Source organism: Tenrec ecaudatus, chromosome Y, assembly GCF_050624435.1.
Source record: "Tenrec ecaudatus isolate mTenEca1 chromosome Y, mTenEca1.hap1, whole genome shotgun sequence".
In the NCBI taxonomy this organism is placed as follows: domain Eukaryota; kingdom Metazoa; phylum Chordata; class Mammalia; order Afrosoricida; family Tenrecidae; genus Tenrec; species Tenrec ecaudatus.
The window spans coordinates 18,951,877-19,012,824 of NC_134549.1; the positions used below are offsets into that span (position 1 = coordinate 18,951,877).

The 60,948-nt window shown below is 45.0% G+C and overlaps 2 protein-coding genes and 1 non-coding gene across 6 annotated transcripts; all 3 read right to left on the minus strand.

Annotated features, from left to right (window-relative positions):
* Positions 1-10,705: 10,705 nt before the first annotated feature.
* LOC142435561 (uncharacterized) lies at positions 10,706-24,261 on the minus strand. 4 transcript variants are annotated; one of them, XM_075539791.1, is made up of 5 exons: positions 24,101-24,261; positions 22,016-22,202; positions 15,605-15,731; positions 14,566-14,716; positions 10,706-13,799 (listed from the first exon to the last, which is right to left on the minus strand). In XM_075539791.1, exons 2-5 carry the CDS (start codon positions 22,031-22,033, stop codon positions 11,636-11,638), a joined length of 2,460 nt encoding a protein of 819 aa, XP_075395906.1. In that variant the 5' UTR covers positions 22,034-22,202; positions 24,101-24,261; the 3' UTR covers positions 10,706-11,635. The 4 variants fall into 4 exon arrangements, with proteins under 4 accessions (XP_075395906.1, XP_075395903.1, XP_075395905.1 ...); XM_075539788.1 differs by having other exon boundaries at positions 22,016-22,550; XM_075539790.1 differs by lacking the exon at positions 24,101-24,261 and adding an exon at positions 22,351-24,032.
* Positions 20,586-20,749, minus strand: LOC142435727 (U1 spliceosomal RNA). Its single transcript, XR_012781607.1, has one exon. It is a non-coding gene; the product is annotated as a U1 spliceosomal RNA (small nuclear RNA).
* Positions 24,262-37,539: 13,278 nt separating the features above from the next.
* LOC142435580 (uncharacterized) lies at positions 37,540-57,118 on the minus strand. The gene is made up of 4 exons (XM_075539812.1): positions 55,549-57,118; positions 41,728-41,854; positions 40,593-40,743; positions 37,540-39,915 (listed from the first exon to the last, which is right to left on the minus strand). Exons 1-4 carry the CDS (start codon positions 55,549-55,551, stop codon positions 38,007-38,009), a joined length of 2,190 nt encoding a protein of 729 aa, XP_075395927.1. The 5' UTR covers positions 55,552-57,118; the 3' UTR covers positions 37,540-38,006.
* Positions 57,119-60,948: the final 3,830 nt, after the last annotated feature.

Below are 60,948 nucleotides of genomic sequence, written 5' to 3' on the forward strand. Positions count from 1 at the left end.
CGGATCACACAAACTAATTACCTTCCTCCCTTATATTGCAATTGATAAAACAGTCACCACATGAGCAGCCCCCGGAATCAGATTTTCCCATAGTTCATGAGAGTGTTTTGGAAAGCTGTATGCATAGGTAGGCATGTCCCTATGTGGTATGAATAATTCAGGGGAAAAGGTTTTTGGGCTTTTAGGTTCAGGAGGTGGTGTCACTGTTAAGAGCCATGGTTGCTCACTACCCCTGAATTCAACCTGGGTCCAACCTTCCTACAACGTAGGAAAGACTATGAGAAAGTAGGAAAATCCTATTGTACACAAGACTTTAAGGCAGTCCAGCTGAGCTAAGCCTTTTGTCACAATGATGCCCATAGATCTGTGGGAAGAGATCTGTTAAAACAGTGGGGGACCCACCTATATATGCTTTCCCAAACTCTACTATGATGAGGAAATTGTATTTTAAGGGGGGGGGGGGGGACTGGATAAAATTAACGAGCAGATTCTTTTCCAATCGAAGCTATTCCTAAGTATTACCATTACAGTTTATGGTATTTACATTTTTGGCACAGTGGCCACTGTTGTGAAGCCTGTTCACATTAAACTATCTTGGAAGTCAAGTGATCCAGGATGGGTAGATCAGTGGTCCCTTCATGAAGAAAAATGGTGGCAGGTGTTATGGGAATTAGTGTTATGGGAATTTTATTGTGAATTAGGTGGAACAGGGACCCAAAGCCCACCTGTAGGCAAATGGACATCCCCTTACAGAAAGGTCACAGGGAGGAAATGAGCCAGTCAGGGTGCAGTGTAGCAACGATGAAACATACAACTTCCCTCTGGTTCTTAAATGCTTCCTCCCCCTGCCACCCCCCACTATTATGATCCCAATTCTACCTTACAAATCTCGCTAGACCAGACACAGGGAAACACAGGGAATCCAGGACAGATGATCCCTTCAGGATCAGTGGTGAGTGGCAATACCAGGAGAGTAGAGGGAGGGTGGGGTAGAGAGAGGTAACCAATGATAAGGATCTACATATATCCCTCTCCCTGGGGGATGGACAACAGAAAAGTGGGTGAAGGGAGACGTCAGAGACTGTTAGACATGACAAAGTAATTTATACATTATGAAGGGTTCATGAGGGAGTGGGGCGGTGAGGGAGGGAAAAATGCTGATACCAAGGGCTCAAGTGGGAAGTAAATGTTTTGAGAATGATGGCAACAGATGTACACATGTGCTTGACAAAATGGATAGATATATGGATTGTGGCAAGAGTTCTACGAGCCCCCAATAGATTAATTTTTTTTTAATATCTGTGGCTTAAGCTCAACATAATGTTGGGGTTTTTTGTTTTTTTTTTTTTTTTTTTTTTTTTGCACGCTAAGGATGCATTTGCTTTCATCTCCCTGCCGGAGAAAGTACCAGCCTTTTGTATCAGCCCATTTAAGCCATCCATTCCTTACGATCCCTAGGCCAAGCTCTTACTTAACAAGTTCCCAGTATTCTATAATCCCCATTATTCAATTAGAAGGGCACTTCTATAGGAAACTGCATGTAGCCTTGTGAACTCAGTTTGTTTTATTTTCTATCTACCCAACATCTGATGTATCTAGACCAGAATGCCACTTTTCCAGCCCGAGAGACAAAGCTGATCCTGAGATGATCTGGTGCCACAGCACCAGACAAAGCTGATCCTGAGATGATCTGGTGCCACAGCACCAGTGGTGATTGGGAAGCAAGTTTGCTAAGCTTGCACCAGGTCTCGGATATGCTTGTACTTCCATGATGACCGTGAACCTTTGCGGATTCCTCTATAAAGAGTACAACCCCATGTAGAAATGTATGGTGGGGGTGAGGAAAAGCAGAAAGCACCCAATCCTTTAAACCCTGATCCCATCCCTAAGTTGCAGGACTAGGCTTTGTGTTTTCACGGAGATTGGACCACAGCCAAGACACAGAGCTCTTGTTGCAAACAGTATCAGAAATGCTCAAAGAGATCTTGCCTGTCTGTCAGGATGATAATTGCCACCAACCTGGCTTCATAGCCATTGCCAGCACCACTGCTGTCACCAGAGGGCATTACAGGTGTCCATCAGAACTGAACATTTTGTGCAGAAATGGCAAGACGACTGCCATCAGCTCTGGGCCACTCAGCCTAAGGTGGATGACCAATTGGAAGGGAAAGGGTGCGAGCTACCTTAGACTGTTCAGTGTTTGGGAGACCAGATGTGCACTGGCATTACCGATGGATGCTGAAATGTGACTGGAACATTCCAGATTTTTGCATCATCTCTGTACGAATGACACCTTCCATGACGGGTCCTTAAATGGACACCATGCTGCCAGGATATAAGGGGGAACATATCATTAGATAGTAAATGGCTAAGGAAAGAGATTTTCAATGCAGTGAGGGATGGGTTTGAAAGATCATCTACAACTCACGGTTAATCAGTTGGTGGGACAGATGGGTTTAACCCGAAGGCCTGGTTTCAGAGTTTCATGCATGGTGTGCTTTCCGGTTTGGTGTTATGACTTACTGTTATGGGTGTTATCTTTTCAGTATCATGATGTTTTCACAGAAGGATATGTGGTATACAGAGAGCAGTCGCATCATGTCTGTAAACTTCTTGAAGTTAAAATATAGGAGGGGAATGTAGGAAATGGGGGATTGGAAGGATGAATACGTCACCCTGCTACCTGACTCTTGACCACAGGCCTTGGTACGACCAGCACTAGTGCTGTGGCACACCTCCACGTTGCCAACACAACGAAGAGCGCACCAAAACGCATCCTCCGGTGTGCTAGTCAAACGATTTCGTGTCAGAGTGAAGATAGGAAAGTGTCGGGATGGAGTCTGGCCTGTGAATCATGCCACACAGCCTGATGGCTCCTTATGGGAGTGACTTCATGAGGAGCATCCTGGGAACCTGCCTCCCTCTCTGCCTTCACCTTCCAGTTGGTGAGCCAAGCTGAGACCTGGGAGGGTCCTGTGATGGTTTTCCCACCATTTGACACAAGAGTTTCATCCACCGGCCTGTTGTCTTCCTAAATTTTGCACCGTTGCATATGGCTGTGTATGGAAGAGGCTCTCCTATCAGACTTATGGATTTGAGTTGGACAGGGCTGGGGTGCTGCTTGATAGACTTCTAGCTGACACATATATCAGTCACTAGCCCAGTGGTTAATATGGAAAGCTCTGGAGACTTTGACATGAGCAGCTGTACTATGCAAACCAGTGGTTCTCAACCTTCCTCATGCCGCAACCTTTTCCATACAGTTCCTCATGTGGTCACCACTCCAACCATAACATTATTTTCCTTGCTACTTCACTGTCATTTTGCTATTTGATGTTATATGAAGCAGAATACACCATTACATTCTACACAGTGTGTATGAGATAACATACCGTATATGCTCGTGTATAAGTCAAGTTTTACAGCAAAAAAATGTGCTGAAAAACTGGGGCTCGCCTTATACACGGGTCAGTGGTACCCCAGCAAGGTGTAACATCTCTGGGGTGATTGCCATTCCTCCGCTGTTCATTCAAAATCCCATTGACACTGCAGGGCTTTGAATGCTTGTTTTTTTTTTTTTTTTTTTGAATGCTTGTTTACTCACATCTAAGCAGAGTCGTCCTATGATGTGGACGGCTCCAATTCACACAAGCACCCATAGTGATTCACATACGCTGGCAGCTGAACTGGTAAGGATGTGTCTGTGGCTGCGCTCCGTCTCTCCCCTCTGGTCTCTGTGTTAATTCACATCCTGCATTTCCCACCCTAGGCTTATACTCCAGTCAATCAGTTTTTCTGGTTTCCCAGGTAATAATTAGGTACCTCGGCTTGTACTCAGGTCGGCTTATATTCGAGGATATACGGTACATATTCTCTCATCCGTTATGCCTCCCATTGATCTTGAAACTGTGATTTTCCAACTCTTGCTGTCTAAAAGGCAGTGATGGGACTGCTTCAGCTCCTATACTTCCAGGTTCCCCTATGAACAGACACCAGATATACAAAAGCTGACTAACTTACATAGAAGTCAAACTAGACAACACGTTCCTAAAGATGGGGAGCTAAAATGATAATAATGAAAAAGATGTGGAACTTGGGGGAGTGCAGCGGAACAGCAGGGGAATGGAGTGGCAAGGTCCCCAGGGAATGCTGAAAGTGGACTTTGGGGCCAGGGCGTGGTGCCCCAACAGACTGGACTGGAAAACGCTCCTAAGGGCCAGCAAACGATCCCTGAACTAACTACAAGCTTTTCTCTTGTGAACTGTTTTGTTCTGTTCTTTTTCAGTGGTTTGTTTTGGTTGTTTTGTTGTCTGGTTGTATACTGTTGCTTTGTGTTCCTGTCTAGTTTTCGTGCATGTTAGTGACTCCACAGGTCTGTCTGAATAGGACAGGCTGGATGAACTATCTGGAGGAAAAACAACAGGACTGACAGTTCCGGTGGGGAATTTCGGGGGCGGGGAGGTGGTGGGGTAAGGAAGTGGTGTTAACAAACACAGGGAAAAGGGAAAAACATGGGACCTAAAATGGTAGAGAGGGGGGAGTGGCAGGCCTGGTGGGGAATGATCAAGGGTAACGTTGCTTACAGAAGAGGTATAGCTGTAGCCCAGGTAGGTCGGAGCATGGTAGTAGGGCAGGAGGAAAGTCAAGGGAGATGGATGAAAGAGCTAGGAGTCAAGGGGCATTTATGGAGGTCTAGACAGACATGTACATGTACATGCAAATATATATATGAGGATGGGGAAATAGATCTATGTGTCTATATTTATAGGTCAAGTATTAAGGTGGCAGAAGGACCTTGGGCCTCTACTCAAGCACTCCCTCAATGCATGAATACTTTCTTTTATTAAATTGGAACTCTACGATGCTCACCCTCCCGACACAACTGCTGAAGCCAAAGTGGGTGAACAAGTAAATGTGGTGAAGAAAGCTGATGGTGCCCGGCTATCAAAAGAGATAGTGACTGGGGTCTTGAAGGCTTGAAGATAAACAAGCGGCCATCTAGCTCAGAAGCAACAAAGCCCACATGGAAGAACACACCAGCCTGTGTGATCACGTGGTCCCAAAGGGATCAGTTACCAGGCATCAAAGAACAAAAAATCATATCATTGACTGCACACCTCCATGATACGATCGCTGAAGACAAATGGGTGCACAAGCAAATGTGGCGAAGACAGCTGATGGTGCCTGGCTATCAAGAGATAGCATCTGTGGTCTTGAATGCTTCAAAGTGAACAAGCGGCCATCTAGCTCAGAAGCAAAAAGCCCACATGGAAGAAGCACACCAGCCTGTGCGATCACGAGGTCCCGAAGGGACCAGGTATAAGGCATAATGCAACAACAACAAATATACACACACACACACACACACACACATATACCATATTGAATGAAGGGGGAAGTGCAGAGTGGAGACCCAAGGCCCAAGTGTTGGCCAATGGAGATCCCCTCATAGAGGGGTTTAGGAGAGGAGATGGGTCAGTCAGGGTGCGATGTAGTACCGATGAAGAACACAGCTTTCCCCCAGATCCTGGATGCTTCCTCCCCCCAACTACCATGATCCGAATTCTACCTTGCAGGGCTGGATAGGACAGAGGCTGTACACTGGTACATATGAGGGCTGGAGGCACAGGGAATCCAGGGTGGATGATACCTTCAGGACCAAGGGTGTGAGGGGCGATGCTGGGAGAGTGGAGGGTGAGTGGGTTGGAAAGGGGGAACTGATTACAAGGATCCACATGTGACCTCCTCCCTGGGAGATGGATGGCAGAGAAGTGGGGGGGGGGAGAAGGGAGACTCCGGATAGGGCAAGATATGACAAAATAACAATCTATAAATTATCAAGGGATCATGAGGGAGGGGGGAGCGAGGAGGGAGGGGGAAAAAAGACCTGATGCAAAGGACTTAAGTGGAGAGCAAATGCTTTGAAAATGATTAGGACAATGAATGTACAGATGAGCTTTATACAATTGATGTATGTATATGTATGGATTGTGATAAGAGTTGTATAAGCCCCTAATAAAATGTAAAAAAGAAAAAAGCAAAGATGCGGAACTGTCTCTTAGGAGTAAAGAAATTCAATTTCTGAAATATAAACTTTAAAGTTTACAAATTGACAAACCATTAATAGCAACTTTCTCTGCTCCCAAAATTATTTGATGATGGAAATAATCACTTCCATATGTCCCTGCATTGATAAGCCCTAGGCCTAATGCCTGCATAGGGAATACGGCAGGTCATGGTCCTGATGGCATGATACCTAAAGGCTGGGCAGCTGACCCTGGAACACAGAGCAAAGGCACACTTTAGGAAGGTCTTGGCGGGCTGAGGCTTCCTAGGCCTATGCACCCACAGTCAGGGCGCCTGGGTTTTCTAGGAAGGGTTTCCAGAGATAGCTTCAGAGTGTGGTTTGGGGGAAGTTTCAAGTGTGTTTTGGGGGAAGTTTGGTTTTTTCTTGTTTTGTTGGGATATTCTTTACAGTGGGGAAGTGAAGTTGTTTATTCTAGGCAGTGGAGGGGCAAGTTGGTTTGTTCTAGATTCAGGAGCAAATCGGACTTTTCTCCTCCAATGGTAAGGTCAGCGATGCAAAACCAGGAGATGCTTGTCGGGAGAAAGGCAAAGCTTTCCATTTTACAAGGGATCTAGCCGTGGAAACCCCGGGGGCAGTTACCTGTTCTATATCACCCCTGATTCGTCATTGACCCCCACACCAGGGCATTTCTTTTAGGAATGTCCTAGGACCCAGCAGTATGAGTGTTCCTTTTGGTTTTGTCACAAGGTGTAGGTGCAATCAATGCTCAGGTGCATGTCTCACCGAGTGTCTGCAGCAGAGCAGTCCTTTCCGGTGTTCTGCAGGACCCCATCCAAAGTTATTTCCCTTGCCTCGCAAAACACTGTCTCCTGCACACCTTCCCAGGTTGAGAACTCCTGTGTTAAGCCAATCCCATGAACTATGCCAAAATTTTGAATTTTCTGTTTGATGCCCAGCCTTTATTCAGTGTAGTAATCACAAATGCATGAAATGACAAAAGCAGAAACACGAACAATTTGTTGCCTCGCTACACAAACTTGGTGGATACTTAGCACAGGAAGGATTCCTCTAAGCTCCCGAAACCACACTTTCAAAGTTAGCCTGTGGTCATGGACTTGGCAGGAGACCTGGGACACAACAGATTTCAGGGGAAAGGCTTCATGAAGACCTTGGCAGTGTGAGGCCCAATGGGCCTGGCACAGGCAGAATGCCATGGACTTTATTAGGGGAGTTTTGCACAAACTATTGCAAAAGGGCTACTGGTTTCCTTACCTATGAAATGTTTGCTTCTCTGACAAAATAACGATGTATAAATTACCAAGGGCATATGAGGGAGGGGGGAGGGGGGAGGGAGGGAGGGAAAAAAGAGGACCTGATGCAAGGGGCTTAAGTGGAGAGCAAATGCCTTGAGAATGATTGGGGCAGGGAATGTATGGATGTGCTTTATACAATTGATGTATGTATATGTATGGATGGTGGTAAGAGTTGTATGAGTCCCTAATAAAATGTAAAAAAAGAAAGAGGAGAAAAAAATGATTAGGGCAAAGACTGTACAGATGTGCTTTATACAATTGATGTATGTATATGTATGGATGGTGATAAGAATTGTATGAATCCCAATAAATTGTTAAAAAAAAAAAAAGAAATGTTTGCTTCTCTTGGGCTGTTCTGGCTGGTGGATTGGCAAGTTTGGTTTCTGCTGGATTGACAAGCAAATCAGTTATGTGTCTCTTGTTCTTGCCCTTTGATGGTCCAATAGAATTCAGTGCTGGACCACACTGGTAGTAAACACCAGTGGATTTTGATGCAAAATGTCAAGAAAATATTGCATCGGAGGTCAAAGGAAATATCGGAATCTGACCCCACACACATCATTTATGTAAACAAAAGCAGTTCATGTTTCAGTGTAAACCTTTTGCACCTGTGTTCCAAGCATTATGTTTTAACTGTTTTTGTGGCTTTATGTACTGTTTTTAAGACTTAAAAACATGGGTCTTTAGAGTTTAACTGGTAACCGTGTTATTGATATTGTTGATAATGTAGTAACCGTGTTATTGATATTGATGATAATTTAGAAACGAAAACAGCGGACCACATTGTTGGGGGAAAGGCCAGCCCCCCACAATTAAGCATGGCTTTGACAGGCACAATTCTACGGTTATGTATACACACAAATATACATACGCGCACATTATAATATATTCATAGAGAGCATGAGAGATACAAGAGATTGAAATAACGGAGTCAGACACATTTCATAATAGCATGTTCACCTCAGCCCTGCTTGGTGGTCTCCATGGAGATAGCAGACAGGAGGGCTGGAGAAAAGGGGAGGGGAAGAGGACAAAGGGAAAGGGAGCAAGAATGGGGAGTGGCCAAGGAGAATCTTTATTGCTAACCGGAGGATTATATATCTTTGAGGGGTGTGCAAGCCCACTCATTACAGGTAAACACATACATCACTGAAGGGGTTGCACTGTAGGTTATACAGTAATGGAAGGGGGGATATACATGCAATAGGTAGAAGAGGGATTGGGGGTATACAGGTAACAAGAAGGGTGGCTCCTACATTCAGGATGGCAGCCTAACTGGATGTCACTGAGTGGCTTGACCTGTTCTCTGGATCTCCATAGAAACCATTAACAGTTGGGAGTAAACCACCCACACAGGGACCAAACCAACGCACAAAAGCCTTTAGGGAGAAGTATCCCATTGTCCTTAACACAGACTGGGCCCTACCAGTTGTCCAGCAACTGACTGCCTTAAGGGAGGATGTCTCTAAGCATCTGACTTGCCACCATATGCTGGCAAATAGCCTCTGTTTGGTATATCTTTAGGGGAGACATAGCTTGGTAAACAATTCTCGATAATGCTACACCACATTAGACAGATTTTTTTTTAAGAGAAAGCCAGCCAGATAAAACTGAAAAAAGGCAAAGAAGGGGAAAAAAAACCCTGAAAAGCAGCTACTAGTTGATTTTATGGAAGGGGATTCCCCTTCCAAACATTGACTGTTTCTCCATAGATCTCGCCACATCTGTGTTCACAGATCCTGATGGTCATTAGTCTGAAGGTATGAGCCATTCCGTAGATGTTGCAAACTTTTTAAATGGTGTGTTTCTTACTGTTATATTCTTTAACTGTGAACTCATTCATATTGAAAATACTGTGTAATGTTTTGTATAAAAATCAAGGTTGAGAGCCTCGGCTAGGTCCCTGGAGAAACTACTGTCTCTTGGTGCCAAGCCGTGGAGGGACCATCCATCCAAATCCTGACCTGCTATTGGCACCATTGGGTCTGCCCACTGACGACTGAAGGTGCTGGACTTAACAACCCTGGGGATGCTTGCTGAGCCTCTCAGATGATACTCTCAGAACTCCTAGACTACTACACGGCATTGCTGCTGCTGGTGCTTCCTGGAAACCACTTTACATGGACCGACCACCAGCTCTTCTTCTGGACTTAATGTTCTCCTATTTGTTATCTTTGCCTGCTCTTCCTTATGAGCTAGTATGCAGCCCTGAACTCTACTACCAGCCCATTTAATTTTTTTTCTGTTCCTGTCTCCTGATTGTAAAACACTACACTAGGAAAACGGATGTCACACTAAAGACAGTATCCTTTTGATATTTGCATCATCAAAAAAAAAATCAAGGTTGAGGTGTAAACGTGGTATTCAAGGAAGGACTAATCCAGCCAGTTATTACTTGTGGGAAAAAATGATTCAGGACTCAACCGCATCGCATCTCAATGCTCCTTCTAGAACGGATTAATGTTGAGGTTTGGGGTGCTACTGTATAATGAAAAAAGAGGTAACATTAGTCTCTCGTTGCCTCAGGGTGAGTTGGGGTGTGCACAGCATAGGGGGCGGTAAAAGAAGAAAGTGGCAATTTCCACACTCAAAGACACACATGCTTCCCACTGGAAAAACCAGATATAGAACCAGTCTTGACCAGCCACAAGCACTTTAGGGGAAAAAATATCTTATCAGAGACCTGTTTTCAAAACCTACCTTCTCCCTAGAATACTTAACAGTCCAGCACCAAACAGTTTCATGGAAACATACATAAAAGAGGTCACTTAAGTTGATTCTGACCCATGGTGACTGCATGTTTGTCAAAGTTATAACTATGATCCGCATGGTCTTCCAGGTGGACAGACTGCCACCCTGTCTCAAACAGCATCCACGGGAGGGGATAGGAATTTAAATCTCAGTCTGTATACTAGCAAGTGAATGTCAAGGTTGCTCAAACTGATTTTAAAACAGATGGAAAACTTCCCTGATTCTAAAGGGCACAATTGGCTGAATCCAATTGTCCGTGACATCTGTTCTGGTTGGCCAAGTTCCTCATAGCTTCTTATACCAGGAGTCCCATGAACCAGAGATGAAAGTTCACGCACAAGAGAAGGTCCCTGAGAGAAAAGGCTGATGACGCACTTCTGTCAAGTTCAGCCGCTGCAAACCCCGTGACACTCAATTACATGCCACACGTGGCAGGAGCTCATTGACCCAGACCAAGCATCTTTCTAAGATCCACTTTCATGGCAAATCATAATTTCATTCACTGCCAAATGAATCCTTTAGGAAAACGCATGTAATAAGATCCCAAAATGTCAGGGTCGTCTTGGTTTTGGGGAAAAAAATCCAAGGCACTCATTTATTGAAACATAGTCTTTATTGTGGTAGTATGGAATGGATCTTACAAGACCCTGGAGGTAAGTTTATATACATGGAACTAGAGTCAACATTCAGCATACCTGAATTACAGAGCCTGAAATGTTGTTTTAGAAACAGGGAATAAAAAAAAAATTCAAGACAAAAGGTAATTTTCATTGGAGTCTTTTCATATCATATTCAATTTAACTTTCCAATGTATTACAAATTAAGACAAATCCCACGTCATATAATTCATGTAACATTATGACCTATTATATCATATGGAATATTTGAACTAGAAGGTAAAGGATCATTTGGAAAAAGTGATTGAAGTTCCCAGTACAAGGATTAATGATAAATGGCTCTATGTTGTGAGGCAAGTGATTACAATATATAAGCATTACTAATAGATTTGTAAACAAATAGGCCAATGTAAGATGAAAGATATACTCCCATAATGTCAAAGTGTGGTGCTATGTGCACTTAAAGGGTAAACAAGTCGTTCCTTCCTTTTCAAAGTGGAAATGAAAAACCGCATTGAATATGAAAACAAACATAGAAAATTTAACTCAATAAAGAACAAAATCAACGAAACATTTTAGAAACAAAATGGCATTTGCTAAGCACAATTATACGAAATTTGATTTGTAATACCTAGAGACATCAATCAAGGTAGAATGTGTCTTCGAATGAAAAATACTGAACCCTGAGAAACAGATATAGAGTGAATGGCAAAGAATAATTTCTCCTAGTCACACAAATACCTGAAATTATCCCTTATTCAAATTGCTATGTTTTATCTAACAGTCAAAGTGTCCTTTAAATTCAATTTTAGAAAGAGCAGTAAGGATGAAAAGCCCCACTTTTGGCCTTACTACGCGAGTGCAAATGATTGAAGAGGAATATGAGGAATGGCTGAGGGCTTCTCACAATGCTTCCCTCATGAGCCCTACCCAATGTGACATCTCTTGTGTTTGGCCAAGCTACTGGCTTGAGTGTAAACTTTCCCACACTCCTCACATTTATACGGCTTCTCTCCACTGTGAGTTCTCCTGTGAACAAACAGCAGTGAGGAACTCCTGAAAGCTTTCCCACATTGTTTGCATTCATAAGGCTTCTCTCCAGTGTGGATCCTTATATGATTATGCAGGTAAGAGGAATTTGTAAAGCCTTTCCCACAATGCTGACATTCATAAGGTTTTTCTCCACTGTGAGTTCTTTTATGTGTGATAAGATGTGAAGAGCGAAGGAAAGCTTTCCCACAGTCCTTACATTCATACGGCTTCTCTCCAGTGTGGATTTTGGTATGTTTGGAAAGGGATGCACAAGTCGCAAAGGCTTTGCCACACTGCTGACACTTATAGGGTTTCTCTCCAGTATGAGTTCTCACATGGTTAGCAAGGACGGTGCTATAATTAAATGCTTTCCCACATTGCTCACATTTATAGGGCTTCTCCCCTTTGTGGATTCTCATATGCTTGGTGAGATAGGTGAGGACCTTAAAGGCTGCCCCACATTCCTTACATATGTGAGGTTTCTCCCCGGTGTGAGTCCCTTTATGCACATTGAGGGCTGAGACTACCTTGAAAGCTTTCCCACACTGTTCACATTTATAAGGTTTCTCTCCACTGTGGGTCCTTAGGTGTTTAGTAAGGTCTGAGTTAGAATGAAAAGCTTTCCCACATTCTTTGCATGCATGAGGCTTCTCTCCAGTGTGAGTTCGCATGTGCTCAGACAGACAATAGGAACGACTAAAAGTTTTCCCGCACTCCTTACATTCATAAGGCCGCTCTCCACTGTGAGTTCGGAGATGTGCAGTAAGGTGTGAAGAACGTCTGAATGCTTTCTCACATAACTCACATTGGAAAGGTCTGTCCTCAGAGTGAGTCAGCATGTGGTTACAGAGGTACTGGTAACGAGTAAAGGCTTTGCCACAAGCTTTACATTGGTAAGACCTCTGGCCACTGTGACTTTTACCATGTTCCCTGAGGCCTGAGGATTCGCGGAAGGCTTTTCCACATTCCTTGCATTTGAAAGGCTTTTCTCCACTGTGGATTCGTTCATGTATCCTGAGACTTTTAACAAGACGAAAGGCTTTCCCACATTCCTCACATTTATAAGGCTTCACTGAGCTGTGAGTGGTTTTGTGTTGGTTTAGGGTTGAGCTCTGGCTAAAGGCTTTGCCACATTCCTTGCATTCGTAAGGTCTCTCTCCACTGTGAGTCCTTAGGTGTAGAGTGAGTAGTGCAGAAACTCGAAAGGTTCTCCCACATTCCTGACATTCATAAGCCTTCGCCGCACTGTGAGTTCTTCTATGGGCAATGAGTCTGCAGGATAGAGAGAAGGCTTTTCCACACTCCTCACATTTGTACTTTCTCTCCCCTTTGTGAATTCGAGTATGTTGAGAAAGAGATGGAGGTGTACTAAAAGCTTTCTTCCCGCTAGAACTTCTAAGTACTGTAAGTTTTAAGGATGAAGAATGGGCTTTCCTACGTCGCTTAACTTTACCATCCTTCTTGCCCTTGTGAGTTTGCCTATGTTGAATCAGCAATGAAGAGGATATGAATTCTTTCCCACATTCTTCACATGCATGTTTATCTAAGTCAGGAGATGTTTTAGACAAACCTAGTGATGAGGGAACATGATCAGACAGAGAATGATCTTTGTCAGCACACTTACCATCTCTCACATGTGCCCAAAGTGATGAGAAACTACAGAAATTCTGCTCACACTTTTTGCACTTATACTGTTTCTCAACATAGCCTGTCCTGGGAGGAGTCTTAAGGGTTGACGAGGAACTCAAGGCCTGCCCACATATGTTCTCATTAGGGGTGTTTGTTTCTTTAAGCGTGATCTCTGGAGTGTGTAGGTTAGCATGACAGGTACACGTTTCCCCATGCCTCTTACACTCACAGGTATTGTCACCTGTGTGAGTTCCCAGAGGATGATCACATGATGAGAGATCTGAGAAGGCCTTTCCACGCTGGCTGCACTGAAATGGATGTTCTTCTGACGGTTTGCTGTGGGCCACAGTAACATTGAGAATCTGGCTGAAAATCCTTGCACAATGACTGTCTTCATCCTTTTTACAGAGCTTTTCTGCTTCTTGATTTCTGTAAAAAAAATGATCACTAATCTTAGAACTAAATGTCTCTTTATTTCACAATCATGGATGAACATGTAAAATTGTCATGAATCTGCGAGCAGCTACAGGTCCACCTGGATGACCATGAGATAAACAAGTGAGACCCCTGGTGATGGAATGAGGGACTCAGTAGGCAGCACTTTAATAGGTCAGCCGTATGGACCCCACGGCAGCTCTGCGGCAGAAACATGAGTTTGTCACTCCCATACAGATGGGGCACTCATCGGAGCAGTAATGCCCTCACCTATAGGGTCTGTAAGAGTTGGAAAGAACTCTGTGGGTGTTCTCTGTCCATGACATAAACATGCACGTGTAGGTACACACAAGCACAACATTGGTGATATCAGGACTTTGTTTCATTCACAAGAAATCAGAAATTTCCAACGTATGTGAGGACAGTGTGTGAAGACGGCTCCTAAAATCTTCAGCTATTTCAGAAGCTGGGTCACTGACAGCACTGGGCAGATGACAAGCACTGAAAGAGGCTGCAGGTGAATGTCAACTGGGAGTGCGACGACATTCTCACCTGGGACCAAACTCATGGGGGAAAATATTTGGTGCTGTGTCACGTGTTTCCTGCATTTCTTTGTGTATCAATATATGTAATAATACCTCCCCAATTACGGAAAGGTCCTAAGGTCTGGAAGTACATGCATCAACACATAAGTGTGCTCTAATGTGAGGGAATGTGTTTCTCTCCTGAGCAATGAATTCCTTCTTTGAATGGCACTCACCCCAAATGTCTCTCCTGGTCTTTACACTGATCTACACGGGCACGCCATTCAGAGACATCTGCGACCAGGGAGCTCCAGGTGTCACTCATTATGAACCGCAGTGTAATCCGTTTACGGGGCACCTTTTCTTCACCATGCAGGCTTTGAGAGACTAGCACGTTCATTCACGTTGAGGTTCAATGAGACAAAAAGGAAAGAATTACTATGGGAAACAGCAGATGTGTTTGACGGCAGACTTAAGACGCATCCCGCTGTATCAGCAATTCGAATTGGACAAAAAGCAATTTTTGAGAAAATATTTCCACCAGGATTGAGCGTGAGAGTGTCAAAAGCTGTCATCGGAGACAGACAGAAAGAGACTGGTCTCATGTCACTATTCAGAGAGCAAGAGGTACTCACAGCAGCTGGACGTGCACTGCTAAGAGGAGCCTGCTCAGTTGTGTGTCCCGTGTCGTCAAGCCAAACAATGCATTTTCAAGTTTGTTTCTGTAAACATAACCGGCTTCATGTCTATAGAGACACTGGCATATCATGTCTGCCTGCTTCTCTCCGACCACAAGCGGGTAGAGCCGACATGATGCTCAGAGCAAAAGCCATGGCATGAAGGACGGCATCCCAGAGCCGTGAGCAGCTCCCTCACCCTCAGCCAGCATATCTCCTTGTTCAGGGGCTCCCAAGAGGAAGGGGCGTCACGTCATTTGCAGTGAAATGAGAACGTCAAACTTGCAGTCAGCACAGTAGCGCTCTCTATGCAAATGCTCCCCGAACCCACAGTCCCCTCTAGAGCAATGCTCATACTCCAAGCATTCACAGAACCATCATCACAAGATGATGGAAACATCACTGATGCACAGATTTAAGTTACAGTGAAACCAGGATATTTCAACTCTGTGAACCAAGGGGTCAGGGCTGATTTATTACACAATATATCTGGCTTTCCATCCCAGGTATTGAAGCATAGCCAGTGAATCTATGTCTGTTCTCTAAGGGAAATTAAGAACACAGAGAAACAAGAACCCCATGCGAGTGTCAGTCTTACCCACGGAGGTCAGGTTTCGCAGCGTGTCCATCATCACGTCTCTGTAGAGCGTTTTCTGAGCATCATCCAGCAGAGCCCACTCCTCCTGCTTAAAGATGATGGCCACGTCCTCAACCGCCACGGAAGCCTGAAATATACCACATGTCCTGGATCAGGAAGGAATTGAGCTCCCCAATATGCAGAGGAACTAAAGGTGAGGAAGACAGGCCTGGAAAACTGATCATTTTACAGGTCTGGCAAAGTGGTATGTGTGCTACAAAAGACTCCCTAGTAAATGTCCATTAACTTTTTCCACAAACTAATGACTTCCTCTTGTTTTTTGGAATTATTTTATTGGAGGCTCTTACAGCTCTGATCACAAGCCCTACATCCAACCATGGTGTCAAGCACATTTGTACATATACTACCATCATCCATTGCAAACATTTTTTTCTACGTGAGCCCTTGGTATTAGCTCATTCCTGGCCTCCCTCAATGACAACTTCTTAAACTACATGATCTCAAAGCCTCACAACAGGCTGTCAACATCTCTCCACACGGTGACTGCACGTTACAGCAGGTGCATCCCTGTGTGCTACGATCTAGGATAAAAACAGCACAGACGAGGGAACTGCTAACTCAGAACATCATTTGTGTGGCAGTGACACCATCTGGTGTCCATGTGGGACTTGAGAGGCTGAAGAGTGGCGGGGTGGAGTCTAGTCTGTCAATCGGGTCACAGCCAATAAGGGCTCTGAGTGGGCATGGTCTTCCCTTGAGGATGCCGGGAAGACTCTGGTATTTCCTCCTTGGAAGTGGGACACATTCTCGCTCACTACTCACCTTCTTGGAGTCCCACTACTGACAAGATCCAAGACTCACTCCCTGGACCTTACACATGGACCTACCCTGGTGCAGCCAGAACCCTGGACCTGGAGAAGCCATGTGGAGACCCCTGCCAGCGCTGAGATGTTTACAACGCCACTGGATGTACAAGACTTCCCACCCTCTTTGCTGTGATCCTCCTCCATTCAGCATCATTGCATGCTGTTCGTGAGTCTGAAGACAAATTTATACATTGGAGTCGGACATATGGGCTAATATCGGACTTATGGACTTGACCTGGATGGGATGGGCTGTTTTCTCCATATTCAATTGCTCCTGTACAGAAACCTCTTTCGTATACACAAGAGTGTCTGTAGATTTGTTTCTCTAGCCTACCCAGACGAACACAGTTTGCTTATGAACACGCAATCTCTCCTTCATAAGATGAAACTCATCCCACACATTGCCAACAAAGAGTGGTAAGAACCTGGGATCAAAGACTGGCCAATTCCTTGAAGTGAACGCTTCTGTTGACTTCACTTATTTTCAAAATGCACTGAATTCTGTGCGTCTGGCCATCATTCTCCACAGCCACATTCGCTGACCAAAAAGTCCTGCCAGACTCTGGGGAACCGAAGGAAAACACCTGTACTCGTGACCCAGCGCTAACTCGCCTGTCAAAACCACCTAAGGTACAATCCTTCCCTTCAGACGGATGACTTCAGTGCACTATTTTGGGGCATGAGGACACAGAAGCCGTCTCATACAGCCAACGCAGAGAGCAAGCAGCAGAAGGCCCTGCCCCCGAAAAGCACGCTCACTTTACAAGTGTGGATGGCCCATTTACGTGCAATTGAAAAGTAGTGGGATCCCACAAACTCCTTAACTCTTTCCTTTTCTCAGTGTCAAGGAATGACTCCCTCTATTAACTGGAAACACAGGGAATCCAGGGCGGATGATCCCTTCAGGACCAGGGGTGTGAATGGCGATACTGGGAGCGTAGAGGGAGGGTGGGTTGGAAAGGAGGAACCGATTACAAGGATCTACATGTGACCTCCTCCCTGGGGGACTAACAACAGACAAGTGGGGGAAGGGAGACGTTGGACAGGGCTAGATATTACGAGAAAGTAATTTATAAATTATGAAAGGTTCATGAAGGAGGGGGGAGAGGGGCGGGAAGGGAAAAATGAGGACCTGATGGCAGGGGCTTAAGTGGAGAGCAAATGTTTTGAGAATGATGAGGGCACTGAATGTACAGATATGCTTTACACAACTGATGCATGTATGGATTGTGATTCGAGTTGCATAAGCCCCTACTACAACGATTAAAAAATAAAACATGTGACTCATTTTGGGGATCAGCAACAAGGAACAAACATCTTTCTATTTCATAAGCCAGCACCGGAAGAAACATAAACGTGGAGGCAGCCTAGGAAGACGTTGCAAACATGTTGGTACATAGCTCATGCTAAGGGCTACAACATTTTAAGCACTGCCTGTTGACAGAAGCAGTCTCATTGAATGTCAATGTATTTTTAAAGTCATGATAGAGATGTTTTGCCTTACAATATCAAGTGTTTACACTAGAAATCCATTTTCAAAATAATAGAATCATTAAACACAAGACTGAAATGTTATTAAAACGTCTCAAACCTGCACAAATCACCAAAGTAGAAATGTGAACTCTGGTTGCAACCAAATCCCTAAGGATATTAGACTTTTTATAGCCATTACACCTCTGCCAAAAAGTAATTTCAAAATAGCTTAAAAGTTTCTAAAGTTCTAACATGCCTTAAGGCTCACCTTAAGGATCACCAGAATCTTGAAGAATCTAAGATTTCAGTAAACTTTTGGAGTAATTTTTACATCGCTTCTACTCTGATTTGAAAAGTTAATCTTCCTGCATTGACATTCTCAGTGGTAACATGCTAAAACTGCAATGCCAGGACTTTAAATACAAATGCGCACCCTTCACATAGTACAGCTACAGAAGAGAGTATTTATCGCCTAAGTTTATAATAAAAAGACTATGGGGCCACCATGCTGTGAGGACGATGTTCCCAATGAGAGCAGCCAGTCCACAGAGAAGACCACATGGCCGGCCCCATGATGAGACAAGACGTCCCTCACTGACCCATAGCCCCATAGGGAACAACACCAGAGACACAGTGTGGGAATTGCACCTGATCTGATCCTGCAGACAACTAAGGGGGTGCAACAGAACAGCAAGGGAATGGAGTGGCGAGGTCCACAGTGAATGCTGAAGGTGGACTTTGGGGCCAGGGCGTGGTGCCCCAATAGACTGGACTGGAAAACACTCCAAAAGGTCAAAAAACAGTCCTTAATCTAACTACAAGCTTTCCTTTCTTGTTGTATTTTTTGTCACTGGTTTGTTCTTCTTGGTTTCTTTGGTATATTGTTGCTCGGCTTTGCTGTCTTGTTTTTGTGCATGCTGTTATCCCCTGAGGTCTGTCTAAATAAAATAGGTTGGATGAACAATCTGGAGGAGAAAAGAAAGGGACCAACAGTTCTGGGTGGGACATGGGAGTGGGAGAGGTAGGGGGAAAGTTTGTGGTGTTAAAAACCCTGGGACAAGACAACAAATGATCCAAATTGGTGGTGAGGTGGGTGTGGGAGGCCTGATAGGGCACGATCAAGAGTAATGTAAGGAAGAGGACTTGCTGAAACCCTGGTGGGGACTGAGCATGATAGTGGGACAGGAGGGAAGTCAAAGGAAATAGAGGAAAGAGCTGGGAGGCAAAGGGCATTTATATGGGTCTAGATAAAACATGTGCATATGCAAATAAATTTACATATGCGGATGGGGAAGTAGATCTATATGCATATATTTAAAGGTTTAGTACTAAGATAGCAGAAGGATATTGTGCCTCCACTCAAGAACTCCCTCACTGCAAGAACACTTCTATTACATTGGCATTCCATGATGCTCACCTTCCTGACACTACCGGTGAAGACAAAGTGGGTGAATAAGCAAATGTGGTGAAAACAGCTGATGGTGCCCAGCTATCAAAAGAGATAGTGTCTTGGGTATTAAAGGTTTAAAGGGAAACAAGCAGCCATCTAGCTCAGAAGCAGCAATGCCCACATGGAAGAACACACCAGCCTGTGTAATCAGGAGGTGTTGAAGGGATCAGGTATCAGACATCATCAGAACAAAAATTCTTTTTTTTGTGTAATATTCTCAGTTTTCAGTCACGACTCATCTGACATCACCAATGTTATCTCTCTTTTTTAAATTTTTAAAATTTTATTTATTTATTTATTTTGCATTTTATTAGGGACTCATACAATTCCTATCACAATCCATACACATACATACATCAATTGTATAAAGCACATCCATACATTCCCTTCTCCAATCATTCTCAAAGCATTTGCTCTCCACTTAAGCCCTTTGCATCAGGTCCTCTTTTTTTCCCCCTCCCTCCCCGCTCCCGCCCGAGAACAAAAATTCTTATCACTGTGTGCTCACCTCCCTGATAGGATTGCTGAAGACAAAGGGGTGCGAAGCATATGTGGTGAAGAAAGCTGATGGTGCCAGGGTAGCAAAAGAGATCCTGTCTGGAGTCTTCAGGGCTTGAATTAAACAAGCGGCCATCTAGCTCAGAAGCAACAAAGCTCACATGGAAGAAGCACACCAGCCTGTGTGACCACGAGGTGTCGTCGAAGAGATCAGGTACAAGGCATCGTCAGAACAAAAAATCTTACCATAGTGAATGAAGTGGGGGGGGGGGGATGAGGAGTCGAGACCCAAAGCCCATTTGTAGGCCACTGGAGATCCCCTTGCAGAGGGGTTTCGTGGAGGAGACGAGCCAGACAGGGTGCAATGTAGCAACGATGAAAAATACAACTTTCCTCTAGTTCCTAAATGCCCTCCCACCCTCCCTATCATCCCAATTCGACCTTGCAAGTCTGGCTAGACCAGAGGATGCACACTGGTACAGATAGAAACTGGAAACACAGTGAATGCAGGGCAGATGATCCCTTCAGTGCCAGTGGTATGAGGGGCGATACCGGGAGGGTGGAGGGAGAGTGGATTGGAAAGAGGGAACTGAATACAAGGGGGGTGAACAACAGAAAAGTGGGTGAAGGGAGACGCTGGACAGGGCAAGATATGACAATATAGTATATATTTTTCTTATTCTTTTTATCTAAACAAGGGAGAGCTCAAACACATTCCACAACAACCACAAATCATGCAGTCAAGTTTTCCATTATTGGGAAAATCACAGGGGTCAGCACATCTGGAGAACAATGGATAAGCCTCACCCTGGGAAAACCAGCTTCATGATCATAGTATCTCCCCTGCCAGGTAAGTATGACAAAAAATAACATATTTTATCGATGGTTCATGAGGTAGGGGGAACGGTGAGGTAGGGGAAAAATGAAGAGCTGATATCAGAGGCTTAGGGGGAGAGCAATGTTTTGAGAATGATGAGGGCAATGAATGTACAAAAGAGTTTTACACAATTGATATATGCATGGATTGTGATAAGAGATGTATGAGCCCCTAATAAAATGATTTTTAAAAAAAGACTAAAGGGAAGGAAGAGTCATGAAGTACATGGATTACATATAAACACCAAGGATGGAGGCCTAACGGGGAAGATAAGGACCCTCATTAGGTATCATTGGTTTCCACACTCTCAGGGCAAGAGCAATCCCACACAAACAGAAACCAGCCTGGAGGCCACACACTGAACCCCGTTAGACTGATCGTTCTGGTCTCACACCTGTGATGACACCAAGGGACAACCCATCCAAGGACAATCCCACCGACAGGATGCTCAACATCCGACCTCACTTCTCCAACCCAAGACACCACCTCACTGGAGCAGTTTGGAATCACACACCCAGTGTTAAGCCTTGAAAACCCCCATAAAAAACACCACTCTCAAAAGAAACCTGTTGAGCTAAGAGATTGTCTCTGAAGACCACGTTCCCATTCACAGCCTCGATGTCTCCATTTCCAGATTCTGGTCTCCGACAGCAGAAACAGCAGAAGGTGAGCATGTGGGGGTCATGACCCCACAGGGACCCAGGGTGGGGTCACATAAGGGTGACAGGTGGTCTCAGGCATCCAAATTTTGAAGATACCTATTTATAAATGTCCATTCTGGTTCCTTCCCACAACGTACCAATCTTTGGTCTTGTACCAAAACTGTACTGGATATGCAACTGTTTTAAGTTATAAAAGACGCAAGAAATGTCCAGTGCCTACAAAACACTCAATAAAAGAAACCTAACTTCATTCTGTTGATTAAAACTCATAGCAACTCTACAGGATAGGGTAGTAGAACGATAGGCAGACCTTGTAGGACAGGGTAGAACGTCCCCCTTTGAGTGTCCGAGACTGTAACTGTCCGTGGGAGTGGAAAGCACATTCTTTCTCCAGAGCTCACCACTACAAATCCAAGACTCCATCCAACTATCGAAACGGACCTAACAGTTCGTCTGAGGGCTGAGGGCTTTGCTGACTCTTTGCCTTTTTGTTTCACTGAGGAACCACATGCCCACAGCTGTACGCACAAAAACCAGGGCTCGCAGACTTATGGTAAGAACAGCCATGTTGGCTGTAGAACTCACCATTTTCTTGCTGGTCATCCTGGGTGTCTAGGACAATGTGCTCTCTCAGCCCAAGGAGCGACTTCAGGAGGAGGACCGGCAGTGCAGAGAGGAACTTTCAAGGTGGATGAATTGCGTTCCTGCACACCGCAGAGATGTGGAAATCCTTCCTGGGTGCACTGCTGTACAAGGTGGTCCCTGCAGAACACTTGAGACCAGTAGGGAGAGTTAAAGGAAAGCAGACGGTGCTGAGAGAGCAGGAAATCGTGTTTTCAGTTTTAGGCTCTGGGCTGCAACCTGACAACACGTGAACATAGAGCTGATCACGGTCCAGGTGACAAAGAACATGCGCACACCTTCATCTTTCCTTTCAGGAGGTGAAGCCCTTCCACGATGCTCTAATTACACCTTTAAATTCGTGTCGAGCGTCTCAATGCGTATGTGAGACTCCTACGCGTTTCACAGTGAACATTTCTGTCGTCCCTTCACCTTTCTCCTCACTTGGTTCTCAAACGCTGGCACATCCTTGCCTATGCTGTCGTTTTGTTTCGTCACCCTTGATAATAAAACAACAAGTAAATCAGAAAAACATTTAGGTTCCCCCTAAGGAAACAGGCTGTTGCCATTTTTCTCACCCTGCCTCCGCCTGACTTCTAAACTTGGACTTTTTGGTTGTAGCTGAATATTTTCTGTCTCCTAATCTTCACACATCTATCATTTTCTGTAGTAGCACTTCATGTTATTCGTTCATTTTCTGAGTTCTAGCTTGCTTATGTCCAGTAAAGACTAGGCGCTTGTTCACTCTGTGGAATCTGAAGCCATACGTTAGACTTCCTGAATACAAGTGCATATATCAATCTACCCAGGACATCCCAAATAATCCAACCTGACACCGAAGCATCAGCTTCTTTCACTGATCTCTGTAGCCTGGGACTGAAGGAATGGCCTCGCCATGAATGCAGGCCCTCTGAAACATCTCCATCCACACAATCGCCTCCTCGAATGAGTCTCTTAGAAACACCATTGCACGGTGTGTTTGTAGGTTTCATTTTCCAACTTCAACGATGGCAGACTTTCACTCATTTCGTTCCTTACAGCCTTAGATTTTTTAATATTGTTTCGGCTGGCCCGGACCATGCAACCCCTTCCTCTAGCATTCCAAGGAGCTTCTCCGGCCTGGCAGGGTGCACAGCCTCCTCCCCCAGCATTCCAAAAAGCAGGTTTGCAAAAGCAAGATGGTTCATTCACAGACCACCATCCTGACCCAAGGCCTTGCAGCTGCACCACTGAAAGCCTCCTTCCTCTCATCCGCACTCGGACCCTTTATAAGTCCCACGGACTCACTGTCAGGCAGGGCTTCCTCGACCTGGCGCGCGTGGGTTCGAGGACTGGCCGAGGGAGTTCCTCTCCTGCCTCATTAAAACCTTTCTTTTTTTTTTTTTTTAAACCTTTCTTAACTTCACATTCCTGGCTAATTCTGTCTGAGCTTAGTGTCTCTGGCTTCTCCTCTCAGATACATTCCTTTTTCACTTCACCAATCCTGCAGCCAAGGGAGAAAAATGCGAAGGGTCTGAAGCTCCACAGAAATCAATGTCTTCCTCAACCAGTTTGCACCCCGCCCCCGGCCCGAGGACGTGTCCACCCGGAGCCTGATTGCGACCGAGATAAGCGAAAGGGTCTCTGTTTGCAGTAAGCACAGCAGGTAACAGTGCGCGGGAGACTCTGAATGCCAGCGAACCGCAGACGCTCTGCCTCCGCCGCGTCTCAGAAAACCGACAGGTGCGAACAGCTTTCTGGAAAAAACCCCACGCGGGTGCAAGCTACACACAACGCAAAGTTCCTCAGCTTTAGAGAGACACCAGTGTGTGAGGCGCCCGTACGCGCGTGTCCCCGGTCCCTCAGCGCCGAGTCTGGGGGTGGACCCCTTAATCCTCCTCACGCTGCACCCGGTCTCTGCTCCTTCGGTTCGTTCAACGACCGGCCTGTCCGCTCCGCCCCCCGCCCCCCGCAGCCCGCGCGGGACCCGCACGCTCGCCCCCGAGGCCGCCCGACCCCCCCGCCCCCAGCCGCCCCTCAGGGCCCGGACCGGACCCGGGGCCTCCTCACCGCTGGCGGCTCCTCGGCGTCGCGTCGCTGCGCTCGGGCCCCGGGGCGGATCCGGGGGGGCGGGGGGGACCCCGCGGACGGCGGCGTGAGGGGGACCCCGGTCCCTCAGACCCGCGCGGACCGCGGACGCGGGACACGCACCGGAGCCGCAGGGAGAACCCGCGGGAAGAGTCCGGAGCCCTTCCGCTTCCGGTGTGGCTATCGTACGGTGCGTCAGGAGAGACGTTCCGGGCGGAAACACAGGGGGCCGAGGACCGATTCCATGGTTCCGTGTTCCCTCTTGAGGCTTAGTCAGCCTCAGGCTGTCCATAGTGCTCCCTGATGGGGCAGGGCCCGGCCATGCAGCCCCTGCCTGCAGCGTCTCAGAAAGACGGATGACCTGCTGGACTTTGCAATCCCCGCCTCCTGCATTCCAAGGAGCTTCTCCTGACAGGGCCCACACAGCCTCTTCCCCAAGCATTCCAGCAAGCAGGTCTGGGATAAACTCGATGATTTATTCACAGACCACATCTTGACTCAAGGTCTTGCAGCTGCAGCATCAGAAAGCCCTGTTTAGATCCCACTGCTCACCCCAGGCCTGACTTCCCTGACCTAACTTATTGGGTCATGTAATCTGCCTGGGGATTCTTTCCCTGCTTCAGTAAAGCCTTTCTTAACTTCACGTTCCTGGCAGAATTCTACCTCTGCTCTGCGTCTCCGATTTTGTCTCTCACTTATATCTTTAGAAAATTTAGTTGCCTTTCTTGTTTGTGTAATGCATGAGTTACCCCCAAAGCAGATTCAGAAATCAAAGAGCTCCTTGGACGTGAAAATATTTTTCTTTGCCATCTGTTGATTGCCCCTTGGTAAAAGGTTAAGCGGCTTGTGAAGATGACTCAGTTTCCCATCAATGCTCCATAACTTAAACTCATTGACAAGGGCTCTTGCCAATTAAAGGAATGAATATTTTGCTTGCTAAGAATGAATAGTCTTTCTGCGAATGGAATGAACACAGGGCTTGTTAATAATGAATATTCTGTTTCTTAAGGGAATGGGCATTCTGCCTACTAGGAGAATACATATGGGTCTGGAGATCGCAATCCTGCTAAATGTGTAGCTTGAGGTCAGGCCTCCAATGGTGTCCTGAGACATAGTTCCTAGATTTATAAGCTGAGATAAGACGCACTGGCACAGAGTTATAGCCTGAGACACATTAGAAATGTGTCAGAGACCCAAGAATGAGCTTAGTCACTAATTAGACAGGGGCTTGACCATTTGTGGTGCTGCAACACACAGCTCCCACCATTTGAATGTGCCCTTTAGAAACAAGGAACGTTCCCCTAGACCAGGGGTCTGCAAGCTGCAGCTCAAAAGCCATTCCGTGGCTCTTGTAATATGTATATGTGGTTTGGAAGTAAAATGTTTTTGTACTGAGTCCATGTCATGAGCAGCACGATCAGTAATTACTTAACGCTCTTACACATTTGCGAATGCTCGGTTTATTCACTGCAAACAGACATCAAACCATCTAAAATAACTCAAACTATTAAGGTTAAAAGTTTTGGAGCAAGTGTGAGCATAAGGGCTTCATAACAGCACTCTGCACACGTATCATTCTAGCCTCACAGTCCCAGCAAGCTTTGCCTTCATCCATGTGCTCACCTGGGTAGAGTTGGAGAGAGCAGGAGTTGATGGCTCCTTGGTTCCTAGCTCTCTGAAAAGTCAGTGTCTCTACCCAGGCTTAAATGGACAGCTTGGCTGGCGGTTTGACGTATTCACTGGCCCAGTCAAGTCTTACCGGGTTTCTCCACACTTTCGGTGTATTGGCTGGCATTTGGACTGTGGTCAGGTTCAGCCAAGTCTTATGGGGGGTTCTGCACACTATGGAGGTGGCACCTTGGACCAGCTGTTGATTCTTGGCGATGGTCGAACTTCTTGGCTGGGCCCTAAGGTCATACTTTATTTCTTTTCTAAAGTGGAGTTTCTTCTGTTTGTTTCTTTTGAGGTGGTTCAACATCATGCAAGGTAGTTCATTGCCTTGCAAGGAAGTTATATGGTGCTCTCAGCAGTCCAGACAGGCAGCCCCCTTCCTCCAGCCTCTCAGGAGCTTATGTCCCCTGGCAGGGTCCACACAACCCCTTCCCTCAGCATTCCAAGAAGTTAGCCTGTTGGAAACAAGATGGTTTACTAACAGACAATTTCCTGATGGGACACCTGTAGCTGCAACACAGGAAACTCCATTCCCCTTATGGACCCACTTGTCCTTGTTTCACACCCTGTATAGATCCCACCGCCTCACTGACATGCTGCAACTTGCCTACCCTAGCTCTTTAGGAGGTGGAATTTACCCGGGAATTTTCTCCTTGCTTCAATAAGCCTTTCTCCCTTTTCATTCCTGTCTGACCTCTATCGCCCTCCTGCACCTCTGTGTTCACCTCCCAAAATTGAAAAATGTAAATAAAACTATCCTTGTTTCATTTAAAGGATATTATTCAAATAATAGTGATTGCATTCATTTGTAAAAATATATGGATATTCCTTGAATAATTTTTAAATTGTTTAAATTGCCCCAGGTGTCCTCTGTAACCTCCAGAGTGGACATGCTGCATCTCTTTGGAAGATTTTCCATGATTAAATGAAAATGTGGCTTAGCCCTTTACCTCTGGGAGAGTGCATGTGAGCATGTGAACAAAATGTGTCTCAGGCACCTTACAATCACATGGTAGTAGGGATGGGTGGAGCTTACTGGTTCCCCCGTGGATAAGTTCATAGTGGAGTGCCTCCCCCAAATGTAGGCCAAACCTAGCTGCTTGCTGTACGTGGTAAATGACCATACACTTGGAGGTCAACAAAAATAGGTCAGAGGTTACTTTCCCTAATGGTTACCAGCCATCCAGAGCAATCAGACTGTATAGTCCTTCAGACTCTAAATAGGGCTCACTCCCTTCTGATAAGGATAGTGGATTGTTTCCCTGAAGCAGAGCCCAGGGAGGCCTAGCCCACTCAAGGATGCCCAAGGTTAGGCTGCTGTATTGAGTTTAGGGTCCACCCATCTTGTCATATGTATGCCCCTAGGCCCTCTCCTTCCTACTAGATGTGCACCCCTAGCTCATTCCCGTCCGTCCTGTCACACGTGTTCCTGATTACAGGCCCGTCCTGTGACGTGTATGATTACCTGTATTCACTCCAAAAGTATATATGGGCCTTGGCCAGAGACTTTCTCCTGCCCCCTCTTCCCGCACTGTGCGACTACCTGGTTGTTGAGATCATGGCTGTCCAGGAGGTGAGCTTACTACTATGAAATATGTCTGACTTCTTCATTTTACTCTCTCCCATCTCTCCTATGTCTTTAGTATAATCTTTATATATCTCAACTGTACAATTGCACTTACTGAACCCGTGATTAGTTGTGGGGGTCCCGCTACCCCCCCCCCAGAGTGGGTGCATGCCAGTTCTGTCGTCATCAGCCTGTCATTCAGTTCTCACATAAAAGCATACAGAGCACTTTTTTCCCACAGTGTTTGCAAGATTATACGCACAATCTGCGTTTTATTTCATGTGTCCCTTCAGATTCACCTGGTCTTGTGTTTGCCTGCAAGAAGGGAACCTTTCTCTGCTACTAGGTCTACTTGAGGTCAGACACCCGATTCTTAGTTTCTGACCAACCATGGAAAAAATTCTAAACTGGAAACGTAGAGAATTCTAAACATTTGTAAGGGGCAAATAAATCCCTTCCTATCAGTTCAACTCAGCAAATGGGAATACAAAGTGTTCCCGATCTGAAACCTATCCTAGATGGTGGAAATCAGAATTTCAGTTATGCACACCTTGAGGAAAACCAAGTTATGGCTAAGCCCTAGAGGATCCATGAGTGGGAGTGTGCTGCATGGCCATCAGCTCGTCTCTAATGGCAATATCGTAAACATAAGTGGGAGCCAGTAAGCCTCATGCTCACCTGTTTGCATACCACAGGGACGCCCTCCTGATTGACAGAACAGTCTGAGAAACTGGAAGCAGACGTGTGTCTCTTTGTTCAACAGCCAAGTGTATTTATTTGGATGGTGTGGGGAACTAAGGACCTGGAAAAAGTGTACGTGGCCTGCCCTCCACACTCATTGCCACAGGCCTTGACCCACTGGCACTAGTGAGGAGATTGCAGATCATGCACATGCCCGGGTGCATGTGTCCTCCAGGAAGAAAGTTCTCTCCCTAAGAACCCTGCATTAAACTGCTCCTAGAAAGCTGTCTCCTACAGGTGACTGGCTTCTCAAGTACACAGTATAAGGAGGTCTACCTCTAAGACAAGTCAGCCTCTTTGGTCGCTTATTCTTAAAGAGTAATGGCCACCCTTTGTCTCTTAAATGACCAATACTTACCATGAAGTGTTCCCCTAAAAAGCTCAGGATTGCTAAGATTTTTTAAAAAAATCAATCAAGTCCCCTCCCAAAAAAGGAAGCAGGAAACACAGGGAAGAAGTAGGATAAGTGATGATAGTTGAAGGGATTGCAAAATGTGAGTTGAATCAAAATGTATAAATTTATGATCTGTTATGTCAACCCCAATCTAATTTACAACATAGCATTCTTTTAAATTAAAAAAACATGACTTTAGAACCACTCATTAAAATACTATTGATTTTATAAGAATATACTAAAAAATATGAAATAAAAGAATATGCTTGTTGCAGTTGAATCATTTAACCCTTGTGTCACCAGGGTCCCTTGTATATAGTTAGTAACAGCTCCATCAAATATATGACAGAAAATACTTCTGTGAATGATAAAAAGGAAATCGGAATTTGGAATTAATATGTACCCTTCATAGTTACATGTTACATCTATTTTCATCCGTGATAATACCATTGGGCCTTTCTTCAAGGTACTACTAGGTGGATTCAAATAGCGAACACTCAATACTTGTACAAATCGTTTGTATCACTTAGCACATATCTGCCCATTTCCTGTAGGTTATGATACGTATTTAGTGTTTATTATTTTTAGATATTGGTGTGAAGTATATTACAATGTGATGAAAGCCAATCTAGAATCATGAGAATTCACTGCCTTCATATATCTGATATCTTCCGATTATTTCTATATGTACTATCCCATTTATCCCTTGAAACATACCTGAAAACAGCAATTGATATCCTCATGTAACCAATTTGGATTTTTTCTTTCTTTTTTTTTTAATTTTAACAATTTATTAGGGGCTCATACAATTCTTATCACAGTTCATACATATACATACATCAATTGTATAAAGCACATCTGTACAGTCTTTGCCCTAATCGTTTTTTCTCCTCTTTTCTTTTTTTACATTTTATTAGGGACCCATACAACTCTTATCACAATCCATACATATACATACATCAATTGTATAAAGCACATCCATACATTCCCTGCCCCAATCATTCTCAAGGCATTTGCTCTCCACTTAAGCCCCTTGCATCAGGTCCTCTTTTTTTCCCCCTCCCTCCCCTTTCCCCCCTCCCTCATGTGCCGTTGGTAATTTATACGTCACCAATTTGGATTTTGACATTAACTTGATTAAATGACTTTCTCAATGTTGCAAAACAAAAGGTGGCAGACTCTAGACTTCCTAGGCTTTTAAAAAAATCGTTTTATTAGGGGCTCATGTAACTCTTATCACCATCTATACATACATCAGTTGTGTAAAGCACATCTGCATATTCAGTGCCCTCATCATTCTCAAAACATTTGCTCTCCACTTAAGCCCCTAGCATTAGTTCCTCATTATTACCCCTCCCTCTATACTCCATCCACCCTCACGAACCCTTGATAATTTATAAATAATTATTTTATCATATCTGGCCCAACATCTCTCTTCACCCACTTTTCTCTTGTCTGTCCCCCAGGGAGGAGGTCAGGATTAGATCCTTGTAATTGATCCCCCCTTTCCAACCCATCCTTCCTGTATCCTCCCAGTATCACCACCCACACCACTGGTCCTGAAGGGAAACCTTCTATCCTTGATTCCCTGTGTTTCTAGTTCATGTCTGTACCAGTGTCCATCCTCTGGTCTAGCTAGCCTTGCAAGGTAGAATTGGGATCATGATAGTGGGGGGAGGGGGTGGTGTGGAAGCATTTAGGAACTAGTGGAAAGTTATATTTTTCATCCTTGCTACATCACACCCTGTCTGGCTCATCTCTTCCTGAGACCCTTCTGTAAGGGGATGTCCAGTGGCCTACAAACGGGCTTTGGGTCTCCACTCCGATGATGCCTGATACCTGATCCCTTGGACACCTTGTGATCACAAAGGTTTGTGTGCTTCTTCCATATGGGCTTTGTAACCTCTGAGCTAGAGATGGCCGCTTGTTTACCTTGCTAGGCTTGTTTTTTATGACAATAAAATATGCCAATTTCAAATTTACAAAGGGGGTGGGTCATCCGTGCAGTTAGATATCGTGTGTAAATTTGCCAAGCTTACAAACTCGGACCAAAGCCTCTCTGCAAGGTATGCGGCGTGCAAACATTGAAGAAAATCAGAGGTGCAGAGACTGACTTAGCACTCAAGATTTCTGCATCACAACAGGACCTTATGACCTGAGCCTCTGCAAGCCAGCAATTGCACCCCCTGGAGCCCAAGGGCAATGAGGCCAAAGAGGAAGATGATTCTAAAGAAGAGATCCAGGCCATTAAAGCCTCAAGGTACCCGTGCTTTCAAGACTAGGGAGAAAGGCGAGCAGACAAGGGGGATTCAGAGACCATAAGAGCTTCCCTGTCTTTGTGGTTGATGGGCCACTGAAGGCAGACAATCCCCGGGTATCTGAAGAACACCATTATAGTGCTTTCCCTTTAAAATTATTAATATGTATCTAGCAGGCAGTTTCAAAGTATGGAGGGGCCTCCCCGTTTGATCCTGGTGTGATCCAACCTGTGGGAGAGGCGGAGCGTCTTCTACCTGCAGACTGCAGCACTTTGACTGAAGCTTTCCTCCTGGACTATTTACAATCAGGTACCTGCTGGGACAAGGGAGCTGAGACGCAGGCTCACAGAAATGTGGAGCAAGCAAGGTGTGCCTGTAGGGGTAAGTCAGTTGCTCAGAAATGGCGACTTTGTCATCTTAAGGCACAGTTGCAAATTCCCGAGCAGGGGTTGGCCCAAAGACTTAGACTTGATATTTTTTTCCGAGCTTGGGACAGAACAGTTCCATGGGGAAACTAAGTGGCCTAGTTACATGGCCATAGACCTACGTTAACAAGGAATCTTATGTCGAGTTTGTGTCCAGTTGGCAGAAGGCAGCCCATAAAAACATAAGTAAGGCAGATGCCGCAGAAAGTCTGCTGCAGACATTAGCTTATGGTCATGCGAGTCCAGATGGCCCACCTTAAATCCGACCCTTACAAAACTATATTGAGATTGGCAGGGGAGTCGCACCTGAAACATATAAAGCTGACCTTTTGCTTCCTACTGTGGACAATTATACAAAAGCCAAAGGAAAAGGTCTAATTTTGGACAGATCCGGCATTTTCAAAGTGAATGCCGGCAGCGGCCATAGCCCAGCCCTGCAGCTAGAAACAGATGGGGACCAGGCTCAGGAGAGCTCAGTCTGTGTCCCTGCTGCAAAAACAAGAAACCATTGGGCAAGTAAGCATTTCTCAAAGGTCAGCCGAGAAGTGGCTCCATTCATTAACACAGCCCAGTCGTGAAATGGGGTGTGACAAGCTCTGAGCTCCCATCAGAGACTGGAGGGTACAATTTCTGCCCAACTCTACCCACAATGCCCTAGACCTCACCCAGCCCTATTCCTCAGCCCCCCACCCCCACCCCCGCCTGCCAGAAGGACCCTGATTGTAGACCTAACAAGCCAAAAGGAGGTTCACTTCGTACCGGGAGTGTCCCAGAATCTGTTAGCGCCTGGGAGTGGGGCCCCCTGCCAGAAGGATCAGTAGGACTTTTGTTTAGGATATCAAGATCCTCACAGGGTTACTCAATGTCTTGATCAAAATTATGAAGGGGAACACAAATCTGTAATTAAAACTAAAATCCTCTGGGTTCTGAAGACGGGGGTCACGTTGGTCAGTTAGTCTACTCCCTCCTATTCCACGTGGCAAGACAAACTCCACTCAGGAGCAAGCATCCAAGGATCCATCAGACTTGCCCTTTGGGCTGGGAGTATTCTGGAGCCCTGTCATGGAGAGAGAAGAGCACTCCTGTATGGAACTATTAATGGAAGGAAGGAGGTTTTCGGGCTTTAAGATTTGGGGGCCGATGTCGTCACCGTCCTGACTCATCTACAGCAGTTAAAGGCTTGGCCACTAACTGCTCCTGAATTCAACGTGCAGGGAGCAGAAGTTAGCCAGGAAAGAATATGGCAAAATGAGAAAATCCTACAGTGTACCAGGCCCTGAATGTCAGTCTGGTTTAGTTAAGCCTGTAGTCATGCTTATGCCTCTAAATCTACAGAGAGGAGATGTGTTACAATGTTGGGCTAGGCTATCTAGGCCTCCCTGAAAGATGAGGAGGAAAATGGGTTCTAAAAGAGGAGGCTTGGGAAAAAAGCAAACAAGGAAATCCTTCACCCTCGAGCCCATCCTACTTATAACTGTTATGGTTTAGAAGATTCCCTTAGAAAAATGGTTCTCAACTTGTGGGTTGTGACCCTTTTGGCAGGACAAATGACCCTTCACCGGCACGATATGGAATAGAACATTCTGGTTCCTGAATAAAGACAAGTGAACACAGGCAGCCACAGCCCAGCCTGTTCCGCAAGGACCTTCACCAGCAAATCTAGTGACTCACCTCCACCCCGCTAGATTCTCCTTTGTACACGCTCACACCTGAGCCAGGATGGTGGCAGCAGAGGCGGTGCCAGGGGTCGGACACTCTGGATCATGGGATGCAGGTACTTCTCCCTGGAGGACCCCCATGTGGAAGGTGGGGTGAGGTGGCAGTGGCACAGCGGCACAGCCGGTGGGGACCCTGGGAAGGGTTAGATGAGGAGAAAAACTCCAAGGAAAAACCAGAATGCTATTGAGTGGGGAAAACCGTTTCCAGAGAGGAAGCAAAGGTTTCAGAAACTTCAGAAACAAACTAGCAGAGGAGGCCAATGACAACCCAAGAAAAGGCGAGAGGGATTTGAGAGGAACCTGAAGACTATGAATGTGCTCGCCAGGGAAACCATGAGAGGAAAGACGTTACGGGAACAGTCAGAACTTGAATTAAACAAAGAAACTTTTAGTGATTAAAAAAATAGTTTTGAAGGGAACCGATTACAAGGGTCCACATATAACCTCCTCTCTGGAGGATGGACAACAGAAAAGTGGGTGAAGGGAGATGTCAGACAGTGTAAGATATGACGAAATAATAATTTATAAATTATATAGGGTTCATGAGCAAAGGGGAGCAGGGAGCCGGGGGGAGGCGGAGGGAAATGACAAGCTGATGCCAAGGGCTCAAGTACAAGGCAAATGTTTTGAGAATGACGATGGCAACAAATATACAAATGTGCTGGACACACTGGATGGATGTATGGATCGTGATAAGAGTTGTATGAGCCCCCAATAAAATGATTTTTTTAAATAGTTTTCGGAATTGATGGGCCACCTTCTTTGGGGAAGTCACTCACATGAACACTGCACAGGCCAAAGTCAGTAGGTCAGGCCAGCTTTCTTGGAAGCCTTAGTCTGAGACTTGTGTCTGTCATTAAAACAGAGGACTTGAAATATAGCACCAGTTCTTAACTGTTTCGCAGTGAAACAGAAGCAAAGAGAATCTACAATGAAGGTTGGTGTTCCCGGAGGCAGGTTAAAGAGATGACCTGGGGTGGGTATGAAGGAGGATGGGACAAGACGTTGAAGGCTGCATGTGGCAACTTTTGTATCTTCTTGTGGTGTCTTCTTCCTGGTGCCACGTCCCTCCTGCACATGGCACAGCTTCCTTCTCTTTCATTCTGTCAAAGGTGACAATCACAAGGGCAGTGTCATTTGGGCTGGTGATTGAACACCTGACTCTAGCATGCTAATTGCCAATGAGGGAGCTTGGGTCTTGCTGCCAAGGGTTTAAATTCGGGAACCTCAATTGCTACTAAATCATAGTATATATATATATTTAAAAATCCAAATAGTGTACTTGGTAGTACCTAAATCCATAGCCACAGTCATGTAATTGGAAACAGGGTTGCAACCTGACAGTAAGGTGGGTAGCATTTACCTGTATGACTCCGTCATACAGCCTTAAGCATGCCTCCCTGAACTACTTCATCACATGTCACGTGAGGCAGTTTGCAGTAAGAGCACATGGTATGTGCACCCAAGATTGAAATTGCTTTGTCTTAAAATTGAGCTTGAGGATGTTAAAAACATGTTGTGGGGAAGGGAGGGGGAAAAACAAGAGGTCCTGATGGAAAGGGCTTAAGTGGAGAACAAATGATTCGAAAAAGATGAGGGCAAAGAATGTACACATGTGCAAAGAATGTTCAAAATGTACAACTGATGTATGGATTGTGATAAAAGATGTAAGAGTACCTAATAAAATGTGTAAATGTTTTTAATAAAAAAAGAAACAAACAAAAAAGTTGTATGAGCCCCTAATAAAATGATTTAAAAATATTGTGAAGAAAACTGCTTGTCTCAGGGTGAAGATATTGCCGCTGAACAGCCACTAGTTTGATACTTAGAATATAAAGGTGCTAAACCCTACCACTTTGAAACGGAACGCAAACCCCTTGGAATTAAAATGAAATCTGGCAAATGGCATACCCTTTTAGATTTAAGGGCAGTTAATTCCATCTTACAGCCCAAGGGGACCCTCCACCCAGATCGCCCCACCAAGTATGATTTCAAAGGATTTTCTTATACCGCCCACCTAATCCTGCTATGAGAAGATCCCTTTCACTGTTCCAGAATGGATCAATAGGGGCCAACAAAAAGATCCTAAATGTGAACCTTCACTCACGGCATGGGGAGTAGCACCCCGCGTGTCAGTATATTTGTAGGAAAGGTTTCTAACTCCTTAGGAAGCGTTCCAAGAGCTTCTATCACCCATTATTATATGGACGTTATCTTTTTTTTTAATGGATGACATCTTAATAGCGGATCCTGACAATGAACTGATACAAGCTTATATTCACATCAGTGAGGCTGTCTCTCAGGCAGGATTAGTAGCTGCCCCTGCTAAGATCCAGACAACCAGCCCTGAGGCATACTTAGGAAGAGCAACAGACAGAAAACTTGAAATTAGGATAGAGCATCGGAAACCATTAGATGATTTTGAAGCACTACTGGGAGATACCAATTCTTCGTCCTTCCCACAGATGTGCTCCAACATTTGTCTGACCCCTGAAAGGACCCCTCTGCTAAATACTCCTAGGGAGCTAACTCCTGAGGCTCACCTAGAATTACAGTTTGTGGGAGAACACATCAGCCAAGAGAGGGTTTCTCGGGTTGATCCAGCAGAAAGTGTTTATCTGGTGAGTTTTCACACACGTGAGACCCCCACCCTCAAATCAGGCCACAAGACAGACCCACAGGCTGACCTCGGGAAGTTATTCCTGGCCTTACAAAGTGAACTAAGATTGCTCCTCCACCCACTCTAACACACCCTGGTGAACATAAGGGTGCATTGGGGAAATGCAAATACTAACTCAGGGGCACTGTTTTCTCCTTTCCTCTGGAGCTGAACACCACCTTCTGCATCACAGTGCAGCCAGCTTGAGGCACAGATGTCGCCTGACTTGGGCTCAAGCCAGACACCTTGTCCCAGAGTACAGACATTGCCTGCAAACCACTCTTAAAAAGAGGGACCCCACTGAGTAGATCAGCCAGATCATTCCAATGCTCTCTGGTAGAAGGCACAGACAGAGCCTCTTTTGCATGCCTAGGAGCTGTGCATGCTACTAGATGCTTTCCGAGGATCTTTGTAGGCTTCAGTCAGGCCAGGTGAATCCACAGATGTTACTAGCCATCTGCTGCCCTGCTGTGCTGTGGACCCCACGACATTTGAAAAATGACTACAGCCCCAATTACACTAGCAAGAGGTTTCCCAAATTTTGTGGAGATAAGAATATTCATCATACTAAGGGCATTCCTTCCACAGGTTCTAGAGGTGAACACTGAAGTTAAAATAAAACAGACATTTCCCCTGATGATACAACGCAGTTCCACGGATCCCTGTGAAGTAGCACCCTTTCTTACTATGGAAAATCCCCAGTATAAACGTCCAGGAATCTCAACACTTACAAGTGAAGCAAGCTGTCAACAATGGCTACAGGATTTTCCACCTGCTTTCCTTCATGACGTTTTCGTCTACAGTGCAGTTACTGGTGTTTACTGAGGACTGAAGGATAAAAGACAGCCCCACATTCCTTACCTTCGTCAGGTTCCTCCACAATCTAAGTTCTTTTCTGTATAATGCAGGATTTGACCTATTGGAAAGCTGTCCTGTGTCCCTAACATGTGTAAGGGCCCCTGGGGTTTGGATTCTCAAATCTGTAGGAATGTGTGAGACACTTCTATGGGCATTCCCAGACTGATGATGTTGAAAAGGCCTCTGCCCACCGTGAGCTGCTTTAGGTGTACAGATGTGAGAAATCAAGTGAAAACTCTCCGACATTCTTTACATGCATGAGGTTTCTCTCCATGGTGAGGCATCCATGTTTGGTGAGGGAGGCTGTGTGACAAAGGCTCTCCATTTCTCACACTTAAAAGCTTCACATGACTGTGGATACTTTGATGCTTAGTCCTGGATGAGGCTTGTGAAAAGCTCTCCTGCATACCTCATTTCACTGTGGATACTGCGATGTACAAAGGTGTGAGGAATAGAGAAGCTTCCACTCTGTGCTCACATTCTTTTTTTTTAACTCTCTGCTCACATTCTTAGCGTCACTTGCCCTGTGCTCTTAGGAGTTCAGGAAGGCAATTAGAACGAAAGGTTTTCCCACGTTCCCTACGTTCATAAGGTCTCCCTCCACTGTGAGTTACTAGATGCTTATTAAGGGAATGCAAACATCCAAAAGCTATCCCACATTCCTTACATTCACAAGGTCCTTTTCTACACTACATATGAGGTAGTTTATTGTGCCAAGCAGGCCAATATGACAAAGTAATAATTTATGAATTATCAAGGGCTCATGAGGGCGGGAGAGCGGGTAAGGAAGGGGAAAAAAGGAAGACTTGATGCCATGGGCTTAAGTGGAGAGCGAATGTTGTGAGAATGAGGACAATTAATATGCAGGTGTGTTTTACACAATTGATGTATGTATGGATTGAGATAAGAGTAGTATGAGCCCCTAACAAAATGATTAAAAAGAGAAAAAAAAGTTTTAAGAGTTCCCAATAAATTATTTTTTAAGAAAACATACCACTAATTATATAGTGAATATGTATGAATAGATAGTACAATTCATAGGATCAGATATGAAGAAAACCAAGTTTGCGAATCTCAAAATACCATACACTCAAAAAATATTTTATTTTCAAAGTCAAAAGAATAGCATGGAAGGAAAGTCATCCTATACAAAAGTGAAAAAATACTCTTGAATCACACCCAAGATCAATATACTTAACAACAAAACATTCTAATGATAGTAAAAACAGCATCAGTGAAAATAGTAAAGAATAAAAGTCCTCTTTCTTTCAGTTAAGGTTATTTTCAGAAGCATTGTAGTTAATAGCCAAAGACATGAAGAAATATTTAGTTTAAAATCCACAAAACATGATCTTCAAGGCACATTAACTCTTCTTGGAATCAACATTCCTTTACTAAGAAACACTGTTTGTTAATACACTTGGTGATTTGTTTGAAAATGATAGTAGCAAGCAAGAAACCTCTTATTTTCAATCTCTAAAATTATTCTTGAACGTGATGCCTGATGTCAAAATCTCCCAGACCGTATATTAACACCTCTCTACTGTACATTCTGACACAGCTGGTGGTGTCAGACCGTAAGCTTATGCAACAATACTTAGGGCTTCTCCTTCCTGTGAATTTTCCTGTGTCTTCTGAGGTTAGAGGAGTACCTGAAGACTTTGCCACAGTCTTCACATGCATAAGGCATTTCCTTGCTGTGAATTCTCAGATGGATCTTTAGCGTAGAGGAAGAAATGAACGCTTTCCCACACTGTTGACATTCATAAGGCTTCTCCCCACTATGGGTTCTTAGATGGATAGTGAGAGTTGAAGACCAAGCAAAGCCTTTGCCACATTGTTTACACTCAAAAGGCTTTATTCCACTGTGAGTATTGTGCCTCCTGAAAGCAGTGGAATCCCTATGGTTTAATATATGTTTCTTCAGGGCAGGCTCAAAAACAAAGGCCCTCCCACATGCCTTGCATTTGTAAGGCTTCTCCCCACTGTGAATCCGCAAATGTCTGTCAAGGTTGAAAGATCGATGAAAGGTTTTCCCACACTCTTTACATTCATGTCGAACTCCAATATGAATTATTCTATGTGCACTGAGAGTTGAGGGCTGTGTGAAGGTTTTACCACATTCCTGACACAGATACGGCCTGTCTCTACTGTGAGTTCGCATGTGTGCAGAGAGACTAAAGGAACAGGTAAAAGCTTTCCCACATTCCCTACATTTAAAATGTTTCTCCCCACTGTGAATTCTTCTATGCAGAGCTAGGGCTGAAGAAGAAACAAAGTGTTTCCCACATAGTTTACATTCAAAAAGTTTCTCTCCACTGTGAGTTCTTTTATGCAAAACGAAGCCTGAAGATTGACGAAACAGTTTCCCGCACTGCTTACATTGATACGGTATCTCTCCGCTGTGAATTTTTCGATGATAAGCAAGCTGTGATGAAATACGGAAGGCTTTCCCACATTCTTTACATTCATAAGGCTTCTCTCCACTGTGAGTTCTTTTATGAGTATTCAGACTTGAAGACTGACGAAACAGCTTCCCACACTGCTTACATTGATACGGTTTTTCTCCAGTATGAGTCATTCGATGTGAAGATAGGTGTGATGAAGTACGGAAACCTTTCCCACATTCTCTGCATTCATAAGGCCTTTCTTCACTGTGGGTTTTTAAATGTTTACCGAGGGCTGAAGCACATTTGAAAGCTTTCCCACATTCCCTACATTCATAAGGCCTTTCCTCACTGTGGGTCTTTAAATGTTCACTGAGGACTGCGGGATATTTGAAAGCTTTCCCACATTCTCTGCATTCATAAGGCCTTTCCTCACTGTGGGATTTTAAATGTTTACTGAGGATTGAGGAAAATTTGAAAGTTTTCCCACATTCTCTGCATTCATAAGGCCTTTCTTCACTGTGGGTTTTTAAATGTGTACTGAGGTTTAATTTGCGTTTGAAAGCTTTCCCACATTCTGTACAGTGATAAGGCCTTTCTTCACTGTGGGATTTTAAATGTTTACTGAGGGTTGAGGAATATCTGAAAGCTTTCCCACAGTGCTTACATTCAAGAGTTTTCTCTGCACTATGAGTTCTTGAGTGTCCGGTGAGGTCTGCGGGAACCCTAAAGACTTTTCCACGTTCTTTACAACCATGCCGTTCCACACCAGTGAGTTCCGTCACAGGAGTTTCATGGGCAGAGAGACAAGGGGCATCCTTCTCCCGATCCTGACATGTAAGAGGGCTCCTCCCTCTAGTCACAGGAGTGCTTAAGTGACAAAGGCACCTGCAGGATTCTCCACATTCCTTACACGGACAGGTGGTACATTCAGTGTGACATCGAATGTGCTGACTATGAGATGTCTGATCCACGAACGCTTTTCCACAAGTACAGCATTCAAAACGATTGGGTTGGGGAGCATTTCTTAGTGGCACATCAAGACATGGAAGCTGGCCAAAGGGCTTCTCACAAGGATAGCCTCCATCCCCTTCAGCAACGCTCTTTACTTTATGGATCCTGTTAAAAACAGGCAGCATACAGTGAGAAAGACATAGGTCCACCTTTCACGACGACCAGACACGGTGACTGTGAATGGGATTTACGCCAACACATCTCATTTTTAATGGGTTAAATTATCTGCCAGAAATGTTACCATTTCAATCACTGTTTTTCCAAAAGTGACACTTTCACATTATTGATCTCAAGGGATGTGTTTCAAATACTCAGTATGTTAAATTTATGAAAATATTTTTATTGTAAAAACTCTCTGACTACATCGTTTCATGTCTAACCTGTTCTGTCAGTTTCCTGAATCCTTGGGGAATTATTCCAGAAACTGTATTACTGCCAGTATGATGGAGAGTGAAACGTAATCTAAGTAGCAAAATCTCCCACACCTTTTGACCAGGAGAAGCAATGATGGCATGTCAAAATCTGATGGGAAACAAATCTGGTTGCTATGGAGCATGCATGCTATCCTCATTTAGGCTGCTCAGCAGATGTAATTGATTATCCACTAGAAGCTGATCTGAAGCCATGGTATACAAATGGGCATCCAAAAGTTCATGGAGATACGCCATAGCTTCTAAATCCAATTCTATGTGAACTTTTTGAATCCCAAAGAAATAGATTTTCTTGGTAAATTATGTTTTTTTCGGCCAGGCACCGTCTATCCTTGCATGGATCATACTCACCTCAAACGCCTCCCCTGATCTCTCTGCTGGTCTTTCCTGCCACATGACGCCAAGATTTCCCGTAACATGGGGGACCAGGTGTTACTGTGCATGAATGTTGCCAAAATATGTTCAATGGATAACTTTTCTCCATCATTAAGTCTTCCAGAGCCTGATACAGTAAAACAGATTGGGAGTCACAATAAACAGCAAAGAGAAATGATCAAGAATGAAAAAACAACAACAAAAAATAATTCATAGGTAAAGATAGACCTGGCCACATTTTTGCAATTTCACCATGTTAGGAAGGTTGAAAATAATTTATGAGGAAATATTTCCACAAAGATTCAGAGTGATGGAGACATAAACTGCTGCAATTAGACAACTACATAGAAAGGCAGTGTCCACAACATACATGCAACCTTTGAAGGGGAGACAGGGTCTCAGGACACACAGGTGAGAGGCCTGCTCATCAAAGCAGTGTGCTCAGCCATCGGTGGGCCTTTGTCCTCCCACCACATGCTGATCTGTAAATGGCTCTACTCAAGACCACTTCCCACCCTGCAATGCCGTCATCCAAAGATTCCCTCCTTTCCTGGTGCTCCCTCTGCAGTATCCCGGGATAAAGCTGATCTCCAAGGTCCTTGCTACTCTGGGAAAATGAGCAGCTATAGCTGGAATTATACCTGTCACCAATGCATTCACTGCAGGAATGCAGTGAAGAACAGTGGACATTTCTCGAACACAAAGGAAAACACTTTGCTTTTCAGTCTTGGAAAATGGGTAGCTGTGTTTACTTACAGCAAGAATCAAACAAACTTGTAGCAGACGCAGGGAATATCACAACCGTGTTTTTAAATAAAAGGGTGATCCTGTCCCCCACGGGGCATTAGAAGGAACCACAAGGGATGCAAAGGCAGACACCTATGCTGTATCCTTCATGAAGGGCTCTTGGTCCAAAGTTCTTTATTGCCACTTGGAGAAAGGAGCACACAATGAAACTTTAGGTTCATGAGGAAACCAGGATAATGAACTTGTCCAGGGGCCTTGTGACTTTTATTAAAAAATTCATTTCCATTCCTCAGACTAAATACTAGAACAAATGGCTCCAATGAAACATTGTTATTTACTGAGGGGAGGGATTAACCATTCTTACCTACTGAGGCTAGATTTTCCAAAGTTTTCACCATAACATCTCGGTAGACTTTCTTCTGAGAAGGATCAAGCAGAGCCCACTCTTCCTGGCTAAAGACCACGATCACATCCTCAATGTCCACTGGATCCTAAAACAACCACGCATTCAAGATGAGCAAGGTGTCACGTGTTCAAAGATCCCGAGTTCTATCAAGGTGTGCTGGGGCTACAGCTACCAGACTCATTCTCCCAACAACAACATCCACTTCCTCTCTGAAGACATCTTGTATCTCAGATTTCTAGCACAGTAACATCAACTTTCCTCTGTTTGTGACCTGTCTGGAGCCATGAGGCCCGGCCTTTACTTGGAATTTATTAGCCTGAGCTCTGGATATTCTTCCACCCCAGCCTTCGTGACAGAGCACTGCAGCTGTGTTTGACATACTTATCTTGCCAGACACAGATAAGGAAGTCTCTGTCTGTCTGCAGGATTCTGTTCTGCAGTCACTATTCCTGGAATGAACTCTGCTTGCAACCTTGGGTAAGCAGGTGTGTAATGATTATATATAAGCACCTGCATCTTGTTTCCCCCACTACTGCTCTCAGGGAAGCGTCTGCATCTTGCTTCCCCCACTATTATTTTCAGGGAAACACCTGCGGCTAGCTTCCCCCATTTATTGTTCTCAGGGAAACACCAGCGGCTTGTTTCCCTTTCCCTGGCCTATTTAAGCTGTAACTTTCCACTCAATCAATGAGACTTGACAACAGAATGACCCAGCAATCTCTAGGCAAATACACAAAAGAACTCAAACCAGAATATCATGTACAACCATTGAGGAAAGTGATATAGGACTATCTCTAACCATTGGTAATAGACACGCCAAGGGCCAGCTGTACCTCTGCTGGGTATTTACTCTAATGAATGAAGGAGCCTTAACAAGAACAGATCAGCACTCCCATGTTCACTGCAGCAGTATGTACAGCAGCAAGAAGCTGGAAACAGCCAGATGCTCACTAAGAAGAATGTATACAGGTATTGGTATGGATACACAATGGAATATTATACATGACTGAAAAAGGATGAAAAAATGGAACACCTCATACCAAGGCTAGAACTCGAGAACATTATTCTAAGTGATTCACAAAGAATAAATATTGTATGAGACCACGACTATCAGGATAAAACTGGGACAGACCTGGTTCTCACATACCAAAAACAATACAGAGTATGGATTCCCGGGGATGGAAGGGAAAACATAGGAAGGTAAATGAACAGACCAGAAGGTGGACCAGGACTGACTCTGGTAAAAGGGAGGATGAATCCTGGTTAGCACCAGACCTGGGCTGGAATGCCTTCTTGATATATGATGCTTCTTCATTTAAAAAAAAAAAAAAAAAAAGCTCTATTTTATACATAAACTTGAGTGAGCACTGGGTTTGTTTCTCTAGACAACCCAGCCCAATACAACCTCCTTTGATCACGGACCTGCGCGCCCTGGGCAAGTGTGATTTACAGCAAGTGCAAAAGGCTAGTAGCCTGTACAAAATCACCTGACGTAACCCCTCATTTCAACAGGCTTAATAGGAAAAAGCACAGGAACACGTCAGCTCAGGCAGAGAGATAACTTAGCAAAATCCAGCATCTGTTCAAAATAAAAATAATTACCAAAGTGGGCTAAGAGTTTAATGGATTAATAATGAAAAAGAACATTTGCCCAAACCCTACAGCTGACATCAACTTCATGAGCAAGAAACCAGATTTTTCTGACTAAGATGGGGAAACAAGGTAAGGTGTCCCAACTCACCACTACAACCTGACACTGTACGAGAAGTCTGGGGTAAAGAAAGACAACAACAACGGATGAAAAGCAAACAGGCTTTCCTGGAAAAAAGTAAGTTGCCTTTGTTTTAAGATGTAATGATTGTTCATAGGAAAACTCTAAACAACCGATAAAAATAATCATGAAATCAATATTCCTATCAAACTCGATATAAAACATTAATATCCAGGTGAATCTGTATGTAATTTAGAATACCAGATAGCAAGTAAGCAATTGCCATTTGTAACTCAAAACACAGAAGCATTTACACAGGTAACAACAGAAACGAAATGCTCTAGAGCTTAAAAAAAGTAAGAAAATGGCAAAACTAATGAATAAACTCAAAGGTCTGACTAACAGGAGACAAAAAACTATTTCCTTGAGGTGATTTCAGCCCAGAAATATGTGGCTAGTCGGTTGTATTAAGGTAACACTTAGGTTCACTTCAAACCGTGTGATTCAAACAAGTTAGTATTTTTTTATTCATCATTTTATTGGTAGCTCTTACAGATATCTTAACATTTCATAATCCAAAGAGATTAACATAATTGCACAATGGCTTCTACAATCTGTTTCAAACCATTTTTCTGTATTCTTGAACGCTTTGCTATCAGCTCCCCTTGGTCCCCTCCCTGTCCTTCAATCAAATTATGATGAAGACTTGGAACCTTCTCGTAGGATCTTTGTAAATCAACTACTTCACTGTTTCTCTTTAGTGACAAGTGTCTTACTTAAGAAGCATACACAAATTTTCTCCAAGGAGAGAGAGCTGTCCCAAGTCAAGAAGCCACAACACAGTAGGGTCTTTAAGTATGTGGGCACACAAATACATGACTGATGGCCGTAGAGGTGGTATAAATATGAGGGGTCTTTATTATGTCTTTGGGGGAAAAGGATTCTTTATCCTTTTATTGGTTAACCTTCAGTATCCTACTGAAAACAAAAGAAGTACTCATTTTTTGCTTGTGTGTGCTTGGCCCGACAAAGTTTACTAAATTTGAATGTTGAAAAGGCTATTTCAGAAAATCTTATCTCCACCGACGGCAATGTGCACAAACTTGTTCACAAAGACAATACAAGAGCTCTATCGCCTGCTCTGGGGAGTAGTGACTCAGGTCGAAAATCTTGCCAAGGGCCGTATAAATTGCACTGAGGGGTCTTTCCTTCCAGTGGAAAGGATGGCAAAAACCAAAGACCCCTGGAAATTAGTCCGACAGACTAACAGACCCTGCAGGCCTCAGTCTCCCAGAGCAGGAGGGTGCCAGCGACCACTAACAACTACTTGAAAGGGCTTGTGTTAGAGCAGCCGTTCTCAAGCTGTGGGTGGCAACCCCTCTGGGTTCGAACAACCCTTTCACAGGTGTTGCTTAAGACCATGGGCAAACACATAGATGGCCTTAGGAACCGAGAGAAAGCTCCTTTATTGGATAGTAGGTGGGGTGGGACACTCAGTGTGACTTGTGATCAGGAATGTGTAGCAGAGAGAGAGTGTCCTGCCTTCTGGGAGGAAGACAAGAGTTGCCAGAATCCTCAGAAGAAGGCCACGCCCACACAGGCCTCATTGGCTGTGACCTGATTGACAGGGTAGATTCCACCCCTTCCTGCACGTCGATAGGAGATGATGTAACTACCACAGAGGGCTTTGGATTGAGTGGGACAGAAATGTGGAACAAAATTCCAGATTACAAAGGCACCAGGCTTTCGAGTTGGATTGAGAGTTGTGGGGCCCCCAATACTACAACCCTTTGGTCTGGAACTGAACTACACTCAGCATTAGAGAAATCAACCATTTAAGATCAAAAGGGCAGCATTTACTCAAGGTTCAGAGGGTTAGGACAGAAGGAGGCCTGGAAACAGGGAGAAAGAGGGGTCACTGGTGACAGTGCCTTGAGGGGGTTGCAACAAAGAGGTTGAATCCGCTACATACACCTTCACCCAAGTCACAGTAAAAGTTTTAAAGCGAATCACAGGAGAGCTGGTCGATGTTCACGAATGAGAAAATTCAGATGTTGAGATGCCAATTATTCTGTAACATGATCTATACTATCGATGCAGTTCCGATCAAATTCAAATGACACTTTGTAGAACCTTTCTTGGAAAGAGAAAAGGGAGGACAAGGCACGCGGTATCGAAGCTGTAAGTAAGGGGCCAGATGCTGACCAGTGGCCCATGACAGCTGCAGCTACCGTGAATGAGAGAACGGGGCTGTGCTAACAGAAAGGCTGTGCTACGAGAAAGATCTCAATAAAATGCAAGAAAGAACCAATAATCAAATCAGCTGGTCTCTCAGTAAAGATCAAGGAACATCCCAGAGAGAAAAAAAATCATCTTTCCAATAAATGGTGTTTAGGTACATCTCTAAGCAAAACAAAGAAAAGGAGATATGCAGACATTTTACAGGTTTTGACAACATTAACTCAAGACAAAGTTCAGTGCACAACAAGCAAACACCTAGAAGACAGCAGATGAGAACACTGAGGTGACCTGGAGTTCCAAACTCATGACCATCACAGGGACTCTGACTCACAGCAACCCCATATGACACACAACTGACTCTGGGGGTTTCCAAGGCTGTAGACCTGCACAGGAGCAGAAAAGGCCATCTTTCTCCTGCAGCCCCAGGTGAGGTATTATGTCAATAAAACACTACAAGCACAATCGATGATGAAACAAACATAAAGATGGTTACAATTAAAACCAAAAATGTCTTCTGCACATTTTCTACAATAAAGTGGTTCTAGAACAATCAAATCGCCTGCTAGACATACAGCACAAGGCAGATATGCCAGTGAACTCCAGCATTCAGTACCGTGGTGGGACTGATGCCTGGCCCGCTAGTGAGATCTTGCCTTCAAGAGAAGCCCCACCCCGCATCTTTGGAACCCTACATCAAGTGGACACCCCCCCCCCCACTACATTGAGGAAGATTTGGAATTCCTCCAGCTTCACCGACAGGTGATCAAGTCTCAGTTATCTCCTTACCCCGTTTCCCCGAAACTAAGACATCCCCCCAAATAAGACCTATTTACAGTTTTGCCTCTCGCTAAAATATGAGACCCCCCAAAATAAGACCTCCCCGAAAATAAGCCCCCCTGAAGCTATCATAACTCTGGATTTTGGACAGTGCCGGCAGCCGCCACCACACAGCTCATTGTTGGACGTAGAGCTGCCAGAGCAGACAGGATGTGCGAGGTCTCTTAATAAAATAAAAAATAAATGTGTATAGGGTATTCTTCATGGAAAAATAAGACAGCCCTTGAAAATAAGACCTAGCACATCTTTCGGATCAAAAATTAATAGAAGACACTGTCTTATATTTGGGGAAACAGGGCGCTTACCACTCTATTTCTTCTTTCTTTCTTTTGTTGCCCTTCTGTTTCCCACCACAGTTGGTATAAACAGGCTCATGTTTTGTTTGTTTTCTCTTTCTACGTTTTCCCTCTTCACACCCTCTCTTTCCTATGAAACGTCACTACTTGACTCCAGGTCATACCCTGCATCTAGGGCAAATCAACCCAAATAGCAGGGGGAACTCCAGCCTGCCCTCTGTGGGAGTGATGCACACCGTACAAGGAAGCTGTGACAACCATCTACAGTGTGCCGCACTGCTGAAGAAACCTGCCGGACCTCTAAGGTGATCTTGCCAACGAGGGTAATTCCGCCCTTTGTGGGGCAGGGTTTAAATTTAAATCTCTCTGGTCCCACATTCAGGCAATCCAGCTGAGCTACGTATTTCCTCATTCTCTCTCTCTCCCTTCTTTTAACATCACAGCCATTCTTAATGAGCAGTTTTCCCCTTCTTTCTCTTTCTTCTCCCTGGTCTCTCTCTGCTCTTATGATTCTCTCCTCTCCCGCTTTCCTTCCACATGCCTCAACAGGTTCCCAGACCCCTACTCTGCCTGTCCACCCAGTGAGGAGAGTTACAACCTTCCCCCTAAGACAGTCCTGCACACAGCATGAGACAGTGTTCCACACGGCACAGCATGGCGTTCGGCTCTCTCTATCTGCTTTTTAAATTTTCTCTCCTTCACCTTCTTTTTTCATCTTTTCCCGTTCTTTTTTGTTTTTGTCCTTCCTTAGCCTTTATTTCGACCTCTTCTCTACTTCCGGCCACAGTCACGGCAGATTCAGTTTTCCTTTTTCATTGTTTTCACTTGTTTAGTCTGTGCATTTTTGGAGTGTGGGAGTGGGTGTTAGTGTGCTTGGCCCTTTTGCTCCGGTCTGTTTCCTTCTCTTTCTCTCTTTCCTTTCACAAGATACTATCTGCCTCCAGGACACTACCATCTGCCTAGGGAAACTCTGCCCAACTAGGGGAGGTCCCTCTCCACCCCGCTTTTGTTGGCTAAACACACAGCTGGGGAAATTACACCAGTCCTCTTCCATACACCAAGCAGCAGGGGTCTCCCCTTCAAACGCCTGGGGGAACTCCAGCCTAAACCCCGAGGCCCTACAAGTGACTGGGGGAAACTCCTGCTCATCACTGGTGGGGCTCAACACTGCTACAGGAACATCTACCCAACCTCCAGGGAGGCTACATATAAGAACAGAACCAATTAGATGACTTGGCTTAATGGATATTTTCAGAGCTGTCCACACAAATGCAAAACCATTCGCATTCTTTTCAAATCCACGTGACATATACTTGAAGTTAGACCACATGCTGGGACACAAGTTGAACTTGAGTAAATTCAAACACAAGAGAGATTACACAGACGTCTCTCTTCGATCACTGTGCCATAAGGCTGAAAAGTAACAGAAGGACAGTGCAGAAAAGAAGGGCAAACAATTAAAGGATGAACAATTCTCTATTGGAAAAGGAGAGGCGAAATTATCATTATTCACAGATTATATGATTCTACACATCGAAAATCCCCACAACTCCACAAGTGGAGTGTTATAAGCAATAGAGGAACATGGCAGATTGGCAGGATACAAGATCAACAAACAGAAGTCTACGGTCTGCTACACACATCACAGAAGATCACAGAAGAGACCATTAAAAAGGCAGTACCCTTTACCATAGCCATGCACAAATTGAAATATCTAGGGATATACGTGATTAAGAAAATGAAAGCTGTGTACAAGGAAAATTATAAAACACTACGACAAGAAACCAAGAGTGACCTGAACAAATGGAAGAACAGCCCATGCTCGGGAAGTGGAAGACTTAATATAGTAAAGATGTCATTTCCACCCAAGGCACTATACAAGTTTAATGCTATCCCAAAACAAATACCACCATCCTTCTTCAAAGAATTGGAAAAACTGGTTACCAACTTCATATGGAAGGGTTCAAGAAACCCAGAATTACCATTGAACTCCTCAAGAAGAAGGACAAAGTGGGAGGGCTTGCATTACCTGACTTCAGCACAGATTATATGGCCACAGGAGTCAAAACAGTGTAGTACGGGTACAACGACAGATATTCAGACCAATGGAAAACAGCTGAATCCCAGAAACAGAACATCAGAACACAGGCAGCTGGTTTTTGATAACCCCCTCCCCCCAAATCAAATGTGAAGGAGATGTCCTCTTCAAAAAATGGTTCTAGAAAAAAACGGTATCTACCTGCAGAAAAATGAAGCAAGACCCTTACCTCACTCCATTCACAAGAATAAACTCAAGATGGATCACAGACCTCGCGGTAAAACCCCAAACTATTACGGCCAATGATGAGGGAATTGGGACAAACCTGAGAACCTTGGCACAGGGAATACATAGGCTATCGGAAATAGGGAAGGATACAAACACAGAGGAGTCACAAATAGACAAGTCGGATATACTGAAGATAAGTCACCTGTGCACAATGAAAGAATTCATGAAGAGAGTCCACTGACTGGGAAAACATCTTTAGCAATGACGTTCAGACTAAGGCCTTAACACTAAAATCTACAATACTTTGCAAGCTTACAATGAAAGATCTAATTGCCCACTGAGGAGGTGGGCAAAAGACCTGAACAGAAGTTTCCGTCTGAAATCCGAACGGCCAATATACAGATGAGAAAATGTTCCGAATCTTTAACCATACAAGAAATGCAAATTTAAATAACTATGAGATACCACCTAACACCCTCAAAGATAGCCCAATTAAAAATATCAGAAAGCAACCAGTTTTGCAGGGGCTATGGTTAGATAGAATCTCTCATTCACTGCTGGCAGACATGTAGGTATGTACAGCCACTATGGAAATTGATCTGATTTCTAAAACAGATGGAAATTGAGCTACCATACGACCCAGAAATCCCCCTATTGGGCATATAACCAGAAGAGGCAAGAAACAAACCACAGGCAAACATCTGTGCTCCAATGTTCATTTCGGCATAGTTCACAATTGCAAGGAGATGGAAAACCCAAATTCCCATCAAAACACAAATGGATTAAAAAACTGTGGTACGTACACACTATGCATCGCTAAAAAGCAGTGATGAACTCATGAAACATGGACGCATGGGCGAACTGGAGGAAATGATGCTAAATGAAGTAAAGCAAGCACAAAAGGGCAATAACAGCATGAGTCCACTGAGGAAAGTTTATATTTTAAAACAAGAAAATAAATGAAAAGGAGCAAACGATTGTAGTACAAACACTCCAGGGGTGAGGTCCAGGTAGTATAGCAGGAGCCAGACCAACTGCAGGGGTACATATGGTGGACAAATAAAAAGGAAATGAATAAAAAAGGGGTAGAAATGTGTAGCAGGGAATAGGACACTAACCAACCCAAGGGGAAGGTATTGTTTGTATCTCCACAGGGAAAGAGGGACCAGACTTCAATCCGGTGTTCTGGGATGTGAATGCACTGGGGCGGAATGGAGAGGGGAGCCAGTGGAGGGGCCCGAGGGCTTGGCCCCAATGCCTGGCTCGTGGACAAGGGCCAATCCTCCCAGAAGAATTTACTATAGAGGACGGCACTGAAGCTACAGCTAGGGGAGAGGGAAATGCCTGATCACAGCACAGGAGCAAAGGAATGGGGAAGATGTCCAGGCCTGGAGGATGATATCCCTGCTCCGAACACCCAATGCACAGAGTAGATCATATGGCTGATCCCATTATGTGACCCATAGTCCCTCGCTGGCCAGGGCCCTAAGGGAGGCAACACTGGACTCTCAGTGTCAGGACTGGCCTGGACTGTCCCCGCGACACCGAGGCAAAGGGTGTGCGACAGAACAGAGGGCAGAGCAGAGGAGGGAAATCCCACGGGAGTGCATAGGATAACTTTGGGACCAGAGAGTGAGTGGTACCCCATCGGACTCGACTGGAGGACACTCCTAGAGGTAAAAAAAAAAACACCAGACCTTCACCTATTTACAGGTTTTTCTTTTTACATTTTTAAATTTAATGATTGTTATTTTGGTAATTGGTTCTCTTTCTCATCTTTGTGTTCTCCTTGCTTTGTCCAGCTATGCCTCCTTTGTTTTGTGCACATTATTATCTCTGCAGGTCTTTCTAGATAAGCTGGATGGACAGTCTGGAGGAGAACACAACGGTGACCCATGGATCCGAGGGGACACGGGGGAGGGGGAGGAAAAGGAGTTGTCTTTACCAACCAGGGAACAAGGGAGCAACAAGTGATCCTAAATTAGTGACAAGGAGGATGTGAGAGGCCTGCTGGGATTCCGCAAGGCAATGTAACCAAGAGAAATTACTCAAACCGCAATGAAGGGTGAGCACGATAAAGGGACAAGAGGAATCCATAAAGTTTTGCATTTGTCATATCCTAAGAAGTGTGCTACACAGAGAAGCTGCCTGGATTTACATTCTACCTTTTTGCTGACAACTGGTTGTTACATATTTTCATGTCAATTTGAACATATATGAAAATCCAGGGGTAGTTTAGCCTGTCAATCAAGTCAAGATCTGCGGTAGTTACTCTGGTGTCATAATCTGGTACACAATCAGATGTCAATTTGGAACTCGAAGAGTGAAGGCGTGGAACTTAGTCTGTCAATCAAGTCAAAAGCAATAAAGCCTATGTGGGCATGGACTTCCTCTGAGGATTCTGGGAATACTCTGGGATTTCATGCCAGGAGAAAGGTACTGCCTCTCTCTGCTCGCTCACTTGGAGACTCTACTGAGAAGGCTCAAGTCCTGTGAGACATGCCTGAGGAGAAGCCACATGTATTTATCCTGATGCAGCCCTGGGCGCTGCAGAGGCCAGCTGGAGGGCTCTACCAACTCTGAGAGGCTTACAACGCCACCGGATCCACAGGACTTCCCAACCACTATCCTGTAATGCTCCTGAACTTGGCGTCGTTGCATGTGTTTCTTGAATCTGAAGAGGACTTAAGAGATTGTTATCAGACTTACAGACTTAGTCTGCAGTGGGTTGGGGCTTTCTTAATGTACAATTATCCTTTATATTAAACTCTTTCTAATACACATATGTCTATGAATTTGGTTCTGTACCCTACCCAGACTAACACACAGTCTGATGGAGGCTCCTAGTGGATGTGGACGTCTAATAAGGAGAGTCCAGATAACTGTCAAGTACAATTCCTCTCACCGACAAGGTGCAGTGAGTGTCGCACGAGAAGCAAAGATTTGCCAGAGAAACATGGTCCAGTCTAGAGAGCTAGAAATCTCTTACTACTGTCTTGCACACTGAAGTATCACAAGGGGAAGGAAGCCAACTTGTGACTGGGTTGTGAACCAAATCTACCTGACTCCAAATGGGAAGAGCAACCCTCGGCTTCCTGAGGACAGTGCTGGGCGGAGGAGATTGAGGGGAAGTAGGAGAGCGCCAGTGTACAAGGGCCTAGGCTGTCCTGATGGTCATGATCTGAGGTCTTTGATCATCTCCCTGAATGATCCAAGTTACTAGCCTGCAGAGTCTGAGTCACCAGCAGCTTAGGGGAAAGAGGAAGAAGAGTCGCACTTTTGCATTATTATTTCTGGACTGTCCTCATGAGAGATTCAAATTTGTGAACATCATTAGAGCTGATCCAGGCAAGACAAAAATAGAATGTCTCATTTGCCCGCACTGTTTCATGGACAAAACAAAATCACCAATGCTCAGGAATCGCTGACACTCAATGATGTAGCTATAAACTTCACCTTGGAGGAATGGCTGCTCCTGAACTCTTCTAAGAAGACTCTCTATCAGGATGTGATGGTGGAGAACTATCACAACCGGGTTTCCTTCGGTGAGGAGAATTCTGAAGTCATTGGTTCTTCCTTTCTTATGTGTTATGTGAGAATTCACTTTTTGTGGAAGTTTAGAGAAGTACTCCTGAAGGTCTTCTGCGATGACATTTCATTTTATTTGATTTACACTGTTGTGTGTTTGGTTCCACAATTTTCTTTCTTGAAGATTCTCAAAAGTTTCCCTCTTTTCTGTTCCTCTAACTTACTATGAAAGTCCACCTTGGACATCCACTCCAGTACTTACTGAATGCAAGACCACCTTGTTCTATTTAATTGGCATTCCATGATGCACACCTTCTGGACACAATCGCTGAAGACAAATCAGGTGTGGAAGCAAACGTGGTGAAGAACACTGATGGTGCCTGGCTATGAAAAGATATAGCATATGGGGTTTCACAAGCTTGAAGGTAAACAAGTGGCCATCTAGCTCACAAGAAACAAAGCCCATATGGAAGTATCACACCAGCCTGTGTGTCCATGAGCTGTACATGGAACCTGGTACCAGACATCAAAGGACAAGAAATAATTATGGTAAATGAGGGTGAGCGCAGAATAAAGGCCCAAAGCCCATCAGTAGGAAACTGGAAACCCCCTTACTTAAGGGTCGTGGTGAGGAGAGGAGCCAGTCAGGGTGCAGGGTATCAACGATGGAGCATACAACTTTCCTCTAGTTCTTAAATGCATACTCAGCCCACTATCATGATCCCAATTCGACTATACAAATCTGGCTAAACCTGAAAATGTACATGAGTACAGATAAGAACTGGAAACATAGAATACAGGACAGAGGATCTCTTCAGGACCAGTGGTGAGAGTGGCAATACCTGGACGGTGGAGGGAATTTGGGGTAAAGAGGGAACTGACTACAAGGATCGACATATAACCACCTCCCTGGTTGATGTACATCAGAAAAGTATGTGAAGGGACATGTTGCACAGTGTAAGATAAGACAAAATTATAATATATAAAGTATCAAAGGTTCATGAGGGAGGGGGAGTTGGAAGGGAGGAGGAAAAATGAGGAGCTGATATCAAGGGCTCAAGTAGAAAGAAAATGTTTTGAGAGTGAAGATGGCAACAAATGTACAAATGTGCTTAACACAATGGATGGATGTATGGATTGTGATAAGAATTGTACAAGCCCCCAAAAGTGATTTAAAAAAAGAAGGGTCTTGAGAACCTCCATCCCCTCCGCCTTCACCTTCCAGCTGCTGACCCAGATTCCAGAGACCTGCAATTACCAGCTCCACTGTACCCACTGTCCTATGACCTCCTGCATTCTGCATCATGTGGTTGTGTGACTCTGAAGTTAGGACGAGTATCAGGACTAGTATCACACACTAGTTGTGTGACTCTGAAGTTAGGACTAGACTTACGGACTTCAGTTGGATTGGGCTGGGATGTGTCCTTGGTATGTAATTACTTGATGTAAACCTCTTTCGTACACATGTGTGTCACTGGATTTGCTTCTCGAGTCAACCCAGCCTAACACAATAAGGTATCAAAAATGTTCAATTATAGCACATTTGTCAGGCTAAGGCAAGATGCACTGAAAACTGAAATGGGAGGAAAGAAAACTAGACAACAAAAACGAATGACAGACTGTCAGAGAAGCTAAAATGTGTAAGAGTCCTTATGTAATTGTGATACATTCTTGATAATTCAAAGGATTCCCCTACTCTACAGGTACAACAATCCAGGAATCAGCAATACATCAAACCCCTCGCTCCTGTGCGGTGGAGAAGCACAATGGAGACACCAGCAACACAGCAGGGTCCAGAGCGGTGGCAGGGCCGAGAGTGAAAGCAGCAGCACTCACTGGACTCTTCAGACTGGACTTCACTGAACAGACGCACCAGAGCTGAGACTTGAGGCTGCAATGCGCACATCCAAAGGATCGCTGAGGAGAGATTTCCCAGACAGAGGAAAACAGCCAGAGAACAAGCCTCAAGGTGGGAATGAGTCTCGTGTGTTCGAGGAAGAGCCAAGGGCTGGGCGTCACTGGAACAGACCGAGATGTGAAAGAGCAAGGGGAGAGGAACCTGACCTGTGATTTGTGGTCAGAGGACAGATATTCTCATTCTCGGGGACTTGTTGGAACTGAAGAGAGTCTGACTTCTTTCTCATCGGGGAGCAGAGCAAGGTAACATTTCAGAGCAGAAGAGGAAACTGATCACACAGCTGCCCAAGTATTGGTGTGTACAAAAGAGGCAGGAGGAACCCTTGAGTTATGGACAAAACCAGGGAAGAAATGATGACAGTTTAACTTGTGCTGGTGTCTAAAAAATTTCAGAAACATGGATCCACAGCTCACAGCTGGGCCCACACACCATGTTTCCAATCCAGCCACACTCATAAAGCAAGACTAGCACTAAACAGAGCCCACTGCAGAGTCAAGTAGAGAAGATGAAAGCATAAACTTGACTTGAACAGTTAAAACTTTGGCAGCAGATTCCCACACCCCCTTGGATGAGTGCTAGAACTGCTCTGGTGTCCCATATTTTCTGTATTTTGGGTGGGTATTTTTTGTTTCCTTTTGGTTTGTTCAATGAGGTGGTGTTTGGTCAATGGGCTCACCCTCTTGAAGCTAAATTACATGGTATTTCGTTTTTTTGGTACAAGAAACCCAGACTACATGAGCCTATACCGTAAATAGAACTTTTTAGGGAGGAGGGGGTACAGTGTTGGTGACGAGGTGAAGTGGAGATGTCAAGCTCATGTGAAAACGGAATGTTTGGAAACTGACTCAAGCACATGTACAATTCTGCTCACATGAGTTTACTATGGAGTGATATATGTATTAATTCCCAATTAATACAATTTTGTAAAGGCAAGAAATACCAAAAAACGGACAAAGACTAGCACAGGTGGCCCAGCACTCACCATTTCCTGGCTGCAGTTTGGAGGTCTAAGGGTGTGTGCTCTCTACAGTCACGAAGGCCCTTCAGAGGGAGGAGTGGAGTGGGAGGCAGAGCACCAGGCAGTCTGGAGTCAGATGAGGAATGTTCCGTCCACACACAGGTCACAGCACTTGAAGTCCTTCCTTCAAACTGGCAGATGTGCAAGATGAATGGTCAGGTCCCTGCTCCACAGGGTGAGCAGAAATGGAAGCAGCACAGGGAGGAGACAGAGGTGAGTAAGCAGCAGGCAGCAACAAGTGTTTGGTTTCCTCCCAGGTTCCAGCACTGCTCCACCTTGGGGACATTTGCACTGAAGGCAGAACAGGCTCCAACCCCCAGATGAAATCCTGCTTTCTTCATTTCCAATTTCCCAATCTAAACCTGGTCCATATCCCAGAGTTTCCTACAGCACTGTTTTAGTTTGTAAAATAATGATTAGAAATGTTGATGTACTTTTTCAACACAATAATTTACCTGTCCTTGCATCCATTGAAGGATTTTGATTACTTCCTTGACACATGATCCCTATGTAACCCTTGATGCTAATATTCACTCTTCTGACATTGAGAATACACGGTTCAATTTCACAAAACCTCTAACCTCATAAAGATGTGATTCTCTGCAGTTCAATCTGGAGAATTCCATGCACCACAGATCTCACCCACACTAAGTGCATCATGACTTCTATGAACCCTCACCACCTACATTCGGGTTTCTAATAAACATGGCAGTCTGTATCAGAAACACTAGAAATGGCAATATTGTTTCTCACATGCCCTTGATGAAAACGTGTAGTTCACAAAGAAATTCCACAAAGTATGACTCTGTGTAGATGCGTTCCGCCTGAAATTGGGATATAGTCTTAGATGTATAATCTTATTTTCAACCCACGTTTCTTAAACCTTACGTGTTGTAAATTCGCACAGTCCTTCAAGGAAGGGGGTACATTCCGCACCATCCTCAGTTTACCTGACCCGCAGGATGAATTCTTCCCTGGGTGCCTGGTCTGGGTCAGGAGCAGTCCTCACAAGTCCAAGGACAGGAGACACAGCAAACAAAGCGGTGTCACCTTCAGGTCGCGGCCTGTACCCGAGACCACGCCCTTGACGGAAGTCACACCTGATTTTGAGTCCAGGCCGTGAACACCTGAGATAAGCGTCCAGTCAGTTAACGCTCCTAGTTGACTCCTTGTCTGGAAGCCGCCCACGATCCCTACCTCACACTGCACTTCCGTGCGTTACAGCAGGCGCCGTGCGGACCTGCTCCAACTGCTGCCCCTCCGACCGGCGGAGGCGGCCTTCCTGAGGGGGCTCCGCGTGACGGGCCGAGGGGGGAGGGGAGGCCACGTGACGGAGCGCGCGCCACTCTGAGGACCGAACACGACGTTAAAAGAGAAAGAAAAGCAAGGGCCCCGCGTGGGGACTGCGGGGCGCGCACGGGGACCGGGGCGCAGGCCGTCAGCCCGGGGTCCGGACGCTGCACGTGTCTCCACACGCGGGGCGCCGGCAGAGACGCCGAGACCGCGCGGAGACGGGCGACCCCCGCCCGGCGGGCTGCGGACGGGCGCGCAGGGGGCGCTGGGGACCCGGGAGGACGCGGAGGGCGCCCTCGGGCTCGGCAGGGGCTGCGGGACCCCGGACGGGGCGCTGGGACGCCGGGAAAACTCACCTCAGACGCGCGCGGAGAAGCGCGACCAAGCGCGGCGGCCTCGCAAGGAAGAGCACTTCCGCTTCCGGTCGCGAGGTGCCCCCGGCTTGAACTTCCGGGCGGGAGCGCGGCGAGTCCTAAGCAGGTTGTGGAACCAACAGGAAGAACGGAGGCCGAGTGCAGCTCCAAGAGGTTTGTTGGCTTCAAACTCACACTCAGAGCCGAGGGTCCACACCAGGCTCTGTCGAGTAGCGAGTGTGGACCCCGAGCTTCCCCTGGGACACGCTTTTATAGGCCGAACCCACACACGTGTCCTTTATTTAAACAGAAAAGTGGACCTTGCGTTATCTTTAGCTTGCAGTTTTCCACAAAGGTGCTGGGCCCGCACGTGGATTTGCTAAAAGAAGCTGCAAAGCACAGAGGCGGGATATCTTGCAACGAGACGGACCTTTGTGCGAGTTTGGGAACATCCTGTCGCCCTCCGTTCTTATTTCGGATCCAGATTGAATTTAAACTTCCTGGTCCCCAGAGCGTTTTGATTCGTGACCGCGGGGTTCATTGGTTCCCCTTGTGTTTAGATCAAACACTCAAACCAAAGCGACCGCACTTTAGACCCTGCGCCCTGAGCTCGCACCTCTTACTGTGGGGCCGCTGGACAGACAGGCACGCACTCACAGGAAGGACAAGGGAGTTGATTTCTACTAAAAGGTCAAGGTCACAGCTGCTGGCAGTTGCCTCTCCCCAGTGGTGGGTTGAGAGACAGCAGCCTTGAGGTTCTTGTCGATGCAATTTTATACATTTCTTTGAGAGAAAAAATAGTGACAAAAAAGGGGGAGCACAGAGTAAAGGGATTTTCATACATTGAGTTTTCGTCTCACAGAGTTGCAGGCTGATGGGGCTGGAACCAGAACGTCGTGGTTGGTGTGGGTTTACTCTGCTCTTTTTGGGGCTCAGTCTCGTAGAGACCCAACATGTGATGTGGGCCCATACATCTGCGACCCGTCCACGGCTCTAGAATGTTTAGCAGTCCGAGCTCGGGACACAGGTGCAAACCACACGAAGAATGGCTGGTTTGTCCACTGCACACAATAGAACATGAATCAGGGTACCTGCCCATCTCAAGCACAGCCATTGAGTCAGCCAAACTCCCTGCCATCCAGGCGCTGCCGACTCGCAGTGACCCCTGCTAGTGCTGAGATGTTTGTACCACCACAGCATCCAAGGACTTTCTACCCTCTGGCCTTTGCTCCTCCTGCATTCGCATCATTGCATGTGTTTCCTGAGTCTGAAGAGAAATTTATAGACATCTGGGCTAATATCTGCCTCAGTCCAGCTGCAGTGGCTTTGGGTCCCCCGCTAGCTGGGTAAGGCTTCGATGATTGGGAGACAGAAATCACACAACTCAGGTTGCAGTGACTGTTCCAATTTTATTCATGCAGAGCTTCAACTTATATATTCTTTTTCTTGGCTTAAAGCTTATGTAACAAGTTACATCAATGACATCATGATTCTTGGTTAAAAATTAGTACATCTTGAAGCTAAAACTTTGTCATACAAGGGTGATAGACATAAACCTTCTAACAATAACTGAGCACACTTCATCCAACTAGGGCGCATTGTTATAACTATGAAACCAATAAAGCATTAATACATTTCATTATCAAAAATTACTTGACAGGCTTTGGCTGTTCTTTCTGTTCTTTCTTAGGCTGTTCCTCTAGGGCTTTCATTTCTTGTTCTTACTTTCCCACTAAGTTCCCATAAATTAAACTTCCAAAAGTCTTTCTGTACCAAGGTATGAGTTGCCTCACAATAGGTAGCTTTGCTTCAGTGGACTTCAGACATCACGGAGGCCCTCTTCTTGCTAACCATTCCATAAAACTTAAACTACTAAAAGGAACTTGTACACCTTTCTTTGTTAACTATTCTTATGCCATTTTCATTGTAAGCCCTCGTATAAGGTACATCAGGGCCAGGAACTCTATTTCTCTTTGGGTTATTTGCTGGAGGGGGGATGCCGTATTCTGCCCCCTATGCGGTAACCAAGATAAGGAAAGGGAAAACCCGTGGGCAGAGGATGATAAAGCTTTTTAGAATCTTGCCCCAAAGCACTCCAAATAATGATGGCAAGGTCAATTAAACAAGTCTAAATACATATCGAGAGCGGGTTTGGGCAGCCAACTCCCACCGTCCAGCTTCTTTGAAGCCAGCCAGGCATCCTTCGACTCTGTCTTCAATGTCATGCAGCAGGACTGGTCCCCTCAAATATCAGACTTATGGGCTTGGAATGAAGTGGGTTGGGATGCTTTCTTAATGTACAATTACCGTTTATATAAAACTGTCTTGTACACATATGGGTTTCTATGGATTTGCTTCTCTAGTCTACCTGAACAAACACAGCAATGTAATGTTGGCTAGGGTAGATGTAGTTAGGCTGAAATGTAGCATTTGGTCATTTCATCTCCCGTTGGACCCACGTTTAAATTGTTTCCATTTTTAATGTGTTCTGGTTTCTTCTCCATTGAGGCTTTCCTCTGTCTTGTCACTGTCTTTTTTTTTTTTTAACTGCTGGCTTCCTGCTGGTCTTGAAGATAATCTTCTGCACATGAAATCCGGGATTGGCAAATGCAGAGGGATAGGAATGGAGGGGTAATGACCTCAGGGCATGACATGGGGAGTTGATTCTCTGGAATGCCTTCCCCAATGTTGTTTCGGTCTCAGAGTACCACGTCAATTTTACCCATTGTATTCCCAGAATGTGAGCAATTCTTAGGACAGTGGAGAATGGTCCTCTTCCAAGACAACTGTGTGGCCAAACACATGGAAAGTAAGGATTTTATTATAGATTCCTCCTACCTGGAATGGTCTGCGTTTGAATCAGGTGGCTTGAGTGTTAGCTTTGTCCTGGAACACAACCACAGACACCAGAGCTTGCTGTGAAATCTAGGAAGGCACTCACACCTGTGATCCATAACATCATGTGTGTTATTTTCAGTCTCTTTCTGTTTAACTCTGCAAAGGATCCCTATTCACTGCAGTGTGTCACCATCAATCCAACGGGAAATATTTCATCAGGATAACTTTTCATCTATTGCCATGTGACAAACAGCAGAATGTGGCTTTTTGTCTCTTCGTCACCAGACCTTCGGCCCTAATAATTCTTTTCCTTTGTATTTTGCATATTTAACCTTGACTTTGATTACTGCATCAGTGTCTCAAAATGTTAATGATGGAGGAAAAGTATGCGGTGAACCAACACAGCAGTTCTTCAAGAATGACCCCAAATTATTCAAAAGCTCCAAAATTGCAAGTCAGTGATGCGCAGCATAGCAAGCAGGGGAGACATTGGAAGTGAGTGTCATTTCTAGAAGGTAGCATTGCCTCAGGAGAGAGTCCTGAAGTGTCACGACATTAAAAACCATCCCTTCCAAACTGTGTGTAACAGTCCAGAAACTGTTGGTGGGGAGGAGGGCAGTTTAACATTACATAGTGGCCAAATGTGTTTCCCTTTGGATTTTGACTCCAGATCAGACAGCCATCAGTAGCCACTTAAATCAGTGATCATCTGCTCCTCTCACAAGGTGGGCCACCTTCCAAAGGTCGATGGGAATCACAAGCCGTCTTGGATCCTGATCGTTTCAGGAGTCATATGCCTAAGTTGTCCTCATGTGCATTGAAAATTGTTCTATTGTTATGAACTAACTCAAACCTTGGGTGGGTAGGAATATGTCTGTGT

What these genes read in the sequence shown, in the direction of transcription:
- LOC142435580 (XM_075539812.1), bottom strand. An exon ending in GGAAAATCTAGCCTCAGTAG is followed by an intron (nt 40,744 to 41,727) that starts GTAAGAATGGTT and finishes TTACTGTATCAG; the next exon opens with GCTCTGGAAGACTTAATGAT. An exon ending in GATCAGGGGAGGCGTTTGAG is followed by an intron (nt 39,916 to 40,592) that starts GTGAGTATGATC and finishes TGTTTTTAACAG; the next exon opens with GATCCATAAAGTAAAGAGCG.
- LOC142435561 (XM_075539791.1), bottom strand. An exon ending in GCGAAACCTGACCTCCGTGG is followed by an intron (nt 14,717 to 15,604) that starts GTAAGACTGACA and finishes TGAACGTGCTAG; the next exon opens with TCTCTCAAAGCCTGCATGGT. An exon ending in GACCAGGAGAGACATTTGGG is followed by an intron (nt 13,800 to 14,565) that starts GTGAGTGCCATT and finishes TTTTTTTTACAG; the next exon opens with AAATCAAGAAGCAGAAAAGC.